This window comes from Gracilinanus agilis, chromosome 1 (genome assembly GCF_016433145.1).
Source record: "Gracilinanus agilis isolate LMUSP501 chromosome 1, AgileGrace, whole genome shotgun sequence".
In the NCBI taxonomy this organism is placed as follows: domain Eukaryota; kingdom Metazoa; phylum Chordata; class Mammalia; order Didelphimorphia; family Didelphidae; genus Gracilinanus; species Gracilinanus agilis.
The window spans coordinates 244,053,495-244,125,583 of NC_058130.1; positions in this window are offsets into that span (position 1 = coordinate 244,053,495).

A 72,089-nucleotide genomic window follows, 5' to 3' on the forward strand; every position below is an offset into this window, starting at 1 on the left:
ATAGTGTAAGAAGAAGGAGTAGAACTAGGGAAGGATACAAATATGTCAGTGAATGCAAAACTGATAATTATAACTCTGAATGTGAATGGGATGAACTCGCTCATAAAATGGAAGCAAATAGCAGAGTGGATTAGAAACCAAAATCCTATCATATGTTGTCTACAAGAAACATATATGAGGAGAGTAGACATACACAAGTTTAAGGATAAGCGATTGAGCAAAACCTTTTGGGTGTCAAATGAGAAAAAGAAGGCAGGAGTGGCAATTATGATTTCTGACAAAGCCAAAGTAAAAATAGATATGATTAAAAAAGATAGGGAAGGTCATTACATCCTAATTAAAGGCAGTATAGACAATGAAGAAATAATAAAGCTCAATATGTATGCACCAAGTGGCATAGCATCCAAATTCATAAAGGAGAAACTGGCAGAGCTCAAGAAGGAAATAGATAGTAAAACCATAATAGTCAGAGATCTAAATATTCTTCTTTCAGATCTAGATAAATCAAACCAAAAAATAAATAATAAAGAGTTAAGAGAGGTGAATGAAGTCCTAGAGAAAATAGATTTAATTGATATGTGGAGAAAAATAAATAGGGACAAAAAGGAATACACCTTCTTTTCAGCTACACATGGTACATTCCAAATGATTGACCATGTAAAAGGGCATAGAAACATTGCAAAGAAATGCAAAAGAGCAGAAATAATGAATGTAACTTTCTCAGATCATAATGCAATAAAAATAATAATTAGTAAGTGCAACTGGACAGGCAAATCAAAAAGTAATTGGAAATTAAATAATATGATTCTCCAAAACCAGCTAGTCAAAGTAGAAATCATAGAAACAATCACCAATTTCATTGAAGAGAATAACAACGAAGAGACATCCTACCAAACTCTGTGAGATGCAGCCAAGGCAGTACTCAGGGGGAAATTTATATCCATGAGTGCATATATTAACAAATTAGGGAGGGCAGAGATTAATGAATTGGGCATGCAACTTAAAAAACTAGAAAGCGAACAAATTAAAAATCCCCAGATGAAAACTAAATTAGAAATACTAAAATCAAGGGAGAAATTAATAGAATCAAAAGTAAAAGAACTATTGAATTAATAAATAAGACTAGAATCTGGTATTTAAAAAAAACAGATAAAATAGACAAAGTACTGGTCAATCTAATTAAAAAAAGGAAAGAAGAAAACCAAATTGACAGTATCAAAGATGAAAAGGGAGACCTCACTTCTAATGAAGGGGAAATTAAGGCAATCATGAAAAATTATTTTGCCCAATTAAATGCCAATAAATCTAACAATCTATATTTACAAAAATATAAATTGCCTAGATTAACAGCAGAAGAAATAGAATACCTGAATAATCCCATATCAGAAAAAGAAATTGAACAATCCATCAAAGAACTCCCTAAGAAAAAATCAACAGGGCCTGATGGCTTCACAAGTGAATTCTATCAGACATTCAAAGAGCAACTAATCCCAATACTATACAAAATATTGATATAATAAGCAAAGGAGTCCTACCAAACTCCTTTTATGACACAAATATGGTACTGATTCCAAAGCCAGGTAAATCAAAAACAGAGAAAGAAAACTATAGACCAATCTCCCTAATGAACATAGATGCAAAAAACTTAAATAGAATATTAGCAAAGAGATCTCAGCAAGTAATCAAGAGGATCATCCACCATGATCAGGTGGGATTTATACCAAGAATGCAAGGATGGTTCAACATTAGGAAAACCATCCACATAATTGACCATATCAATAATCTAACAAACAAAAATCACATGATTATCTCAATAGATGCTGAAAAAACCTTTGACAAAATATAGCATCCAGCCCTATCAAAAACATTGAAAAGTATATGAATAGAAGGAATTTTCCTAAAAATAATAAACAGTGTATATCTAAAACCATCAACAAGCATCATATGCAATGGGGATAAATTAGAAGCCTTCCCAATAAGATCAGGAATGAAAGAAGGATGCCCATTATCACCTATATTATTTAACATTGTACTAGAAACATTAGCAGTGGCAATTAGAGAAGAAAAAGAAATTGAAGGTATCAAAATAGGCAATGAGGAGACTAAGCTATGACTCTTTGCAGATGATATGATGGTGTACTTAAAAAACCCTAGAGAATCAACTAAGAAGCTTGGTACGAATAATCAACAACTTTAGCAAAGTTGCAGGATACAAAATAAATGCAGATACATCATCAGCATTTCTATATATTTCCAACACTTCAGAGCAGCAAGAGGTAAAAAGAGAAACACCATTTAAAATCACCCTAGACAATGTAAAATACTTAGGAATCTATCTACCAAAACAAACAGAGGAATTATATGAAAACAACTACAAAACACTTTCAAAACAATTAAAACTAGATCTAAACAATTAGAAAAATATTGATTGCTCATGGGTAAGACGAGCTAACATAATAAAAATGACCATTCTACCCAAATTAATTTATCTATTTAGCATCATACCTATCAAACTACCAAAAATCTTTTTTACTGTATTAGGAAAAACTATAACAAAGTTCATTTGGAATAACAAAAGATCAAGAATATCAAGGGAAATAATGAAAGAAATGTGAAGGAAGGGGGCCTAGCACTACCAGATATTAAATTGTACTATAAAGCAGAGGTTCAAAATGGTATGCTACTGGCTAAGAGACAGAAGGGAGGATCAGTGGAATAGACTTGGGGTAAGTGATGTCAGCAAGACAGTGTATGATAAGCCTAAAGAGCCCAACTTTTGGAACAAAAATCCACTATTTTACAAAAACTGCTGGGAAATTTGGAAAACAATATGGGAGAGAATAGGTTTAGATTAACATCTCACACCCTATGCCAAGATAAATTCAGAATGGGTGAATGACTTGAATATAAAGAGGGAAACTATAAATAAGTTAAGTCAACATAGAGTAGTTTACTTATCAGACCTTTGGGAAAGGAAAAATTTTAAAACCAAGCAAGAGTTAGAGAAAATTACAAAATGTAAAATAAATGATTTTGATTATTCCAAACTAAAAACTTTTGTACAAACTAAAACAATGTAGCCAAAATCAGAAGCAAAACAAGAAATTGGGAAAAGATCTTTATGGCAAAAAACTCTGACAGAGGTCTAATTACTCAAATATACAAGGAGTTAAATCAATTGTATAACAAATCAAGCCATTTCCCAATTGAAAATGGGCAAGAGACATGAATAGTCAATTTTCAGGTAAAGAAATCAAAAGTTTCCATAAGCACATGAGAAAGTGTTCTAAATCTCTAATAATTAGAGAAATGCCAATCAAAACAACTCTGAGGTATCACCTCACACCTAGCAGATTGGCTAAAATGAAAGAAGGGGAAGAGTAATGAATGCTGGAGGGGATGTGCAAAATTGGGACATTAATGCATTGCTGGTGGAATTGTGAACTGATCCAACCATTCTGGCTGGCAATTTGGAACTATGCTCAAAGGGCTATAAAAGAATGCCTGCCCTTTGATCCAGCCATGCCATTGTTGGTTTTTTACCCCAAAGAGACCATAGATAAACAGACTTGTATGAAAATATTTATAGGTGATCTTTTTGTGGTGGCAAAAAACTGGAAAAAAAAGGCTATGTCCTTCAATTGGGAATGGCTGAACAAATTGTGGTATATGCTGGTGATGGAATACTATTGTGCTCAAAGGAATAATAAACTGAAGGAATTCCATGTGAATGCAATGCAATGATACAGGACAGTTATGAGGAACTTATGGACAGTTATGAGGAATTTATGGTAAAGAACACTACCCACATTCAGAGGAAGAACTGCAGGAGAGGAAACAGAAGAAAAACAACTGCTTGAATGCCTGGGTTGAGGTGAACATGAATGGTGATGTAGACTTGAAACTACCACACCAATGCAACTAACAACAATTTGGGAATAGGTCTTGATCAATGGCACATATTGAAACCAGTGGAAATGTGCATTGGCCATGGGTGGAGGGAGTGAGGGGAGTGAAGGGGAAAGTAGGAGCATGAATCATGTAACCATGTTAAAAATGAATATTAATAAATGTTTTAAAAAAAGAAATTACACTAAATTAAAAAAAACACTAGAAAAAATTTCCAGGGAAATATTATTTAGGAATATATTCTACATCTTGTGTTTATGAAGTTGAATATTCAAACGTAAATGTAGAATTTTATTTATCCTTTATAAATTCAGCTTACTCAACTCATCCTGTTCTAGCTTGCTGAGGTTAATGCACAGATAAAAAGTCAGTCAATCAATCAACAAAAAAAAATTGCTAATCACACATATGTCCAGTAAAGTTGGCAGAGTAAACAGGACAAAAATAACTCAGTTTGCCTACAATTACTCCAGCAAAATAAAATTTAAAAATATACAGCACTCAACTGAATACTGATGAAGAAATACAAGGAGAAACTACATAAGGACCTTCATCCAACCAGCTCTGTAGAAAGGGATAATAGGAAACTTATGTGATGTTAGAAAAGTTTCAGGAGAATAAAAATTGGGATAAATGCATGGCTATGTAATCTTTCAACACAGATCAAACATGCTCTATAGAGATTTAGAGCATATAGCGCTATGTTTTAGAGAATAAGAAGAATATAGTACTCTGACAAGGAATTCCCCACCCAGTAAAATACTTATAGCACTCTGGCTCCATACATTGGAAATGGAACTATTAAAACTTGGGCTACGAAAGCCATCCATCCAGTATATCCTAAGGACTATGAAAATAATTCAACTATTATATTAAGAATCTCAGATTTGAAAACAGTAATTTTTCCACAATTAATACAATGAGAAAAAATTAAGAATTTTAAGAAAAATTATAAAAGAATAATGAAAATAAAATTAGAACTCTATTGAAAATAATTAGGAGAATAAGCATATTAAATTCCTCATTTAATAAGTGAATAAATTAATGTTTAGATAAAATATTGACTTATGCACAGTTACAATTTGGTATTACATGAGAATTCACACTCAATTTCGATCAATGCATTATTATTTTTTTTTTTACCCTTGTACTTCGGTGTATTGCCTCATATGTGGAAGATTGGTAAGGGTGGGCAATGGGGGTCAAGTGACTTGCCCAGGATCACACAGTCAATGCATTATTAAACAAAAGTGCCTAAATTAATAAACTCTTCTATACAGATCACACTAGTAGGACTTTGTATTTCATAGGCAAAATTCTCAGATATTCATGCTATTATCTCATATAATATGGGATTTTCTGCTTTAGCAATTCTGGAAAACACATTTTCCAACATTATTATGTTGTCAGAATTAATGATGTTATACCATGCACAAACTTTTCATCTAACTATAGTTTTTAATGCTTTCTTTGAGTGTTCTAAGCCAACAGAGCCACACTTTCTGAGAAAAGGGAAATGTTCTTTTTATCCTCAAGCTTGTTCTTAACATTTTACAAACAAAAACTCAAAGGACTACTTTCTTCTAAATAAGACTTAAGAGATAGAGAGAAAAGTACTGTATTGTACCTAGTGATTATTTACTCTAAGTACAATTATTTAAATTGAATTTGTTAATGTCACTAATTCTGATCTATATTAATTTTTAAAAGGAAAAAAATATGATCAATACAATTCCTGCTTATAAAAAGCATCTCCCTTAAAAGCACCATTCTTGTTGTCAGGATCACAATACAATGGCATTACTGATATTTTTTGTCAGCATATATAAATGGAAGTACCAAATTTCAAGGTGTTTAAGGAATTAGGAAAAAAGATGCCTTGTATTCGTGACTTCTTTATAGGACCCAACTATAGTAAGCTCAGTTATTTTCTAAGGAAATCTTAGACTGCTATTGAATGAGAGAAAATTAATAAGGAAAATCCAGGAACAGTGATGCATTGAATTGGTGTGTTCACAAACCATTCCTATGATACTATGCCAATGTCCCATCTGTCTATGTTTAATTTGTTTCTATTGTTGCCTTCCTTTTCTATTTATATTATATTGATTTTTAATATATCCTACCTCACTGGATCCCAATGAGTGGTGTTTATATTTAAATTTTTAACTTAGATTTTGCAATTACCTGTTAATCCCATTCATAAAATAGAATGAAAAAGCTATGAGTATTCATTGTTGACTAATTATGTAACATTGATTTTACTTGATATTAAAAACATCATACTAATAATACTAACAATAGCTCTCACTTAAAGAATAACTTTTGTTTTCCAACACTTTTTTACAGTATTTTTGCTTGGCAGATATTAGAAGCAATATTATCTCTAATTTGTAGATGGGGAAATTGAAACCAATATTTACTGGCTCACAGTATCACTGCTACTAACTCAGATTGATGACTTGAATCTAGGTCATTTAACTCAAAGTATACTGCTTTTTATACTTCAGTATGTCTTCTACTTTCACAATTATTATGTATATAAATTATTAAATTTTCCATAGCACAAACACAACAAAAGTGAAATTTTCCTTACTCTCAAGCAGCCAGAACTAGGAACAATAGTAGTAAGGTACAAAGTTTTATTTTGGCTTGGTGTATGGGAAAACAAACAATCAAATAAGCAAATGTTTTATTCCTAATAGCTAGAACTCTATGAAATGGAATGGCTTGCATGATGAGTTAGTAGATTCTCTCTCTGGAAGTCTATAAAAAAAGGTTGACATGGCAATGCTATAAAGCACTTTTTTGAAATGTGGCTTGGATTAAGTAGTCTTCAAGACCCCTTTTAGCTCAGATTATTTGATTTCTAAATGAAGAAGTGAATGACAAAGAATTAATAAAGGATGGAAAAATATTTTTTCTCAAGTGACTTGAAATATCTTAAATTTAGACCTGCAATTCTCTTTTAGGAAGCTCAGGTCACTCTGGCCTGTCTGATGACAGTGCTTATATTTAAAATTCTCCAACAATAAAACACAAAAGATAGCATTAAAGAGAAAATCTTTGTTCATGGATTGAGTTTTTATATGAATGAACAGCCATTGTAATAGGTCTTTTCAAAGTAAATGCAGACTGCTACAATTATTGTTGCAAAAGAGAAGGAGATTCAAAGATTCAGAAGTTTTGGCTTCATCTCTTTGAGAACATTGATGATGTTAAAGAAGGGATGATGATCTTGAATGGAAAGTGTTGATAGTGTGTAGATAAAGATGACCAGTGAGGCAAAGCATCAGAAAAATGGTCCCATACCTAAGTAATTCATTCAGTGTCAGAGGCTTCTCCTGTGGAGGCTGTAGTCAGGGTCATAGTTTACCTTAGAGAGTGTGTTAATTAGATTAAGTCTACATTGCACATCTTTAGATTTAATCACCAAAGGTAAGAGTACTTCTAATTCTGGGAGGTCTGTAAACCACATGTGTTAGAGTGGGTGACGAATCAGAATCAACTGACTGCTGCCTAGGCAGTACTATGAGAAGTGTCTATTGTTATTGGACACACAAATTAGGAGGGAGGCACAGGAAGTGATGCATAAATGACACCTTTAAAAGGAGAAGGTCCTCAGTCAGCTGGGAGCTCTGGTGAAGAGGGCAGCTGATGAAGGAACTCTTCTGGTCCATGGAGGAGTGCTGGCTAGAATGTTGAGACCTTGGTGAGACTGCTTTCAATATCTTCTTTAGAAGTCCATGTGGTGAGTTTAAAGACTGAATCTTCCTGAACTTCTCTTAACGAACTTCCTTTTAATAGACTCTGTGGATGAAGCTTTGCTTCATTCACCTCCGGGCCTCTGGCTCTCTGACTCTTGGCTGAGGGTTAACTAGATATACCTGGATTAATTAGAGGGTCGTAGTAATTTACCTACTGTAAAATTTTTATTGCATACTAGAAATTACCCAGAAATTTATTAGCAAACTTTATGTAAAAGAGGTTCCTGAAAATGTGTGTGTATTTATGTATGTACATTGTATTTTAATGTAAAGTATGCATATTGCATTAATATTATGTTTGATGTCATGAAGAAACACTTATAAACAATTTTTGACTTTATAAATCCTATTAAAAGGTTATCTGAAATAAAAAGAAATTATACTTTCAAAGCATTAAATCAAAATTATATTCATATGAAAAAATCAGCATACAATTCTGTGTCCTCTTTTTTTTTGCTATATAAATATATTTTTGTTTGTGGTTTTTTTGTTTTTCTTGATGTCTCAGTCTCAGCCAGATTTAATTTTGCAATGTAGTGGCTAGAGTAGCAAGAAAGAAAGTATAGGTGACTTCTCCCTTGTGGCTCCCACGGCATGAAAAGTGAGATGGCTGCAAAGGATAAGCATATGTGGTACAAATACATAGAGAAATTATGTTTCGACTCCTTTGAAGTCACAGATTCCTTTCAGAACCAGAATACCTGAAGAGAGGCTATGTTTGAGGTTATTCTGACCTGCTATTAGCAGGGAGTATGCCACTCTGAATGAGGCTCTCCTCACCAGGTAAACTCTCCATGCAGCTTTGCAGACTTTTAAGATTTTCAGAAGAAAATTTGAAAGCCATTTCAACTTTTAGATGTTTTGAGAGACTCTACTAATTATAAAAATGATTCCAACGTGGTAATTTAACATTTCTTGAAGCCCTTTCCATACACCAGTCTTAGCAGGTCTTATTTTACTACTGCATATTTGTAGGCAGAGATCAGTAGTTCATGTTGCTTCATTTCCTCTTTTTTTTTTTACTTCCTATATATATGTGTGCAATCAAATATTATTTAACAGGATCTGTGTCTTTCTCCTCCACTCTTTCAGCTCACATATTTTAATTGTAATGTTTCCAATATATCCAAAATACAAATAGCATATGAAAAGTGTCAGTCATTGCGTTGAATTTATAAATAAGTCTGGTCACAGTCAAATAATTTCACACATTGCCCAGAATAAACGTCAATTTAAAATGTGAAGCTTATAAATAAAATGAAAACTGTTACCCGTGGAATCTAAAAACAGTTATTATGTCAGAGCTAATCTCTGTGCTGGCTCATGTTCTTCCCACACACTCCTTTGAATGTGTACCCCAAAATGCCAGGGGTTACTGAATAATAAACCTTCTTACTATGCTAACTCATTTGCAGATTTGAATGGGGAAAACACCACCAACTACTTGAATGGGATTTAACGGTGTGGAAAAGAAGGTAATTGTATATTTTAAAATGTGTGTCAAAATAACATGAAAGGATATATTTTCATGTGAAAATAACCAAGGCTGCCCTGAAGTCCTATCTAGGAGTGCCCTGAAGCTACATGCATAAAAAGAATTCCTAAAGCCTGTGCCCTTATACCTCTATACACACTATAATCCAGCCATCCAATTTATTTAGGAATGATGAAGGGGGAGGAGAGAGGTAGGTAGGGAGGGGGAAAAAGAGAGAGAGAAAAGAGAGGAAGAGGAAGAGGCATATGGAAAGGGAGAGAGAGAAGAGGGGTTTCAGATTTTGAACAAATTCAAATCATCTCAGCTATTCATTATATCAAAGTTGAAAAAATACCCCATGTAGTTATATACATATAGTTATGGAATTGTAACACTCTCCTTTCCTAATTTCCTCAATGTACATGATTTCTTCACAATTTGCCTCCCTTATCCCTTAAATTCTAAATAATGGTATTTTCCTCCTTCTTTATCTTATCTCCTTTGTAAGGGTACATTGCTATGACAAAAAAAAAAAAAAAGGTTTTTCGGAAGAATGAGGTGAACTGGTTCATGCTAAAAGCAATACACCTTGTAGGAGGTGAGAGACACCTTTTTCTATAAAGAAACATTATTGAGCTAAATATAGACAAGAAATCCCCCAAAAGAGGCAGGAAGAGATGGAGACGACTAAAATTACTCAACAATAACAGGAAATTAATTAATACACTTATTATGTGTCGAATATTGTTCTAAACTCTAGAAATGAAAAGAAAGTCATATTGAGGCCTCAAAAGAGCTCACATTCTATTAGAATATTAAGCATGGAAATAACTAGTTAGTAAATATATATACATATATATGTATGTATGTGTGTGTATAATAAATTAAAAGTTATTTTGCTGGAGAATAAGGCACTGATAGTGTTTAGGGATTGGGAGAAGGGAAAGGGATCTGAGGTGAATCTTGAAGGAAATTCAGGAACCTGTGTTAAAGATGGTGAAGGAGACCATTATAGGCCTGGGGAATAGTGACTTGATGAGGTTCAAAACAATATATATTAAAGATCAGAACAGGGAAAAGGATATAACTTAAACACAAGTCATATTTGACTATAAAATTAGCACTCTAATCACTAATCCATAATGCTTCTTGTCTAGTTCATAACTGATACCTAATAAACTTTGATGAATTTAAATGAATCAGACCACTTTGTATTAGATCATCCTATGACAGTTTCTTAAGCGACAGATCCTTCCTAGTATCTTGGAGAGAGAGCTTTCCTCAAGTTATGGAGAGATACCCAGGGAATGGGATGAGAGTAAGTCTAGGGAAATTAGACAATGATTTTTAAGAGAGAAATCTTCCTAGAAAAGGGAAAAAGAATTATTGTAGATATGGGAAAATTATGAGAATGGAAGAGGGCCCTCCTAACCCAAACATGACCATGTCAACAGAATTGTCAGGAAAGGATATTTTTTACTGTATCTTAAGTGGATCTCTCTTAGGAAGTTAGTATCATCCTCATGAAGTACTATTGCCCTAGAAACAGAAGGGAAATATGAACCTTTGCAGACATATGCTACTAAACTGCTACAAGAGTACTAGGTGTCAGACACTGAAAAGTCAAGATAAGTATGAGAACCTCAGTAGATCTGTATTTTATGTGTTTAGTATGTTAAAAATGGAAAACCCATCTGTTACAGCACTCGAAGGCTTGAGGGCATTGAATAATCACTTTGGGGGATATGGAGACTTTTATATCAAGCTCCTAAATACAATCCAATAAAAGGGTAGAACAATTTCTAGCTATGTGTAGAGGTTAAGAAAAGTATCACAGAAAATGGCATGTCTTTTTCTTTAAGTTCTAGTGACCTCAGAAATCATGTGCCATGTTAAGATTTCTTGAATGCAAGGATTATTTTATTAGAGAGATGAAGAATTAATGAATTATTATTTTAGTGACTACAACTGACTTGAAAAGTAGAACCAACCTCCCACATATTTAGGGTTAATAAATATTGATCAGAAAAGAGAGATAGAGATATAGAGAACTGGTAGAGTGAGTTAAAATAAACAAGCTGCCATGCTGTCAGTTGAGCTCTCAAAAACCACTTGACCAAATATGTCTAGGCCTTAAAGCCTATAATCCAGAATCATGTTCAATTCTCTATTGAATTAAATTCAGAAACAAAGGAGGCTTAAAACAGAGAAAGCAGAATGGTATAGAGGAAAGAGTGCTGGATTTGTGATTCAAGGACATAGATTTTGAGCTTGTCTCTAGCCATTTAAATTCATTAGTCCTCAGTTTCTTTATCCATGATGCAAGTATATGCAATAAGCATGTGTAATGGACTATGTCTGTAGTCTATTCTTACTGTAACTTGGGAAGGCCAGAAGGCAAGAAAGCAGGCAGGCAGGTAGCTGAGAAAAAAGGAAGAAAAGGAAGAAATAAGTATTATGAAGTGCCTATTGTGAACCAAGAATTACACTAAATGCTTTAGAAATATTCTATTTGATCCTCGCAATATCCCTTGGGATGTAGGTGCTGTTATTACCTCAATTTTTACTACTGAGAAATTAAGAGACAGAATTAGATGAGGGACATGCAGTTAATAATTGTTGGAGTCCATATTTGAATTCCGATCTTCCTGAACCAAGGCCCAGAATTCTATCCCTCCCCACCTACCTGCCTTTGTAGCCATAGGAGATTTGCAATATGTGTCAGCTAACTTACTGTCTTCAGAGAAAGCAACTTGGATATCTGCATTCTGAGTGTACCCAAGAAGATAATAAATTCTTCTTATATCAAGGATTGTGGTATACTATACTAGAGTCAAGAAATAGTAAAAGGCAAAGGGCCTGGAGCTTTCTCAGCAAATGACTTTCAAGGGACATTTTACTTCAGAACTATGGGCTAATATGACTGTAAATATTTAGGTCACAGTATTTAGCTCAGTTTGACAATCGATCTCAGGTAATCATTTTATCTGAGTGACTCTAGGAGCAAAATTTGAAGTAATTAAATTTAGAGCCATTAACAGTATGAGACAACTCTGGCCTTATTGAAAAAAAGACTGCTCATATCAAAGGTATAGCATAATATTCAAATATATATATATATGTATATATATGGTTGCCTTGGTATGCTCCAAATCCAGTGATATTCCCCCTTATATTGCAAATAGCTGCTTTTTAGAAGGTAGGCTGGGTACTTTGGACAATGAATAGAGTCCCAGTACTAAACTCCGTAACCATCTGTGACTCTCAGATAAAAGATAATATTAGGAAAATATGTAGAGGATCCTGGAGCACTAGAACTTCCAGGCAAATAATAATAGATTGATTTTGAAGACTCTGTGGTGTGTGAAATCTCAAAGGAAGAAGCCTTAAGTGGCATGTTAAGGTATGCTCAAGATACTACACAGAATATTCACATTCCTGAATCGAAACTATTCCTAGAATTATCTGGATCTTGCCTGAAATAATTGATAATCAATGACATTATTGTTGAATCTCATATGACTTTTGTATGTTGTATTTAAAAAATTTTTAATATTTTTTCAACTTACATATTCTTTCCCTCTCTGCCCCAAAAAGCAGTTAATATAATATGTTATATCCATAGTATCATGTAGTACTTATTTTCCTGTTCATTATGCTATGAAGCAAGACACAAGTTGCTTACACTAAAGGAAAATTCAATGAAGAAATAAAGAATAATGTTTCTTTTAGCTTTGGACTATGCTCTTCCCAGGAAGGTGGATAATCTCTTTCATCATGAGTCTCTTGCAGTTGTCCCGGATCTATACCTTGCCGATAATAGTCAAGTCATTCACAGTTGGTCATATATTTTTGTTTTTATTGGGCACAACATTCACCTGCTTCTGCTCACTTCACTTTGCTTCACTTCTTATAAGTCTTTCCAGGTTCTTTTGTATTATGGCACAATAGCATTCCATTACTGTCATATACAATAATTTGTTCAGTCATTCCCTAATTGATGAATAGCCCTTCAGTTTAACATTCTCTACCACCACAAAGAGCTGCAAAAATATTTTAGAATGTGTAGTTTCTCCTCTTTTTTTTTCTTGATCATCTTAGGAAATAAGCCTAAAGGTGGTATTTTTGGGTTAAAAGGTACAAACAGTATTATAAGACTGAATATCATTCCAGGTTGTTCCTGAGAATGGTTGGATTGGGTTAGAGTTCCAGCAAAAGTGTATTAGGGGGGCAGCTGGGTAGCTCAGTGGGTTGGCAGTCGTGCCTAGAGATGGGAGGTCCTATATTCAAATCCGGCCTCAGACACTTCCCAGCTGTGTGATTTCGGACAAGTCACTTGACCCCCATTGCCCACCCTTACCACTCTTTCACCTAAGAGCCAATACACAGAAGTTAAGGATTGAAAAAAAAAATTAAAAAAGTGTATTAGTGTCTTCTCAATTTTCACCATATTCCCTTCATTATCATTTAATTCAACAAAGTAGGTGTGATATGATACTTCAGAGTTGTTAAAGAGATTTTCTTAATCTCTCCCTTTGTCTCTTTAAAAGGCAAGAGAGAGACTTCTGGGTTAAGATGGCAGCAGAGTAGAAGCAACCTGCTTAACCTCTCCTAACCCACACATACAGGACTCCTCAAGAGGACATAAAAACCAAATCCAGACTAAAGAAGGGATCACACAACAGGGCACAGCATTGAAGGTACATGGGATCTGGACATTTCCATGCCATAAGGGGATAAAATAGCTCTTACTAAAATGAGAGCTGAACAACCCCCTTCTCCCCGACACACACACACACACACACACACACACACACACACACACACACCACTTATAGTGCCAAAGCCAGTGCATGAGAGTTAGAAAAACTTGGGGGCATTCATTAAGTTCTTGGCAGCTACCTGGGATCACCAGAGCCTGCTCCTCAGAGCAGCAAGACTTAAGACCCCAAGAGGATAAGTTCTTTATTGCTGTCTTGCGAGATCATTGGCTTCTACTTGCTCAATTATGGTCTTTATAGACTGATTTTCTACTATAATATTTTGATTTTCCTTTTTTATTTGGTCTATCCTGTTTTTAAAGGTTTCTAGCTGTTTCATTTTCGTCTCCAATTTGCTTATTGTTTCATTTGATTTTTTGGCTTTTTTCTATATTTGGAAGTTTCTGTCTTTTGAACTTTTAATTTCTTTTTGAGCTATTTCCCACTTTTCTTGACAAATCTCTTCTACCTTTCTCATGATCTCAGATTTGAACTCTTCAAGAGCTTGTGACCAATTTTCATTTTTTGGAAAGTTTGGCTTTGTTTATTTGTTTGTCCTCCTCTGCTGTCTCCTCTGTGGTTTGGATTTTTTTCTTCATAAAAATTTTCCAGGATCAGTGCCTTTGTCTTGTTCTTTCTGGTTGGAGGTTGTATTTCTTGGGTATCATTTTCCATCACAGTGTTGTTTTTTTCTTCCCAGCCAGAAGTCTGAGTGAGGAGGGCAGGCTCTCTGTGTATGGAGCTACAGAGCAGTTTTTGCTTGAGGCTACTTTTTGAGTCTCAGTGCAGCTTCTACTGTCTGCAAGGTTTCTACTTTATGCCCCACCACCCCCATATCTATCTCAGTGTTTAAGGTCTGAGCTCTTTAGCCTCTTAGGGTCTAAAGTCTAGCTGCTTTCAGGGGTAAGTACCTGGTGGTTCCAGTTAGCTGACAAGATCCTAGATATTGCCCCATTCTCCCTCTATTTCTGGCACTCTGGCTCTGACTCTGGTACCAAAGGTGGATTGGAGGAGGTTCACACATCAGCTCACATTTTTATGGGAGCTATTTGACCCCCTTATAGCATGAAAATGCCCTAATCCAATGTACCCTTGATGGTGTGCCCTATTGTGGAGTCCTTTCTTTCATCAGGATTTGTGTTTTTTTGTCCTTTTGAAGTATTATTTATCAGTTGTTGGTGAGGAGAGTTATAGTCTTGCTACTACTCTGAAGCCATCTTATTCAGGAAGTCAGAAATAGGATTTTAGAAGTTTTAGTTAGTATTAGTAATTTAGGTATAGTCATAGGGTATTAGAATAATAATTTCTCTTTCTTCCTTTCTATTTTCTAATCTGTAATTATCCTCAAATTAAACTAAGTGTTTTGTTCAATTGCTCTCCTCACTTTTTTCAAACTCCTACTGTTTAACCTTTACACGAGGTTGCTCCCTGTAAGGGTTAAAATTAGTGGTTGGACAATAATTATAAGAAATTATGTGGTCACCAATGTTTATTATATCTCAAGCCAGAAATTTCTTTACAAATGTTTACAAAATGGAGAGGAAACAAAATGGAGAGAAATGTGAAGATTTTAGAGAGGTTATCTATCCTATCAACCTAAATGCTTTGCTCTGGGTCTGCTTAATTCAGGCAGAGATTTATTATCTCTCATTCAGAAAGGCTGGTAGTGAGTAACCCCATGGCCTTCTCCAAGATAGAAGCTAGCCTTTCCAGAAGTTAGGAAAATGATCAGCTTTTTACTCACCCAGCAAAGTAATCCAAAAGTCAGAGTCTAAGTTGAAGCCAAGCTCCAAACCCACAAGACACAGTCTCCAGTGTGAAGGTCCCTCAAAGATTCTCCCCAGTCAGAAGACTATCTCCAGAAGACAATCTCTTCAGACTATCTTCTCAAAGACAATATCCTCTGAGGGAGTTTGGAGCTTGCTTTTATGGTGACTTATTGTCCGGTCACCTTTTCAAAGGGGCCAATCACAATTTCCAAATTGTCTAGTACTACCCAGGGGGCAGTGTCTTTGGGATCAACCTTCTCACCTTCTGAAGGCTAAGTTCTCATCAAAAGGATTCACAGTGAAGGGGGTGAATTTTCTAAATCTCACCTAGTACTAAGTAGGATGTTAACTCAAGACAAGAGTAAAAAATTCTTTTTCACAAGACCCCTGTGATCCTTTGGAAGAGTAGTCTCCCCGGTGGATCATTTTAAACTACAATAGTTAGAGATAAAAGGGAAATAAAAGAGATAAAGAGAGATCGAGAGAGAACAAACCAATTTTTCCTAGGCACATTGACAATAAACCAATTGGAGGCAATTCCCTGTGGCATACAAGTTTACATTCAAAATACTTGTGTTCAACCCTCCCCACCATTCAATCAGTTATACTCCAAAGTTTGTGCTGGATCTCCTGATGCTGAGGAAATTTCTTCAGGTTTCTTCATGGGGTATTCTTCAAACAATTTGTTTCCTTAATGTGAAGGATTATAAAAGTTCCTTTTCCTAAAAATTTTTCCTCAGACAATTTTAAATTTCAGATTTGATGGCAATTATACAATCCCCCTGAAATCCCCCTGAGGAGGGTGTTAACCAACATTCAGATCAATTTAAGATACATACCTGAGTTATGGGGTATAGTGAATCAGTTTTAACAGAAGCTGTTCTCTTTACAGGTGAGCAATGAATTCAAGAGTCCTTTTCTCCAATTTTTATAGCTGTTGGAGTGGTTACCAGTATTTAAATTGGACCTTCCCAGGAAGTCTGAATTGTTCCAGTACATTAGAAGTTCTTTATGTATAGATTGTCTCCTGGGCTTAGGTTATGAAGTGAAAAGTCTATAGACCCTGCTTGTACTGCAGCTCTGGATTCATGGAGTTCACACAATTTTTTCTGTAATTCTTGTATATATATAGTAATAGAAGTATCTCCCTCTAATAATGATGTATATGTAGGAGAAAAAGGTTTAGTTTGTATAGGAGGGTGTCCAAAAAGCATGTTAAATGGTGAAATGTGTAGATCTCCTTTAAGCCTGCTTCAGAGAAAAAAATAAAGCTAGAGAGAGAGCTCTTCAGGCCATTTTCAATGTGTTTCAGTGCATAGTTTGCCAATCATAGTTTTGAGCTCTCTGTTCATTCTTTCAACTTGGCCTGAAGTGTGGGTATGATATGGTACATAGAATTTGGGAGCTACCCCAAACAGAAATAAGCCTGAGATAAAACTGAATCAGAAAAATGGCTTTCTCTGTCTAAATCAACATATGCAGGCAGGCCAAAGCAAGGAATAATCTCTTTTAAGGATATCTTAGCTACAAAATCCTCTGTGGCTCAGGCAGTAGGAAATGCTTCTGGCCATCTGGTCAGTTGATCCACTATGACTAGAAAAAATGTATACTGTCCAGACTTAAGAATAGTGGTAAAATCTATTTGCAAGTGTTCAAAATGTGTGTAAGCCAGAGGGAACTCACCAAATGCTTTGCCACAAACGGCATGTTGGTTATCTGCTTGGCAAGTGGAGTAAGCTATACATACTTTAGAGTCTATAGTAGTTATAGCAGGGGCTATCCATACTCCTTTAACAGTCTATAATTCCCTGGGTGCCAAAAGTGACCAATTTTATGCACGGATTGGAAAATCTGATGATAAAAATGTCTAGGGAGCAGGAGTTTTCCTTCAGATGCCTCCAGTACTCCATTAATCTGTTCAGCCTTAAATTGTTGCTTCCATTTTCCACTTCCTTTTCATTACAGGAAAGTGATAAATATTATTCCTTATTTGTTGTTAAAGATAAAATTAAATCAGATACTTCTATGGCCTCTACTTTTCATCACTCTCTGCTCGGTTGTTTCCCCTACAGACAGGGTCAGTTCTACCTATATGGGCAGAACAATGAACTACGGCTAGGACTTCAGGTATCTGGAGAGCAGAAAGAACTTCATTAGTAATTTCTGCATTAGCTATAGTTTTTCCAGGTGAGGTTAAAAATCCTCTCTGAAACCATAACATACCCACTGCATGACAAATTCCAAATGCATATGTCAAATCTGTGTAAATTGTTGCCCTTTTTCTCTGGCAACTATACAGGCATTTTTAAAACTATAAGTTCTGCATCTTGAGCACTTATATTTGAGGGCAATAAAGCTGACCATACAGTGGTAAATTCTGTGACTACTGCATCTCCAGTGCAATGTATACCATGCTTCATGAAAGAAGAACCATCAGTGAATAAGACTAGATATGTAATGTCTAAAGGAGCATCCAGGAGATATTCTTGAGGCTTTTCAGCTAAAGATTCACAGCTATATAACAGTTCTCCTAAAACTGGCAAATCAGGAAGCAAGGTGGTAGAGTTAAGAGTTGCACAACATTGTAAAGTGATATTTTCATTGCTTAGTAAGGTTTTACCATATCTTGTGAGTCTTTGATCTGAAAATGCCTGTCTTTTATGCCTGAGCAACAATTATTCTACTTCATGTGGGCACATAATTGTTAATTGGCATTCTAGGACTGTCTGCCACCTTAGTTACTTATAAAGCTCTGCAGCTATGCCTCTAAGGCATGATGGTGCTCCTGAAGCTACTGGGTCTCTAAAGATCTTTGCTTTCACATGGGAAAAGAATCATGGGACCTGGACTCGTCTCCCACAAGGGTATACTGACTCACCTTCTCAGTTCTCTCAAATTCTAGAGATCTAAAAACTAAAGAGAGTAAATTGGTACATTTTGTGGATGATATTCTTTTGGCATCCCCAAATACAAAGGTGTGTCTTAGGGACAGCAGGATTCTTTTGATTGGATTGTATAAACAAGGACATAAAATCTCCAAGGCAAAATTACAATTTGTTTTGCCCAGGGTACATATCTTGGATTCGTGTTGTCAGAGGGTTCCAGAAGTATTACAGAAAAGAGAATAGCTGACATACAGAAACTGAGTGCAGCTAAAACTAAAAAACAACTTAGAGCTATTCTTGGAACTACTGGTTTCTGTAGACAATGGATTCCTGGATATAGTGGAATCACTAAATGTTTAACAGATCTGACCAGGAATACAGAACCAGAACCTCTGAAACTAAAGCCTGAACATTGATTAGCCTTGGATAAGCCAAAAGAAGCCATTCTATCTGCACCTGCATTAGGAATCCTGGACTATGAGAACCTTTTCAGCTGTTTGTCAACAAAACAAAGGGTATAGCTTCTGGCGTGTTGACACAGACTCTTGGACAAAGTTATCATTCAATTGGGTATTACAGCTGTCAATTAGATCCAATAGCTGCGGGGACAGTACCCTGTCTAAGGGGGGTAGCTGTTCAGTCTGCCAAAAGTTCAATCAAAGTGCATTCAGAAAGAAAGGTTTGGGTGGTAGGCCTTTAGCATATTGTCCATTTGAGAGTTTACAGATTGACTATATTTGTATGCCGAAAGCTGGAAGATACAAGTATTGTCTTGTGATAGTCAATAGACTAACTAAATGGCCTGAAGCTATTCCATCAAATACCAATTCACCTAGTTTTGTGGTGAAAGTGTTACTTAAGGAAATTGTGCCTAGATTTGGTGTACCTTTAACCATAGATTTGGATAAGGGATCTCATTTCACTCAGGATGTCCTTAGAAGAGTCTATGAGAATCTAGGAATAACAACTAAATATCATGTTCCTTATCACCCGCAAAGTTCAGGTCAGGTGGAATGTATGAATAGGGAACTCAAGACTATGATTGGGAAACTCTGTGCTGAAAATCATCTCAAATGGCCAGAGATTCTTCCCATAGCTTTGTTTTACCTACATACTAGACCAAGAGAGGATCTACATATATCACTGTTTGAGATGCTCTTTGGACATGCTCCACTAAAAGCAAAAACTTGTAAGGCTGTTTATGCATCACTCTTAGGAGGTGATTGCCAAATTGCTTCATATTTAAGTGCTTTACAGCAGAGGCTAAGAGAATTACAAGATATGGGATTATTAATTCAATCTGGTCCATTGGATCATTCTCTTCATAATTTTCAACTAGGTGATATGGTCTATGTGAAAAATTTTGCCAAAACATCAGCAACAGAACAAAATTGGGTAGGTCCTTATACAATTGTATTAGTTTCACCATCTTCTGTGAAAGTTTTAAGTACTAACAAGAGATAGTTACTAACAAAGATTAACTAGTTATTTAGGTAGATATAGCTAGACTAATACACTAATATCTTAGGAATAGTTTAGAATAGTTTAGTGAAATAGATATAGTATTAGATTAGGTTAGAGGATAAGATAAGGTACTAATGTACATTACAGTGCAGATACAACAGACATAACAAAATTGCATTACATGAAGAACATTACAGATCACATATCACAAATAATGTAAATAGTTGTGTAAATAGTATGTATATATTATAAATTGTATTATAATGTAAGTATTGTATATATGTAAAGGGTGTATACATGTATATTTGATATGACTATATTACGTGTACATACATGTATATATGCATATCATACATGTATATGTTATGTATATATTGTATGTATGGATCATGTGTATGTGTGTATGAATGTAAATTCTGTGAATACTTTGATGTAATTGAGTTGCAAACATTCAAATGTAATTTGCAAAGGGAGTTTAATGTTTTGTTGTAATTTTGATGTAAAGACTTATGCAATGTTGTGTTAAAATATATTTTCCAAAATGGTTTGCATTTATTAGTTGGTAGGATATTTCTGTATTAGAATAGGAGTTATGTTTGATGTTTGTTTTGACTTTTGTGTTGATATTTCATATTTGCTGTTGATTTTGTTGGAAATTTTGCATTGTTACTTGTTGTTTTATGCTTTGAACTCTGTAACAGTTGAATGTACTTATCCTTTTACCTTTCTTTGTTGAAATCCCTAGTGTAGGGTAAATTAGGATAGTGTTAGATAGAATAGAGTTAGTGTAGGTTGTTTGTTATTTTGGATTAGAATTTTAGTTTAGTTTGTAGTGCATAAATACCAAAATTTTGGTAATTTTGGCTTTGTGTAAAGGGGGAACTGTTGTGAGGAAGATTAGTTAATTAATTAAGTATTAAGGTTGACCTAGCAGGAAGAAGCTGGAGCTGGGAATTCCAAGATGGAATGAAGGAGCAGGAAGAAGTGACTTATGGTCTGAGAGGGACTCCATTAGGGGTTAGCACAAACTGTGGTTAGCCCTGGGAGATCTCAGAGTAAAGGACACCCTGCATCCTGATTTTTCCTGGGATCCTGTGTGGTGGTGGCATCTAGCAAAGAAGACAAGATTTACCGTGCAGTACCAAAGGAAGAGGAGAAGTTTGGGATCTGATGGACAATGTCTCAAGCATACCCTCTCAACTTGGTACCTGAGACCACCTTGGCTCTTGGCATCCAGAGATCATTGGTGGATTACAGTGAGAACCCCAAAGCCACATCAGCCCTTAGCTGTGCTGCTCAAGCCTGGCAGTTCCAGGTCTGAGGCAGTCACCCAGAGACTCCATTACTTCCCTGCCTGCATAGATCTTTAGATTAGAGGAGGAAAATCCTCCCCTTTCCCTGTGGGTTTTGTCATTAGGTTTTAAGGTTTTAGAGTAGACATCCCTATCCCAATTTTTAGTTGTACATAATTAAAACCAGTTAATACCTTTTACCTTGCCTGCTTGTTTCTAGACTCTGGCCTAGAGGAAGCTGTGTGACAGTTAAGACGAACTGCTATTCTTGTGTGAATCCGGTAATCTCTGGTCTTTCCATCCTGGTCCAGTCTCTCCTAAACCCCAGTGTATGTACCCACAATCACTTAGGTTTATTATAATATCCCTGGTGTCTCCATTACCTTTACCTATATTTTCTACATCTCCCAGCAAAATGTTAGAAACTAATCTAGTTTAGAGAGTTAGGGGATGGGGTTCAGTGTAGTGTCATCAATAAATTAATAAACACAGTCCCTATTATGTGTCAGGCACTATGACAAACACTTGGGATACAAAAAGAGATGAAATACAGATTCTGTACTCAAGGAACTTACAGACTGAGAGCATATTAGATTTGGAACTCATATTGTAATTAATTGACCTAGACTCTGGTACTAATAAGAATACCAATGATACTCTTGAGATTTTAGATTCCTCATCCAAACTATCTATAAAATAAAGAGGTGGGTCTAGAATACTTGTAATTATCTTCTTCCTCTAAATCAGGGGTCAGCAACGTGTGGCTCTCGAGCCATATCTGGCTCTTTTGAGGGCCAGATATGGCTCTTTCTGTAGGAGCCATAAAGTCAATTTTTTTATAGGTACGGTTACAGGAGCACACACTGTGAGCACTGTACGGCTCTCACAAAATTACATTTTAAAAAATGTGACGTTTATGGCTCTCATAAAAGGTTGCCTACCCCTGCTCTAAATCTATAATTCCATGATTCTTTGCTCTAAAATAAAAGGCACCTTTCACAACCAGGCATTACCTTTGCTTTCCACACTTTCTTATTACTCCTTTTTACCAGCTCTATATTCTACTTCAAATTAACTATTCCCAATACTCATGTACCATGTTCCCCAGCTCAATATATTTGTTCATATTGTCTTTGATACATGGCATGTATTTCTTACCATGTGACTCATTGAAATCTTACCTGCCATCCAAGATCCCATATAAATATCATTCTTTGTTAGGATGCTTCTTGGACCTTTGTCCAATCATTCTCTCCTTCATTATATTTTATTTACACATTTCCTGGGCACTTATTACAGTGATGATGAATTTTTAAGTATGTTTTAGGGACCCAGTGCTGGACCCTGTCCTAAACCCCAGACTGCATGCCCATATGGGTGTGGGATCAGGGGGTAGAGGTAGCAGAGTTTGCCTTTGGGGAGCAGAGTCACCCCCAGACTGGTAACTAGTAAGGAAGGTAAGAAAGAAAGTAGAGATCTTTTATGGGTCAAGGGGGCTGGGTGATGGAAGGGGAGCCCCCCCATCCCACCCCTTTGTATACACTAGTCCCAAACAGGGGAGGGAGAGAGGAAAGTGGACTGAGCACTCCACTCACAGGAGGAAGTAAGTGCAGAGGGGTGGGGAAGCAGAGGGAGGTGCTGTGGAGAGAGTGAAGGGAGCAACTGCTGGGAGGGGCTGGGGCATGCCCACAGAGATGTCTATGAATGCTGACTTTGTCATATGTTCCAGAGGTTTGCCATCACAGACTTATTATATTCCATTAGCTATTGTATTAACTTACATGCCTATCTTCCCTTCTGTTATAAGGAATTTCATAATTACACTGTCTCATTAGGAACAGAAACCTTATGTTAGAAGAAGGTTTTTAATTTGTATGCTGTCTCCTTTAAGAGACAGCAACAAACATCTCTTGTCCTCTGTCTCTTTAAGAGGCAGTAGCAGACAGATTTGAACTCCGTCTTTTTAAGAGGCAGACTATAAAACCAGAGAAATTAAGTTAAGAAAATAATTCCATTTTCTCTATCTTTTGAGGGAGCAGAGTTTCTGGGGAATTTCTGTGTCATTCTCTCACTCAAGAAGATCTGACAGTTACTTTTGAGAGTTTGAGATATAGATATCAAATTGAGGAAGTGACTGGCTACTGAGGGTTTTTTTCTTCTCAGTACTCTGAAGGAGAAAGGTCTAATTCTGAGGCCTTTTCTCCACAGCACTTTGGGAGCATCTGTAGAACTGTCTGTGTCTGTGTGTCAGACAGTTTCAACTGAGAGTTAATAGAGGAGTTAAATAATTAATTAATCCATTAATTTGTTTATTTATTTATTTGTTTGTTTATTTTACATTTTTAAACCTTTAACTTTTGTGAATTGGTTCCTAGGTGGAAGAGTTTTAAGGGTGGGCAATGGGGGTCAAGTGACTTGCCCAGGGTCACACAGCTGGGAAGTGTATGAGGCCAGATTTGAACCTAGGACTTCCCATCTCTAGGTCTGACTCTCAATCCACTGAGCTATCCAGCTGCCCCTAGAGTTACTTTAAAGAGTTTGTTACTGATAAATGTTCATTGATTATTTAGTTAAAGATAGGGAAATTTAATGTTAGTTTAGACAGAGCAGAGAAGTTAGGCCTGCTCTATCAGGCAAGAAGAAAATGCAAACAAAGCAATTAGATTTGGGGATTTATTTATTTGTTTGTTTGTTTGTTTTTTAAGTTTTTTAGAAAAAATTTTTCCATGGTTACATGATTCATGTTCTTGCTTTCTCTCCACCCACCCACTCACCCCCCCAGTAGCCAATGCATATTTCCATTTGTTTCTTCCCATGTCATCAGATCAAGAACTATTTTCATATTATTGATAATTGTTTTAGGTTGGTCATAAAGAGTCTATATGCTCATCATGTCTACATCAACCCATGTGTTCAAGTAGTTATTTTTCTTCTGTGTTTCCACTCCTGTAGTTCTTCCTCTGAATGTGGGTAGCATTCTTTTCCATAAATCCCTCAGAATTATCCTGGGTCATTGCATTGCTGCTAGTAGAAAAGTCCATTACAATCGATTTTACCATAGTGTATCAGTCTATGTGTATAATGTTCTCCTGGTTCTGCTCCTTTCACTCTGCATCAATTCCTGTAGGACATTCTAGTTCACATCAAATTCCTCCAATTTATTATTCCTTTGAGCACAATAATATTCTGTCAGCAGGATATACCACAATTTCTTCAGCCATTTCCCAGTTCAAGGGCATGTTCTCTTTTTCCAGTTTTTTGCCACCACAAACAGCAAGGCTATAAATATTTTTGTACATGCCTTTACCCTATGATTTCTTTGGGGTACAAACCCAGCAATGGTATGGATGATTAAAAGGCCAAGTATTCTTTTTTTTTAAACCCTTGTACTTCAGTGTATTGTCTCATAGGTGGAAGATTGGTAAGGGTGGGCAATGGGGGTCAAGTGACTTGCCCAGGGTCACACAGCCGGGAAGTGGCTGAGGCCGGGTTTGAACCTAGGACCTCCTGTCTCTAGGCCTGACTCTCACTCCACTGAGCTACCCAGCTGCCCCTAAGTATTCTTTTTTTTAGAGCTCTGTGGGCATAGTTTCAAATTGCCATGCAGAATGGTTTATCAGATCACAACTCCACCAGCAATGCATTAATGTCCCAATTTTGCCACATCCCCTCCAAAAGTCATTATTCTCCCCTTCTGTCATTTAAGCAATCTTCTGGGTGTGAAGTGATATCTAAGTTGTTTTGATTTGCATTTCTCTAATTATTACAGATTTAATACACTTTCTCATGTGCTTATTGATCCTTTTGATTTCTTTATCTAAAAAATTGCCTATTCATGTCTCTTTCCCATTTATCAATTGGGGAATGGCTTGATTTTTTGTTTGATTTACCTCTTTGTATATTTGAGTAATTAGACCCCTGTCAGAGTTTTTTATAAATATTTCCCCCAGTTTATTGTTTCCCTTCTGATTTTAGTTGCATTGTTTCTGTTTGTACAAACTCATTTTTATTGAATGTAATCAAAATTATTTATTTTACATTTTGTAATTTTTTCTAATTCTATCTTGGTTTTAAAATCTTTCATTTCCCAGAGATCTGACAAGTTTATTATTCTGTGTTTGCCTAATTTTCTTATAGTTTCTTTCTTTATATTCAAGTCATTCACTCACTATGAATTTATCTCGGTGTAGGGTGTGAGATGTTGATATAAACCTAATCTCTCCCATCTTGTTTTCCAATTTTTACAATAGCTTTTGTCAAATAGTGGATTTTTGTCCCAAAATCTGGGCTCCTTGGGTTTATCACACACTGTTTTGCTGATGTCACTAACCCCAAGCCTATTCCACTGATCCTACATTCTGTCTCTTAGCCAGTACCATATTGTTTTGATGACCACTGCTTTATAATATAGTTTAATATCTGGTACTGCCAGGCCACATTCCTTCACGTTTTTTTTTTTCATTATTTCCCTTAATATTCTTGATCTTTTGTTTTTCCAAATGAACTTTGTTATAGTTTTTTTCTCATTCTGTACAAAAGTATCTTGGTAGTTTGATAGGTATGGCACTAAATAGGTAAATTAATTTGGGTAGAATGGTGATTTTTATTATGTTTGCTTGTCCTACCCATGAGCAATCAATGTTTTTTCCAAATGTTTAGATCTAGTTTTAATTGTTTGGAAAGTGTTTTGTAGTTGTTTTTGTATAATTCCTGTGTTTGTTTTGGTAGATAGATTCCTAAGTATCTTATATTGTCTAGGGTGATTTTAAATGGTGTTTTTCTTTCTACCTCTTGCTGCTGTGATGTGTTGGAAATATATAGAAATGCTAATGATTTATGTGCATTTATTTTGTATCCTGCAACTTTGCTAAAGTTGTTGATTGTTTCTACTAGCTTTTTAGTTGATTCTCTAGGATTTTTTAAGTAGACCATCATATCATCTGCAAAGAGTGATAGCTTGGTCTCCTCATTGCCTATTTTAAAACCTTTAATTTCTTTTTCTTCTCTAATTGCTACTGCTAGTTTTTCTAGTATCATGTTAAATAATAGAGGTGATAATGGGCATCCTTGTTTCTCTCCTGATCTCATTGAGAAGGCTTCTAATATATCCCTATTGCATATGATGCTTGTTGATAGTTTTAGATGTATACCATTTATTATTTTTAGGAAAGGCCCTTCTATTCCTATACTTTCTAGTGTTTTAAATAGGAATTGATGTTGTAATTAGTTAAAGCCTTTTTCAGCATCTATTGAGATACTCATGTGATTTTTGTTGGTTAGTTTGTTGATATAGTCAATTATGTGAATGGTTTTCCTAATGTTGAACCATCCTTGCATTCCTGGTATAAATCCCACCTGTTCAAGATGGATAACCCTCTTGATCACTTGCTGGAGTCTTTTTGCCTGCATTCTATTTAAGATTTTTGCATCTATGTTCATTAGGGAGATTGATCTGTTGTTTTCTTTCTCTGTTTTTGGTCTGCCTGGATCTGGAATCAGTACCATATTTGTGTCATAAAAGGAATTTGGTAGGACTCCTTCTTTGTTTATTACATCAAATAATTTGTTTAGGGATTAAATAAAGTTGTTTCGGGATTAGTTGTTCTTTGAATGTTTGATAGGATTCACCTGTGAATCCATCAGGCCCTGTTGATTTTTTCTTAGGGAGTTTGTTGATGGTATGTTCAATTTTTTTCTGATATGGGATTATTTTAATATTGTGTTTCTTCTGCTGATAATCTAGGCAATTTATATTTTTGCAAATATTCATCCATATTACCTAGATTGCTATATTTATTGTCTTATTATTGGGCAAAATAGTTTTTAATGATTTCCTTAATTTCCCCTTCATTAGAGGTGAGGTCTCCCTTTTCATCTTTGATACTGTTAACTTGATTTTCTTCTTTCCTTTTTTTTAATTAGATTTACCAGTATTTTGTCTATTTTATCTGTTTTTTTCAAAATACCAGCTTATAGTCTTATTTATTAATTCAATTGTTCTTTCACTTTCAATTTTATTAATTTCTCCTTTGATTTTTAGTATTTCTAATTTAGTCTTCATCTGGGGATTTTTAAACTGCTCACTTTCTAGTTTTTTAAGTTGCATGCCCAATTCATTAATCTCTGCCCTCCCTAATTTTTTAATATATGCTCTCAAGGATATAAATTTCCCCCTGTGTACTGCCTTGGCTGCATCTCACAGAATTTGGTAGGATGTCTCATCATTGTCATTCTCTTCAATAAAATTATTGTTTCTATGATTTGTCCTTTCACTAACTTATTTTGGAGAATCATAATTTTTAATTTCCAATTTGTTTTTAGTTTACCTCTCCATGTATTTTTACTAATAACTATTTTTATTGTATTATGATCTGATAAGGTTGCATTCATTTTTTCTGCTTTTTTGAATTTTTTCCCATGTTTCTATTCCCTATTACATGGTCTATCTTTGTGAATATTCCATAAGCTGCTGAAAGGAAGGGGTATTTCCATTTTTTCCCTATTTATTTTTCTCCATATATCTATTAACTCTACTTTTTCTAGGATTTCATTCACCTTTCTTATCTCTTTTTTATTTATGTTTTAATTTGATTCATCTGATGGGGGAAGGTTGAGGTCACCCACTAGTATAGTTTTGCTATCTATTTCTTCCTTGAGTTCTACTAGCTTCTCCTTCAGAAATATGGATGCTATACCATTTGGTGCATACATGTTGAGTACTGATATTTCTTCATTGTTTATACAGCCTTTTATTAGGATGTAATTACGTTCCCTATCTCTTTTAACCCAATCTATTTTTTACTTTGGCTCTGTAAAAAAATCATGATTGCAACTCCTGCCTTCTTTTTCTCAGTTGAAACCCACTAGATTTTGCTCTATCCCTTCATTTTTATTCTATGTATGTCTGCCTGTCTCATGTGTGTTTCTTGTAGGCAACATATGGTAGGATTTTGATTTCTAATCTGCTCTGCAATTTGCTTCCATTTTATGGGAGAGTTCATCCCATTCACATTCAGAGTTATAATTATCCACTGTGTATTCCCATATATTTTGATTCTCTTTCCTTGTCCTGCCCTGTCTTCTTTCACTATTTCCTTCTATACCAGTGTTTTGTTTTTAATCAATTCACCTAATCCCCTCCCTTATTGTACTTCACTTTCTCCCCTCTCCCTTCTTATTCTCCTCTTATTCTTCTTTAGGGTTTTTTAAGTCCCCCCACCGTCTCCCTTTTTAGTATTGCTTCCCTCCCCACCCGTCCTTTTGTTACCCTACTACTTCTCTATAGGGCTCGAATCAATTCTCTGCCCCAATGGATCTAATTGTTTTTTCCCTGTTTAAGTTGATTTCAATGCAATTAAGTATTAAATATTTTCTCTCTCCAACCTCTTTATTCTTCCAATGTATTCTTATTCTTCCCTGTTCTCCCCACACATTTCTTTATGGAATATAAATTTATTCCATTTTGTTTGTTTTGCCAATTTTCTTAACATTACCTTCTTTTTTCTCTCTAGTTTTGTATATATATATATATATATGTATATATATATATATATGTATGTATATATTGACATTTCATGCTATATAGTTTGTTACTGTTCTCTTTATGTAAACTTCTTCTAGTTACTCTTTTGATAATAACAATATTTAATGTTTGCCAATATCTTCTTTTCTTCTAGGGAATACAAATCCATTGAACATATTGGTTCCCTTAAAGAAAAGATTTTATTTTATTTCTCTGCTCTCACCCCACTCTCTTAATTACCTTATGGTGATTCTCTTAAGTTCTGTATTTGAGCAGTAAGCTCTCTGTTTAAGTATAGTTTTTTTTTCTTTATGAATGCTTGGAAGTCCTCAATTTTATTGAATGACCATACTTTCCCCTGCAAAAATATAGGCAATTTTGCTGAATAGTTGATTCTTCATTGTAGACCCATTTCTCTTACTTTCTGAAATATTATATTCCATGCCTTCCAGTCCTTCAATGTAGATGTAGCCAGATCCTGTGTTATCCTAACTGTGATTCCCTAGTATCTGAATTACTTCTTTTTACCAGCTTGTAATATTTTTCCTTGGTCTGTTAGTTTTTCAATTTGGCTATAATATTCCTGGGAGTTGTCAGTTGTGGATTAAATGTAGGAGGTGATCTGTGGATTCTTTCAATCTCCACTTTTTCCTCTTGTTTGAGAATGTCAGGGCAGTTTTCTCTGCTAATTTCTTGTATGATGATGTCTAAACTTTTTCTTTTGTCATGATGTTCCTGTAAACTAATAATTCTTAAATTGTCTCTTCTAGCTCTGTTTTCCAGATTTGTGGTTGTGTCAATCAGGTGTTTCATATTCTCCTCAAGTTTTTCATTTTTTAAATTTTGTTTTATATATTCTTGCTGCCTTGTGAAGCCATTCTAGTTGCTGAGTTCTGTTTTTTAAAGACTAAATTTCATCCTGGACTTTTTGGTCCTCCTTTTCCTTCTGGTCTGATTTTCTTTGCCAATCATCTTTTGCCTTCTTTACTTCATTTTTGAGCTGGTCAATTTTGGCTTTTAAGACTTTACTTTCTTGTTTTAGTTCACGTATTTCCTTTTTCAAATTGTCTTCAACCTCTCTTGATTGCTTTTTGAGTTCATGAAGTTCTTGAGTTAATTGAATTTTGAGATCTTCCATAGCCTGTGCCCAATTTGCTGGAATTTAAAGAAGCTGTAAATTGTTATTTCTTTTCTCTTTTTCTGTTGTTTACTCATATTTTTTCCTTTTCTGTTCTGCTAGTTTGAGCAGATGTAGTTAATGATCTTTGATGAAAGATCCTCTCCCAGCTGGCAATGGAGGTTTGTAGTTACTTTATCTGCCCTCTGAAAACTTCTTGTGTTTCCAATTGTTGGTATTCCGCCTGATTGGATTAGCCCCAGCAACAACCTCTCTCTAAGCTGATGGGCCTGCCTGCCTCGAGATTTCATGGGCCTCTGGAGACTCTGCACAGCATGTGGGGGAAGGATCCTGGGATTTCTCTTCTATACCTTCAAACCCAACAGTTCAAGAATTCAAGCCTTTTTCTTGGTGTACCTTTTTAGCTGTCTAGCAGTAGGGTGCCCCTCTTCTGTCCCATTGTTAGATTTGGTCCTCTTCCTTCTCAAATCACATTATTTTCTATCTTGGTGTGGAAGAGTGAGGAGGTTTTAAGATTTGCTCTGTCTAAGCTGCCATTATCCCAATATCCCCCTGGGAGGTTGATTCTAGATTTTGGGATTTAAAGATACTTTAGTATAAGATTTAGATTTATAGACATAGTATAAGGATTAAGAGATTTCCTATCCTACTTCCAAACTCCTGTTTCCTAACCCTACTCTTCTGAGAATAAATAGTTGTTAGTGAAGTACCAAACTGCTTCCAGCCTTCTCACCACCACCTACAAAATAGTTTTATCCATAGCAGCTTTAGTTTTACCATAACACTTTCTTGCTTGATTTTAAGCTTCTTGAGGGAAAGGATCATATCTTATCTATATTTTTGGCCCTTTACTCTCAATACCTAGCATAATAGTTAATTCATAACAATCAGTTAAAAATATTTATTCAATCTTATTATTGACAAGATAGAACAAATGCCATTGGAAATAAAGAAAAAGTCATGGTTACTTTTTTCAACCATGTGTGATAGCTTATTCAGCTAGGTGGAACAGTGTAGAAGATTTTGAACCTGGAGTCAAGAAGACCTGAGTCAAAATATGGTCTAATGTTTACTAATTGTGTGATTCTGTCCAAGTCACCTAACCTTAATTTTACATTATTTTCCTCAATTCTACAGTGAGGAAAGTAATAGCACCTTCCACATAGGAATGAGAATTAAATTAGTTAACATAGATACAAATATGACACTGCCCAGCACATAATAATTGTATGTTTTCTTTCTTCAAAAAGCACATAAACATCTTATTTTAATTATAATTTTAGTTTATTTTATGAGTAGATACCTCATTCTTTTGGGACACCTTTTTATGTCATCTTAGGGATATAAATCCAAGGCATAGTAATTCTTAAAATCACACAATATTTCCTAACACTAGAAGTTTGGTCTTGTAAAAATTAAAGCAGGATTTCTTGAAAACAACCAGTTGTTGAAATATACTGGACAAATCACCTTCACTTAATAGCAATACACTTTTCCATCATTATTTTTCTCAGTCAGTCTGATAGCTAAGAGAATACAGTGAGGAATAAAAGAGCTGTTAACCTTTTTACCATATGCATTTATCATCCAAACAATAAAAAACAATTTAGATCTTCATTTTAAAACAACTGACCCATCAAAATCCTAAGAGCATTCTCAAGAAGGTGCCTTCTGATGTGGAAATGTAATTACATTATGTCTCCAGACATCTTTGTTTTGTTTTAAAGTCCCTGTCTCTATGTGTAGTGTGAGCTTAAAGCTCTATTATGGACTTTGGTTCACATTTAAAAAGGTGTATGTGGATATATGTTGCCATTGTACTAAGTTATTACTTTCTTTGTGTTCTTCTGGATGTGTGAAATTGTATGGGATCTTGCTCACTAATGATTTTAATCCATTTTAGATTGATACCTTTATTTTTAATTAGATTGTGTAAAAAGAACTGAGTTGATTGTTTTGGTGTTATAGAGCAATAAAGATCATCTTTTCTCCCCCATCTTGTTCTGGCCTGGTTTGGCTGCTATATATACAGTTGTATTATTTGTGCTTGGAAAGGGAAGATAGGTTCTAGTTCAGCCAGCACTGACAAAGGTTTTCAATTTCACATGGCCAAAGTGCAAATTCAAGCTTTCTGTGAGACCCCTGAATTACTCCAGAAAGAGGAGGGAGAAAGTGCTCTCTTTGGGTACCTGGATGGGGGAGGGGCAAGGCATGCAAAAAATCCAGTGCTGACTTGGCACAAATGCCAATAATTCACCAACATTTTCCTAGATGGACATGAGATAGAATTGGATAGGTTTGAGATGGTATCAAATAAACCATCATTGAGCATAGTGGTAAATAATTGAAGAGGAAAGGTAAATGCACTTGCAAGTTGTTATGTCATCTAAAAAGCTAGATAAAAGTGAATACATGTAAATCTTTCTCCCTCAAGGAAAGATTTTGGTCTTCAAGGGATGGCCCAGAAAAATTCCTGCATAAAATAGTGTATGGTATTCATGTAAGAAAAATGAGAGAAGCAGATCACCACTTTCCCTCACTGATCTCTGAGTTTTGGTGTAGAGCAGATAATAATATGCCTTTGGTCAGAGTTCAGAGAGAGGCATATGTGATTTCTAGAGGTTTTTACTTCTCTCATGAGATTCTACCTCATGGTAACTTCTATCACATCATCTAACTATGGGAGCAAGGACTTCTTTTCCTCCCCAAAACTATCTTCTTCATCCTCCTTCATTTCCTTCTCAAAGTCAGGATCTTCATTCTCATCATTGGGCTACGGTGCTCATTTAGGATCTCTGGAATCTCCTCCATTGCAGTCCAAGCAAAATGTGGCACTTGAGGCAAGGACTTCTGCTGGAAATAATCACTGATCATTGATGGCTGCCTATAGACCTTCTTGGAAGCTGCTTGCATTCACCTGCAGGCTGTCTTTTAGCTGCATCTGGACATCTGTTTCAGAGAGAGCCCCATAACCACCTGTGCCAAGCTCTGGACTACAGAGGGTTATCCAAATGGTAACACATCATAACTTATTTGCATAATAAATGATCATAAAATATCAGGGAAATTAAAATAACAGGAAAATTTTATTTTAAATTACAAAATAACAGATTTTTCAAGTTGAAAAAAACACTGGATTAATAGAAAGAAAGCCTCATTTCTTCTTCTGACTTGATCAATAGATGCCTTTGAATAAAGAACACGATGTCTTCTCTGATCCTTAGTTCCCTCCATCATAAAATAAAGAGCCTGGACTCAGTTAACTTTTTTTTTTTAACTCTTACCTTCTGTATTACTATGTTTTGGTTCCAAGGCAGATGAGTAGTAATGACTAGGCAATGAGAGTTGAGTGACTTGCTGAGGGTCATACACTAAGTAGTGTCTGATGGAGATTTGAACCCAGGACCTCCCTTCTCTGGATATGACTCTCAATCCTCTGAACCTTGTAGCTACTCCCAATTCAGTTACCTTTAAAGAACTATAGTTCTATGACAATGATTCCCAATGTGGGCGCTACCGCCCCCTTGTGGGAGCTGCAGCAATCAAGGAGAGCAGTGATGACTGCTGGTGCATGTATCTTTCCTATTAATTGCTATTAAAATTTAAAAAAATTAATTTCCAGGGGGCTCAGTAATATTTTTTCTGGAAAGGGGGTGATAGGCCAAAAAAGTTTGGGAGCCACTGTTCTATGATTTCACAATTTCAATGTGAATTTCTTCTCTCTGCACACTTGATCAATTTAATTCAGCAAATATATAACAAGCAACCACTATGTTCAAGAAAGTATTATGCTGAAATATTGAGGAGCTATAACATCTGGAAAAAAGAAAAATCTAATTTTGACACTGCTTCATCTCTAAGCTCACATATTGTTCTTGAGCAGCTTGTCATCCCAGTCCATTGTCCTCTCAGAAATTAAAATGATTTTCCTAAATCATTGGTCTAACTAGGCCAAATCCTCTCCTACTACTCAGTAAACTTTCTGTTACTTCCAGAATCAAATATAAAGTTTTCTGTTTGTTATCTAAAGTTCTACACAATTTGATTCCTTCTTCATTTTCCAGCCTTTTTACACTTTACTTCCCTCTTCACTGTCATGATAAAAAACTACAAAAGAAACTTCTGGGTTAAAATGGCAGCAGAGTAGAAGCAGCCTGCTTAACCTCTCCTAAACCACACAGATAGGACTCCTCAAGAGGACATAAAAACAAACCCAGACAAAGGAAGGGACCCCACAACAGGATGCAGCATTGAAGGTACATGGGATTGGGGTATTTCCATGCTAAAAGGGGGTGAAATAGTTCTCAGTAAAATTCAAGCTGACCAACCCCCTATACCCTACACCACCTACAGTGCCAAAGCCTGTGCACAAGAGTTAGAGTAAGTTAGGGGCATTCATTAAGTTCTTGGCAGCTACCTGGGATAACCAGGGCCTGTTCCTGAGAGCAGCAGGACTTAAGACCCCAAGATGCTAAAGAATATGTGGACTTTGAACACAGAACTTGATAGCAGGCATGGATGTTGAGTGCACGAGCAGGCAAGAATGCTGATGTGGATGAGGACCTTGAGAACAGGTACGGACATTGGGTGAGAACCCAGTGGAGAGGGGTGCATGGTTGTGGAAGCAGGGGCCTGAGACTGTTAAAGAAGCTTCGGACAGAGGAGCAAGTATGGGGACAACCAAGAGGCTTGACCCTGAGAACATCAAGAAATAATCAAGGGAAATAATGAAAAAAATGTGAAGGAAGGGGGCCTAGCAGTACCAGATATTAAACTATACTATAAAGCAGTGGTCATCAAAATGATATGGCTAAGAGACAAAAGGGAAGATGAGTGGAATAGACTTGTTGTAAGTGACGTCAGCAAGACAGTACATGATAAACGCAAAGAGCCCAACTTTTGGGACAAAAATCCACTATTTGACAAGAACTGCTGGGAAAATTGGAAAACAATATGGGAGAGATTAAGTTTAGATCAACATCTCACACCCTACACAAAGATAAATTCTGAATGTGTGAATGACCTGAATATAAAGAAGGAAACTATAAGTAAATTAAGTGAACACAGAATAGTAAACTTTTCAGATCTAAGGGAAAGGGAAAAATTTAAAACCAAACAAGAGTTAGAAAAAATTACAAAATGTAAAATAAATAATTTTGATTATATTAAATTTAATTTTTTTGTACAAACAAAAACAATGCAACCAAATTCAGAAGGGAAACAACAAACTGGGAAAAATCTTTATAACAAAAAACTCTGACAGAAGTGTAATTACTCAAATATAAAAGGAGTAAACCAATTGTATAAAAAAATCAAGCCATTCCCCAATTGATAAATCGACAAGGGACATGAATAGGAAATTATTAGATAAAGAAATCAAAAATATCAATAAACACATGAGAAAGTGTTCTAAATCTCTAATAATTAGAGAAATGTAAATCAAAATACTGAGGCACCAAATCACACCTAGCAGATTGGCTAAAATTACAGCAGAGGAGATTAATGAATGTTGGAGGGGATGTGGCAAAATTGGGACATTAAATGCATTGCTGGTGGAGTTGTGAACTGATCCAACCATTCTGGATGGCAATTTGGAACTATGGTCAAAGACCTCTAAACGACAGCCTGCCCTTCGATCCAGCCATACCATTGCTGGGTTTGTACCCAAAAGAGATCATAGATTAAAAAGACTTGTACATAAATATTCATAGCTGCACTATTTGTGGTGACAAAAAACTGGAAAAGTATTTTTCCAGGGTATACGCTTCAATTGGGAAATGGCTGAACAAATTGTGGTATATGCTGGTGATGGAATACTCTTGTGCTCAAAAGAATAATAAACTGGAGGAATTCCATGTGAACTGGAAAGACCTCCAGGAATTGATACAGAGAGAAAGGAGCAGAGCCAGAAGAACATTGTACACAGAGACTGATACACTGTGGTAAAATTGAATGTAATGGGCTTCTGTACTAACAGTAATGCAATGACCCAAAAGAATCTGGAGGAATTTATCTAAAAGAATGCTACCCAAATTCAGAGGAAAAACTACAGAAGTTTTAACACAGAAGAAAAGCAAGTGCTTGAACACATGGGTTGATGCAGACATGATTGGGGATTTAGATTTGAAAGGACCACACCAATGCCAGTATCAATAATATGTAAGTCTTGATTGATAACACATGCTAAAGTCAATGGAAAGGTGTGTTGGCTATGGGGGAGGGCTCAAGGGGGGGTTAAGGGGAAAGTAAAAACTTGAATCATGTAACCATGGAAAATTTCTCTAAAAAAATAAAATATTTAAGTAAAAAAAACTACAATAAAGAGAAAGTCAGGCACAAAGGTCTGAGCATGATTAATTCATTTAGCAAGGTTAGCAATTATCAATAAATGGAATCTAATTCTCATCCAAGAACCCCTCTGAGAGTCAGAGCAGCTTTTTTTTTATATAGTTGGTTACACAAGGTTACACGGTGATGCAAACTAAACTAGGTCTGTGATTTGTCACATAGAAAAGAAAGATGGGCTATAACCCAAAGCAACAGGGAGAAAAGAGAATTGACTAATATTCTCTGGAAAGTTTTGTGGTAGGGTAGGCAAACCACATGATTGACTCACATTTCTTAGTGTTCAGCAAAAGCTCACAGATTTTGAATTTTTGTGATCAGTCCATCAGATTAGGTGATTTAAACTCTTGTAAAGTCCACCACTGAGGTCTATACAATTAAGTCCAAATCTATTCCATAAGTAATATTAAACTGATTAGATACAATTCTCAATCAATAATTAATAACTCAAAGAATTATGGTATCAATTTTCAATTTCCTAACACTGTATAACATAGCTATACCACCTCATTTGTTATATTTCATGAACAAAAATTCATCTCTCCTATCTGCATTTTAACTGATTGTCTCCATTCCCAGGATGTTTTCCCTACTCACCTCTACCTCTTACATTTAATATTTTCATTTAAGACTCAGGTCAAATTCCCATTGAAATAGTCATTTGTCAATCCCTGCAACTGCTAGTTCTTTATCTTCTCCTCTGAGTTTACTTCTATTTTGTCATGTGTGTGTGTGTGAAAATATGTATGTATATATGTGTATATATATTGATAGTTTTAAATTTTCTCTTCTTCATTAGAATATAAAATATTTGAGGACAAAGGCTATTATTCCATTTCTTTTTTCTCTGGGACTTAGAACAATGCCTGCTTATTAATAACTAACTCAGTGATTCCCAAAGTGGGTGCTAGCACCCCCTAGTGGGTGCTGCAGCAATCCAGAGGAGTGGTGATGGCCACAGGTGCATTGATCTTTCCTATTAATTGCTATTAAAATAAAAAAAATTAATTTCCAGGGGACTGGGTTATATTTTTTCTGGAAAGGGGGTGGTAGGCCAAAATAGTTTGGAAACCACTGAACTAATTGATCTCATTCTCCATTTTTACTCCATGATTCTGAAGATAAAACAAATAGTGACTAGAAGCATTTGATTTGAAAAGATTTCAAAGTTGTATGAATTGTAAAGTTGTCTGCAGTCGTAGGTAAATAATTCTTTACTCCCACTCCCTGGCCAATCAAAGAAAACTAATGTATTTGAAATTTCTATATGGGACTATGCTATTAGTCTTTAATTATAATGTAAAAGTTCCAGTCCACACTAAGCTTGCTATGAAACAGGTCTCTTTGGGATTTCATTTATTTATTAGATTTCTAAAATGATGCCCTTCACAAAAGGCCTTCATAATTAAATAATGGACTATTTAATTAACTGCTTGATACCCTATCTCATGATTTAAATCAAGCTAAAACCTTGGTACATTGATGTGGCAATACTTTTAAAGACCTCCATGTTAGCAAACTAAACAATGAAAATGTGTGATTTTCTGGTACTCAAGAAGAAAGGAAATGCCCACCAATTTGTCATCTTGATCTACCTTAGAAAATCAGAAGAAAAAAGAGTAAGATGATTTTATAGAAAGAATCTGAAACCCAAAGGATACTTGACAAGAAGTCATCCCACTGTGACAGAGTTTCCCCCTGTGTTTATCCAGCTGTGAGGAGATTCAGCTTCTGCTTGCTTTGGAAAGTAATCAACTTGGAGTATTCAACTTTGAATAGATTTCAGCAGAGGGCTAATTAACTTCATCTTGACTGCTTAGTCCACTTTTTTCCCTCTTTCTACATCTTTTGTATATACCCCCCATCACTCCTCCCCAAAATGACAGAGACAGAACAGGGCCACAGTCACTGTGGGTGTAATTGACATCTTTCCTAAGGTTGTTCTAGTTTGTTCTTTTAACAAGACTGTCCCCATCGTGAGCTTTAGATAGGTTGTGGTAAATAACTGTGGAATTGCCAATGAATTGCTAACTTCTAGAGTCTAGGAATTGCTAACTGTCTAGAATCTAGACAGATGTTGGTTAGAAAAGAGGAGTTGAAAAGATACCAGATTTAGCCTTAGGAACATAAAAAGGGTCAGAATCCAGAATTATTGATAGAGCTTAAAGAGGACCTTAAATATAACCATCGATCTCTGTCAATGGAGAAATCCTTTTGGCAACATCTATGAAATTTAGCTGTTGTTTGAATACTTCCTGTGACAAAGTGCTCATTATCTTGCCAGGCAGTCCTGTTTATTCTTAAAAAATGCAAATGAGTGGAGATCCTACAGTAACTCTGAAGTTATTCTTCCAGAGTGAGGCTAATTATATCTCCCCTTTAGAACTCTCAGGTACATTTGAGGGATTAGGAGTATTTTTTTCTTAAGCTTTTTGCACTGGCAAACATTTCTGGTATATTCTTCTCACTATTAATCACAAGGGATAAGCACCTCAGTTTCATTTAACTAAATACCATAAATTAGTTTTTACAAAGGGATATTTCATTGGAAAATGTGACAAAAGTAGGAGTAAACAAACTTTCTCTAAATACCTGGGAATATACTCTCCCCAGTAACATTTTAATCCCTTGGGGGGTGGGTTCAAGCTTAAATAAGTTTCAATAGAGCACTTATACTATCAAGTTTACTTCCAAATGTGGAATAACTACTTGATGAGTCTTGGTCTCAGTCACTGTTTGACTGTGTTCTAATAGTGGTTCCTTTGGAACCTGTGACTAACCTTATTTTTTAGTTTTATTTATTTTAAAATATTTTTTCCATGTTTATGCAATTCATTTTCTTTCTCTCCCCTCTTCCCTCCCCACTCCTGGAGCCTTTAAGCAATTCCACTGGGTTGTACAGATGTTATCACTTGATACCTATTTCCATATTATTCATTTTTGCAAGAGAGCAATCTTCTGAAGCCCAAACCCCAAATCATGTACCCATATAAACAAGTCATAAGTATGACTGACCTTTTTCATTCCAAAACCTGGAAAGTAGTTTACCCCTGAACCTTTGGTGACTTGCCTTTCTGACCTTTCCAAACTCAAGATGTCATAATTATTCGAAAGAAACATTCTCCACAAAAAGGAAGATAAGGCACAACAGATAGAAACAATAGACAGGCCATAAATTCATGGGCCACAATATGGTGACCTTCATAGATAAAGAGAACATATGTATGTCCATCTCCCAAATTTAAAATTTACAGTATTTTCTGCTTCTGCCCTCTGAAGTAGACAGGCAGGAAATGGCCAGATGAAATTATTTTGATTGATTAATGCCTTTCACTATGGGTTATGACATATTCAGGGAGTTCTTGCACCTCTGGTATGAGATATTGCCTAGCTTTTTTGAGGGCTGCTCATCTACCATATTTCACCTAGTTCTTAGCTGTGGCTTAAAGAATCTGTAGCATGTGCAGCAGTCACACTCAAGTAAAACCATCTTGGGAGATGGATTGAGGGTAATTAAAAGTCTCAAATCTATTATGGAGCTATTCAATCAATTGTCTATCCCAAACATGTGAAGACTTCCTCCTGATGAAATGGGCCTATGAGAACAATTTACTCCAAAGACTGAAGTATATACTGTGGAGTTCTTAGAGCTTAGTCAAATGTGGAAGACACCAAGTTCTTCCACTGCATCCTGGGCTGTTGCCAGTGTCCTGATTTTTGTCTTGACCTTGGACCTTGATAACTTGAAGAAAGAGTGAGACTGATGACTTGGTACAAATCACCTCAACTTAAGTCTAATTTCTACAAATAGCCTTTCAAATGCATCATGTTTCTGTCTTTATTCCCATCAATAGTTCATATACTCAAGTAGTTACAAAACCAGAACCAGGTAAAAAATATCTGGTCTAAAATAGGGAGTAGGCCACATCATTATTACATCAAGATCTATCTGGCCCAATAGATAGAGCATTGGACCTGGATTCAAGAAGACCTCAATTCATATCCAACTTCAGATAGTTGTTACCTTTATGACACTGGCCCAGTCACTTAACCTCTATCTGTCTTAGATTCTTCAAGTGTAAAATAATCATAACAATAGCACCTATATAAAAGGGTTTCTGTGAGGTATCAATGAGGTAATACTTGTAAAAGCACTCAACCCAGTACCTTCCATATAATAGGTACTTAATAAATGTCTTCCCCATCTTCTATTCCCATTGTTTCAAAAATGAGCTTTCAAGACTTCCATTTGAAGATTGTAAAACAAACCGTTAATTCTTGGACCACCCACATCCAATTATAGTACTCTCTTTAAGTGAAAATCTACCTCACTATAGCTTCCATTACTCTTTCTATTTATATCCTCTGGATGAAAACAACAACCTTATAGTCATCTTTTCTGATTAAACATCATCCCTGATTTAGATGTGGTAGAGTTACAGGAATCCTCATCCTTCATTTTCCTTTGGTTGTATTTTAGTCTATTAAGGAACCTCAAACTATACCATCCAGAATTTAGTCTATTACTTCATTTAGGATCTGACCAGTGATTCAAATTTCATCTTCCCAGAGCTCTTCGACTATTCATATTTGTCACATTCACCTATTTATTTGGTGAATTGTGAAAATTCAATTTTTGGAAATTTTCATTTTTCTCACTATTGGTGATTTGGGAACATGTTTTTTTAAATCACCCTATTGATATTTACCAGCTCTTTTGAAAGCATTTTCCTAATTTTAGATCATATCTTGTCTGTAAGATGTCTTAATGATTCATTTGTAACTATCCCCAGTTACTACGGATACCAGAATTTTTATCTGTGATGGTTAATGTAAATATTGTTCCACTAGACCATTTTCCTCTAATTCTATCTTCATGATTTTATTCATGAAACACACACACACACACACACACACACACACACACACACACACATATATATATATATGTATATATATATGGTCAAAATTTTATCATTTCATTTTTATAATGCCAGTAATTCATAGGTTGTTTTTGTGAAAGGTAACTGATCTACTTTTTAACTTTTTGTTTTAATGATATGAACTTTCATATTTAGGTCACATCTGTTTTGGGCTTATCATGATGTTTTAAGATGTTGCTCTAAACCTAATTATCAGCAAAATGCATTTCAGTTTACACAAAGTTCTAAGAAAAAAAATTTTCTCTGAATAATATGTTTACATGGATTTATTTACAACTGCATATTTCCTTAATTATACCGTCTAACCCACTGATTTACTTTTCTTTTTTTTACCACAACCAAATAGTTTTGATGACAATTGAGTTTTGCTCTAAGTTGAGATCTCATAATACTGTATACCTTTAATTAATACTTTTTCCTCAATTTTTTTTGCAATTACAGATCTCTTGTTCTTCTGAATAAATTGTTATTATTTTGTCCTTTCTAAAAAAGTGTAATTTATTCATATAAACACTAAAACTCTATATTCATTTAGGTAGCATTGCTATTAATAACAATATTCACAGATTCCAATAATTTAATAGAAAATTTTAAACAATGTAAGTCTATAGCCCCTGTTAACTTGGAAATAACACAGAACTACTGAAGTAGCACAAAAAACCAAGTCTTTAATCAGGAAAGAGTTAGATCCAATAATCAGCTGCTATCAAGCAGCCAGAAACTACACAGAGTCAACACCCTCGGGATCTGGGGACATATCCCTTGGAGAATGCACCACACTAGATGATTCTCCAAAGAACAGAACATGGGTAACTTCTATACCATTTGGGGAATGAAGGAAAGGGAAGTATGATTGACTGACATCACCATGGCTACAAAAAGAAATGAGAAGTCCAAGACTGAATTTTTCAAGGAGAATCTAAGGCTTTATAATGGATACAAAAGGGAAGGGTCCAGTCAAACGTTTTGATGACTGCTGCTTTATAGTATAGTTTAATATCTGGTACTGCTAGGTCACCTTCATTCACTTTATTTTCATTATTTCCCTTGATATTCTTTATCCTTTGTTCTTCCAAATGAACTTTGTTTAGCTTTTTCCAGATGAGTAAAAGAGTTTCTTGGTAATTTTATAAGTATGGCACTAAATAGGTAAATTAATTTGGGTAGAATGATCATTTTTATTATGTTAGCTCGTCCTACCCATGAGCAATCAATGTTTTTCCAATTGTTTAGATCTGTCAATTTCTCAGGGAGGTATTTCATGTTTCCTTGTATTTTATCAGTCTTTTTGGCTTTGCTTTATTTGTTCTTGCTATCTTGAGAGATCATTGGCTTCTACTTGCCCAATTCTGGTCTTTAGAGACTGGTTTTCTGTTATAATCTTATGATTTTCCTTTTCGGTTTGGTCCATCCTGGTTTCCAGCTGTTTAATTTTGTTTCCTATTGGGAGTTTCTGTCTTTTAACCTGTTAATTTCCTTTTGTGCTATTTCCCACTTCTCTCACTTAATCTCTTCCATATTTCTTTTTATCTCAGATTTGATCTCTGCAAGAGTTTGTGACCAATTTTCATTTTTTTGGGAAGGTTTGGATACGATGCTTGTTTGTTCTCCTCTGATTTTTGCTCTGTTCTCTGGATTTTTTCTGTGTAAAAGGTGTCAAGTATTAAAGATTTCTTCTTGTTTTTCTTTCTCTTTGGGGGTTCTTGTGACTGGTTTGCCATTGTGAGCCACATACCCTCTCAGGTTTGTCCTCACATCCAGGGTCTGTCTGTGCTCTTTAGACTTCTGAGGACTCAGGTCTAGTTGTTCTCAGGATCAAGCCTCCTGGTGGTCCCCTTGTTTGTTCCTCTGCCAAAATCTCCTTTAGCAGTCTCAGGGAGCTGCTACCACAGTCATGCACCCCTCTGCACTGGGTCCCCCCCCCAAGGTCCATGCCTGAGCTCAGGATCCAAGTCCGCACCTGTGTCAGTGCCTGAGCTCAAGGTCTGTGTTCAAAGTCTGTATGTTCTTTAGCCTCTTGGGGCCTTAAGTCTTGCTGATCTCAAGAGCAGGCCTTGGTGATCCCAGGTAGCTGACTTAATGGATTCCCCAAACTTGCTCTAACTCTCGTGCACTGGCTTATGCCCTGTAGGTGGTGTGGGGGAGGTGAAGGTTGCTCAGCTCACGTTTTATTGAGAGCTGTTTCACCCACTTATAGCATTGAAATACCTGATCCCATGTACCTTCAATGCTGCGCCCTTTTGTGGGGTCCCTTCATTTGTCTAAATTTGTTTTTCTGTCCTTTTGAGGAGTCCAATATGTGTGGGTTAGGAGAGGTTAAGCAGCTGTTTTTTACTCTGAGGCCATCTTAACCTGGAAGCTGCCAATATTTTTTAAATTATTTACTTAATTTCCTCTTCACTAAAGGTGAGGTCTTTCTTCCTTTTAATCTTTTATATTGTTAATTTAGTTTTATTCTTTCCTTTTTTTAAAAAAATATATTAACCAGTGTTTTATCCATTTTATTTGTTTTTTAAAAGTACTACCTTCTAGTCTATTATTTCAATAGTTCTTTCACTTTCTATTTTATTAATTTCTCTTTTAATTTTTAGGATTTCTAATTCAGTTTTTATCTGGGGATTTTTCATTTGTTCCCTTTCTAGTTTCTTAATTTCCATGCCCAATTCATTGACCTCTGCCCTCCCTAATTTGTTAATATTTGCACTCAAGGATATAAATTTCCCCCAGAGTAATGCTTTGGCTGCATCCCATAGACTTTGAAATGATGTCTCATCATTGTTATTTTCTTTGATGAAATTATTAATTGTTTCTAAGATTTGTACTTTAACCAATTTTGGAAAATCATATTATTTCTTTTCCAATTAATTTTTGCTTTTACTCTCCTTGTACCCCTGCTAATTATTATTTTTATTGCATTATGATCTGAAATGTTTGCATTTATTATTTCTCCTTTTTTGCATTTTTGCAATCTTTTCATGCTCTAGTACATAGTCAATCTTTGTGAATGTATCATATGCTGCTGAAAAGGTGTATTACTTTTTGTCCCTATTTATTTTCTCCACATATATATTAACTGATTTTTCTAAGATTTAAGTTGTATCTCTTATCTCTTATTTATTTTTTGGTTTTATTTATCTAGATATGGTAGAGGAAGTTTCAGGTCTCCCACTAGTATAGTTTTACTATCTGTTTTGTCTTTGAGCTCCACTTATTTCTCCTTTAGAAATCTGGATTTTATTCCATTTGGTGCATATGTGTTGAATACTGATATTTCCTCATTGTCTATACTGCCTTTCATCAGGATGTAATTTCCTTCCATATCTCTTTTAATTAGAACTATTTTTACTTTGGATTTGTCAGATATCATGATTATGACTCCTACCTACTTTTTCTCAGTTGTCTCTTGTTAGATTTTGCTTCAGCCTTTTACCTTTCCCCTGTGTGTATTTACCTGCCTTATGCATGTTTCTTGTTGACAACATATGGTGGGAATTAGTTTCTAATGCACTCTGTTATTTGCTTCTATGTTATGGGCAAGTTCATCCCATTCACATTCAAAGTTATGATTACCACATGTGAATTCCCCATCATTTTGATTTCCTCTCTTAGTCCTGCCCTTTCTTCTTTCACTATTTCCTTCTACACCAATATTTTGCTTTTAATCAATCCCCTTAATCCCCACCCTTATTTTACTTCCCTTTCCACTCCCTCCATTCTTAGTCCCCTCTTATTTTTCTTTAGGGTTTATTAAATTCTCTCCCCCAACTCTTTCCATCCATTTTCATAGTCTTCACCCCACTTCCTTCTTGGATTTTCCCTCTCAACTTTCCTGTAGGATAAGATCGATTTTTATACCCCAATATAGCTACATGCTCTTCCCTCTCAGAAGTGATTCTACTGAGAGTAAGTTTTAAGTATTACCTATTAGCACTCTCTTCCTCACCTTCTTATAGTAGTATTCTTCCCCTCCCCCTCCCATATACCTTTTTATGTGGTATAAATTATTCTATTTTTCTTTCTTCCCCATCATATCTAAGGCAGGGAATCTTTTTTTAACATTTAATAATATTTATTTTTTAGAAAAGTTAAAATGATTATATGATTCATGCTCTTACTTTCCCCTTCACCCCCCTTCTCCTCCCCTCATAGCTGATGTGCATTTCCACTGGTTTTAACATGTGTCATTGATCAAGACCTATTTCCAAATTGTTGATAGTTGCATTGCTGTGGTAGTTTCGAGTCTACATCCCCAATCATGTCTGACTCAACCCATGTGTTCAAGCAGTTTCTTTTCTTCTGTGTTTCCACTTATTCATTCAAGTTTCTCTTGATGCCATCTTCGATTACCACCCCCCCCTTTTTTATATCATCTTAAACCCTTAAGTACCCTAAGCTCTCCCTTTGGAAAGTTCTTCTAACTAATATAAAAGTGAATACAATTTTTAAGAGTTACAAATAGCATTTTTACATATCGGAATATAAATAATTAGACCTTATTGAAACCCTTAAAAAAGAAAAAAAAATTCCCCTCTCTTTTTTATTTACTATTTCGTGTTTCTCTTGAGTTTTGTATTTGGACATCAAATTTTCCATTTAGTTCTGGTCTTTTCTTTATAAATACTTGGACCTCTTCTATTTTGTTAAATGCCCATACTTTTTCCTGAAAGTATATAGTCAGTTTTTTGGGTAGGTGATCGTTGGTTGTAGACCTTATTCTCTTGTCTTTCTGAGTATCACATTACAAGCCTTGCGGTCCTTTAGTGTGGAGGCTGCCAGATCCTGTGTGATTCTGATTGGTTCTCCTTGATATCTGAATTGTCTCCTTCTGGCTTCTTGTAATATTTTTTTCCCTTAGCTAGGAAGCTCTTGAATTTGGCAATTACATTCTTAGGGGTTGCCTTTTGAGTATTTAATGTAGAGGGTGATCTATGTATTCTGACAATTTTAATTTTGACCTCTTGTTGAAGAATATTAGAGCAATTTTACTGGATGATTTCTTGTGGTCTGATGTCAAGGTTTCTTTTTATTTCTAGATTTTCAGGTTGACCTATGATTCTCAAATTGTCTCTTCTAGACCAGTTTTCCATGATATTCATTTTTTTCAGTGAGATATTTAATGTTTCCTTCTATTTTGTCATTCTTTTGGCTTTGCTTTATTAATTCTTGCTCTCTTGTGAGATTAGCTTCTACTTGCCCAATTCTGGTCTTTAAAGATTGGGTTTCAGCTAAGATCTTTTGATTTTCATTTTCAGTTTGGTCTATCCTGCTTTTCATGGTTTCCAGCTCTTCACTTATGCTCTCCAATTTGCTTATCATTTCATTTGATTTCTGGGCTTCTTTTTCTAAGTGGGAACTTCTGTCTTTTAAACTGTTATTTTCTTTTTGAACTATTTCCCACTTCTTGCCAAGTTTCTTCTATCTTCCTAATTTGGTTCATAATCTCTAATTTGAACTCCTAAAGAGCTTTTGACCAATTTCCATATTTTTAGAAGATTTGGGTGTGTTTACTTGTTTGTTGTCTACTACTATCTCCTTTGTAGTCTGGATTTTTTTCTGCATAAAACTTATCTAGGATCTTTTTTTTTCATTTTTTTAGTACTTGAGGATTATATTTCTTGGTTGTTAGTGGATATATTTTTCCCTTCTCCATCAGAAGTCTGAGTGAGAAAGATGGGTGATCTCTTTATTAAGTCACAGAGAAGTTTTTGCCCTTTGGCTATTTTTCAATTCTCCACAGTGTCTGCCAGTCCCTCTCTGCCAAATCTCTGTGCCCAATCTCCACATTTACTTAACCTCCTGAGATCCCAAGTCTCTCAGGGCCAAGTCCGTGGTTTTCTCAGCCAGCCCCCCACTCCCCTAGAACCTAGAAGTTACCCCATGCTCCATCTGACTCTGGTGCTGTAGGTGGAACAGGGGAAGAGTGATGTGCTCTCACTTTGGTGGGAGTAATTTTGGTCCCTTTTAGCATGGAAATGCCCAATCTCTGCCTACCTTCAATATTGTGCCCTACATTCGAGCCCCTTAGCTCACCTGATTTTGGTTACTGACCTTTTGAAGCAATTTATATCATTCATTAGAGAAGAGATGAAGAACCTTACTTCTTCTGGGGCTATCTTAACCCAGAAATCTATACATCTATTTATAAAACCTCATGAAGGATGACTGATAATTATTAGAAAAATTATTTCAAAAAACTGAGGAAAAAAACCAATCAGAAGAGAGCCAAATAAGCAAAATAATCACAAGATCCCCAAGGATAAAAATGGGAAAGCTTCTAATGTTTTTTTACTGAAAATATTGCTTGCTCTTGGTTTTTAAAAAAAAATATGTACTTGTCATGATATTAAAGATGTATTATTCCAAGATGATGCTTTTTAAAGATTTTATATCAAATGAATGCTATTTGCTTATAAAAACCACTTTTTAAAATATTTAATAATATTTTTTTTAAAAGTTAACATGGTTACATAATTCATGCTCTTACTTTCCCCTTCACCCCCCGAAACCCCCCCGCCACCATGACTGATGCATATTTCCACTGGTTTTAACATGTGTCATTGATAAAGACCTATTTCCAAATTGTTGATATTTGGTGTGGTAGTTTCCAGTCTACATTCCCAATCATGTCTGCCTCCACTCATGTGTTCAAGCAGTTTTCTTCTGTTTCCACTCCTGTAGTTCTTCCTCTGAATGTGGGTAGCATTCTTTTCCATAATTGGAAAATTATGGAATTATTTGTCCCAGGTCATTGCATTGCTGCTAGTACAGGAGTCCATTACATTCTATTTTACCACAGTGTATTGGTCTCTGTGTACAATGTATTTTGCCTCTGCTCCTTTCGCTCTGCATCAATTCCTGGAGGTCTTTCCAGTTCACATGGAATTCCTCTAGTTTATTATTCCTTTGAGTTCAATAGTATTCCACCACCAGCATATACCACAATTTGTTCAGCCATTCCCCAATTGAAGGACATACCCTCCTTTTCCAGTTTTTTGCCACCACAAAAACCACAGCTATAAATATTTTCAAACAAGTCTGTTTATCTATTATCTCTTTGTGGTACAAATCCAACAATGGTATGGCTGGATAAAAGGGCAGACATTATTTTATCACTCTTTGGGCATAGTTCCAAATTGCTATCCAGAATGAATGGATCAGTTCACAACTCCACCAGCAATGCATTAATGTCCCAATTTTGCCATATCCCCTCCAATATTCATTACTCTCCCCTTCTTTCATTTTAGCCAATCTGCCAGGTGTGAGGTGATACCTGTAGTATACAGAATTGGGGTCATATAGTTTTTCTAGCTTTGGCTGAGTTCCAAAAGCTGTTAGAGGTTTAGAATCTTGAGGAAAAGCAGTTCACTGGATCTTCAGAAGAGGGAGGTGGTCAATGAGTGAGCTGCTTTGATTACCTAGCTTTAATATTGAAACTTAGCCTAGCTTTGACATATTTAATTAAGAAATTATTATTTAGATAAATCCTTTATATCTTCCTTTCCTATTAACATCCCTGCCTTTTCCCTCCCTTACCTTATATGTTGTGAAGTTAATAAGGAGAGTAATTAGAGAGGAGTTAAATCTGTGAAGGGTTACCTAATTGACAGCATTAGTTATAGTTGGTCAGTCATCATTTATTCCCTTTAGATAGCACCTAGTAAAAACTGAGTTTAAGGCAGGTCCTTACTCAGACTCCATCTTTACTTCCCTTCCCCCACCTGAGGTTCCTGAGACAACTGATAGGGCTTTCCTTTGATCCACCTTCCTAACAAACATCCTTCAAACAAAATAAACCCTTTTGTGTTTCAATAGCCCTATTAGTGTAATTTGTCTGTTAGTTATCAAGAGGGAAGAAGAGGGAAAGAGACAACATACTCTGGGCTTAGAGGGAAGCTGGGGCATCCATCTTGAAGGAAGGTGTTACTTCAAAAGTCCCTTCCTGTGAAATTAACTAAAGCCTGTTTGTTAATTTCAGTCTAGTCTATTTCCCTCAGCTTGTGTTTGAGTCTAAGTCCCAGTCTGTAAGCCTGCTGTGCTTGTCTGTTTAGTTTAATTTCTCTTCTGCCTAAAAGATCTCTGTTTCCCTTCTGTGTTATACTCCTGACTTCAGTCCTATTATACCCTGAATCTCCTTTAATCCCAACCTACCTGAAACGGAGATTACCCATTTAGCAAGTCTCCAACATCCTCCTTTCAATTTCCCTTATCCCAAACACCTTTCCTCAAATTACCCACATAACATTCTTCAGAGTTGTTTTGATTTGCATTTCTCTAATTATTAGAGATTTAGAACATTTTCTCATGTGCTTATTGATTCTTTTGATTTCTCTATCTGAAAATTGTCTATTCATGTCTCTTGTCCATTTATCAATTCGAGAATGCCTTGATTTTTTATGCAATTGGTTTAACTCCTTGCATATTTGAATAATTAGACCCCTGTCAGAGTTTTTTGTTATAAAGATTTTTTCCCATTTTGTTGTTTCCCTTCTGATTTTGGATACATTGTTTTTGTTTGTACAAAAACTTTTTTACTTTGATATAATCAAAATAATTTATTTTACATTTTTAAATTTTCTCTAACTCTTGCTTTGTTTTAAAACCTTTCCTTTCCCAGAGATCTGACAAGTAAACTATTCAATGTTCACTTAACTTAATTATAGTTTCCCTCTTTATATTCAAGTAATTTACCCATTCTGAATTTATCTTGGTGTAGCGTGTGAGATGATGATCTAAACATAATCTCTCCCATATTGTTTTTCAAATTTCCCAGCAGTTTTTGTCAAATAGTGGATTTTTGTCCCAAAAGTTGGTCTCTTTCGGTTTATCATACACTGTCTTGCTGATGTCACTTAGCCCAAGTCTATTCCACTGATCCTCCCTTTTGTCTCTTAGCTAGTACCATATTGTTTTGATGAGTACTAGTTTATAGTACAGTTTAATATCTGGTACTGCTAAGCCACCTTCCTTCACATTTTTTTCATTATTTCCCTTGATATTCTTGATCTTTTGTTATTCCAGATGAACTTTGTTATAGTTTTTCCTAATTCAGTAAAAAAGTTTTTTGGTAGTCTGATAGGTATGGCACTAAATAGGTAAATTAATTAGGGTAGAATGGTCATTTTTATTATGTTGGCTCTTCATACCCATGAGCAATCAATGGCTTTCCAATTGTTTAGATCCAGTTTTATTTGTTTGGAAAGTGTTTTGTAGTTGTTTTCGTATAATTGCTGTGTTTGTTTTGGTAGATAGATTCCTAAGTATTTTATATTGTCTAGGGTGATTTTAAATGGTGTTTCTCTTTCTAGCTCTTGCTGCTCCAATGTGTTGGAAATGAATAGAAATGCTGATGATTTATGTGCATTTATTTTGTATCCTGCAACTTTGCTAAAGTTCTTGATTATTTCTACAAGCTTCTTAGTCGATTCTCTAGGATTTGTTAAGTACACCATCATATCATCTGCAAAGAGTGATAGCTTAGTCTTCTCATTGCCTATTTTGATACCTTCAATTTCTTTTTCTTCTCTAATTGCTACTGCTAGTGTTTCTATTACAATGTTAAATAATAGAGGAGATAATGGGCATCCTAGTTTCACTCCTGATCTTATTGGGAAGGCTTCTAATTTATCCCCATTGCATATGATGCTTGTTGATGGTTTTAGGTATATACTGTTTATTATTTTTAGGAAAGGTCCTTCTATTCCTATACTTTCCAGGGTGGGTTTTCAATAGGAATTAGTGCTATATTTTTTCAAAGGCTTTTTCAGCTTCTAGTGAGATAATCATGTGATTTTTCTTTGTTAGATTGTTGATATGGTCAATTATGTGCATGGTTTTCCTAATGTTGAACCATCCTTGCATTCCTGGTATAAATCCCACCTGGTCATGGTGGATGATCCTTTTGATCACTTGTTGCAGTCTCTTTGCTAATATTCTATTTAAAATTTTTGCATCTATGTTCTTTAAGGAGATTGGTCTTTAGTTTTCTTTCTCTGTTTTTGATTTCCCTGGCTTTGGAATCAGTTCCATATTTGTATCATAAAAGGAATTTGGTAGGACTCCTTCTTTGTTTATTATATCAAATAATTTGTATAGTATTAGGATTAGTTGTTCTTTGAATGTCTGATAGAATTCACTTGTGAATCCATCAGGCCCTGGTGATTTTTTCTTAGGGAGTTCTTTGATGGCTTGTTAAATTTCTTTTTCTGATATGAGATTATTTAGGTATTCTATTTCTTCTGCTATTAATCTAGGCAATTTGTATTTTTGTAAATATTCATCCATATCTCCTAGATTGCTATATTTATTGCCATATAATTGGGCAAAATAGTTTTTAATGATTGCCTTAATTTCCTCTTCATTAGAGGTGAGGTCTTCCTTTTCATCTTTGATACTGTCAATTCGGTTTTCTTCTTTCCTTTTTTTTTTAATCAGATGGACCAATAGTTTGTCTATTTTATCTGTTTTTTCAAAATACCAGCTTCTAGTCTTATTTATTAATTCAATAGTTCTTTTACTTTCGATTTTATTATTTTCTCCCTTGATTTTTAGTATTTCTAATTTAGTTTTCATCTGGGGATTTTTAATTTGCTTGCTTTCTAAGTTTTTAAGATGCATGCCCAATGCATCGATCTCTGCCCTCCCTAATTTGTTAATATATGTACTCATGGATATAAATTTCCCCCTGAGTACTGCCTTGGTTGCATCCCACAGAATTTGGTAGGATGTCTCATCATTGTCATTCTCTTCAATGAAATTGTTGATTGTTTCTCTAATTTCTTCTTTGACTAGCTGGTTTTGGAGAATCATATTATTTAATTTCCAATTAGTTTTTGATTTGCCTGTCCAGGTACCCTTAATAATTATTATTTTTATTGCATTATGATCTGAGGTTACATTTATTATTTCAGCTGTTTTGAATTTGTTTGCAATGTTTCTATGTCCTATTACATGGTCAATTTTTTTGAATGTACCATGTGCAGCTGAAAAGGTGTATTCCTTTTTGTTCCTATTTATTCTTCTCCACATATCTATTAAATCTAATTTTTCTAGGACTTCATTCATCTCTCTTACCTCTTTCCTATTTATTTTTTGGTTTGCCTTATCTAGATCTGAAAGAGGGATATTTAGATCTCCCACTAGTATGGTTTTACTATCTATTTCCTTCATGAGATCTGCCAGTTTCTCCTTTATGTATCTGGTTGCTATGCAATTTGGTGCATATGTATTGAGCAATGTTATTTGCTCATTGTCCATACTGCCTTTAAACAGGATGTAATGACCTTCCCTATATTTTTTAATCATATCTGTTTTTACTTTGGCTTTGTCAGAAATCATAATTGCCACTCCAGCCTTCTTTTTCTCACTTGAGGCCCAAAGGATTTTGCTCAAGCCCTTCACCTTAAACCTGTGTATATCCACCTACCTTATATGTATTTCTTGTAGACAACATATGGTACGATTTTGGTTTCTAATCCATTTTGCTTTTTGCTTCCTTTTTATGGGTGAGTTTATCCCATTCACATTCAGAGTTATAATTATCACTTTTGTACTTGCTGACATTTTGGTATTCTACCCTTTCTTCTTATAAAAAGCCTCTTTTTACACTTGTCAAAATATATATGTCACTCTGCAAATGTCTTTATTTGTATTTCAATTAATCTTCAAAATATTCATGTTTTTTGGTATTTATATTGTTAATTATTCTAATTGTTTCATGCATAAATCCTTACGCTTCCATTTTAAAATTAGCTTAGAATATTTAGTTTCTGAATGTATTGCTTTGTTATCCTATGAATTTTGTTCATATTTTTGCATAAATATCCTCTAATGCTTTTACTTTACTATTCTCTTTATCTACTTCTCTCTTCTGTGTAAAGGGAACCCCTTTTTCCCAGGGTTCTGAAGTTTCTTCCCATCCAACCCATCCCATTAATGTGGCTGGAAAGCTCCAAACAGAGGTCACAAGTTAAAAGCTCTGGGAATATTACCCAGAAGGGTCCATGGGTCCAGGGCAAAGACACTTTGATTGGTTCCTAAGATTAGATAGACCAGGACAGAGAGACTTTCAATGGTTCCTGATATGAGATAGATAAGCTCTGAGAGACCTGCAGAAAAGGGTTAAAAAAGATGAGACCATAGAGGAGATTGAGTCCTTGGCATAAGTTTTCTGGAATTCATTCTTCTACACCATTTGATGTTAGTGGCTGGGCAAAAGACAACCTTGTGCGATTGTAAGATGCTTACTCTAAAGAGACTATGGGACTTCCACATAGAGATCAGAACCTTGTTGCAAAGCAAGCTGAAATTCTACAGACCAGACATTAGATTAGTAGGCTAGTATAAAGATAGAAAATAATAAAGGCTGGTATAAATATATAAATTAGTAATTTAATTAAAGCCATGCTGATAGATAAAATCATTAGACCACACGCTTGTAAGAATTCAAAACTGCCACCCCAGCCATTATTGTTACCTCCCTTCCTGAGTCTGCTGGCCAAGAGGAGCCACTTCCCCCTAACCCAGGAGATTTAAACTGTTCTCTATGTGGAGACGTAGGCATCCCCATGCCCAAAGAACCGGAACCAGAAACCCGTTGGACCATGGGAAATGTAGTTTGATAATTTCCATGTGTCCATAGAAAATACATATATATAATTAAAGATGGCATCTCCCAAATTTCATTCTTACAATTCCCCCTGAGGGCCGGCAAAAAAAAAAGTTAGCCCTTTTTCTTCGCTGGACCTGTAAAAATAGACAACTTCTAAAATTTAGGAATTTGGGGGATAAAAGAAATAGATGAACAAATGGGTAAAATTAGCCGCATTGACAAAAAACCAATTTTGGGGCAGTCCCCTATTGTTGTAACAGTATACAATTAGAACAATATATAACTCAATTTCAACTTCCCATAGTTCAATCAACTGCACCCCAAAGTTCAAAATTTGGTCTTCATGGTACAGTGAAGGCTTTTCAGACATCTTCATGGTGTCTTCACCAAATAGGTTTGTCGTCTGGATTCTGGGGAGATGGTAGTATCCTTATCCTGAAATTATTCTCAAAAGAATTTACATTATAGATTATAAAACATACATTTTCTTCTAAGATTTATACAATTCCCCCTGAAATTACTCCTAAAAGAGTTAAATATACATATATTTTGACATTATCAAATTTAAAAAAAAACTTAACAGATATTTCCCTGAGGTAAATCTTAAACACACCTTTTTTTTCTTAAAAAAGGTATCTCAGGTCAGCTAAAGATGAGTGGCTGAGTCCTGGGGGTTATATGAAATCAATTGGCAAAATAAAAAGAATAAAATTCAAGAAAAAAGAAAACAATTAACTTGGGAATTAAATGTAAAATGTGCAAAAAATCTGGGGAAAATAAACTTAGACCTTTGAATGAAGGTCTAATTAAAGTGAATTCAGAAGTTTGCAATTACCCATTCAGGGCCAGGACTTAAGGAAAATGTATCACTCTGATCTGGCTTATCATCAGCTTTTCAGGGAACTCAGCCAAATAAATAACCAATCTTAGGTGCTTTCTAGGAATCTAAGTCGAGGGGACCCATGTCTTCTAAAGTTTTAGAAAAGACTGGGACTCCAGGACTCAAACCCCAATTTCCAAGCCCTAAAGTGTTGGCATAGAACTGCTGCAATTATGCAGATCTTAGTCAGTCAAGTCTCTGACCATGTGCTTTCTTTAGCACTATTAACAGCTCTCATGTTCCCTTTTCATAGAATCAAACAGAAAGGCATTTAATCACAGTCCTATAGGCTCAGGTATTTGCTGTAGAATCAGAAAAAGGATAAATAATGATTATATATGTACTTCCAGTACAAGATGAGAAAAGGGAAAATCAATTGCTCTAATTAAAAAATGTTTTAAAAATCAAAAAAATATATATAGCTTAGAACTAGAAGGGTTATGTTACCCAAAATGAGATTCTCTGTGAGAGAGAGTGGGTTTTACAAAATAGCAGATTCACAATGCACATTCAAATAGAGTACCATTATTTCCAATAGCACATTTTAAAATAAGAAACAGTGATGTTTAAAATTATATACTTGTTACAACTTTTAAATCTTGGCTAAGAGTTTCTCAACAAATTCTGTTATTGCTTCCATAGCAAAATCTGATATTTAAAAAGAAACCTTCTGGCCTAAATTATCCTCAGATAAGAATGTACAGGAGCTTCTTGGCTTCCTGTTTTAAAAATCCTGGGTAGGAAATGCTTCTACCCATTTAAGGCAATAATTTCTCTTATAATAAAATATATAAAAGCTTTATCTTTTAAGACAACAATTCTTAAGGATTTAAAGTAAGACCTCTTGTAAAAATACAAGGTAATTCTCAAAGCATGGAAACTTTCAAGGTTCTTTACCAAGACAGAATAAATTTTAAGACATGTGCTCTATAAATCCAGTATACATAAGGCAAGTTACAACATAAAAAATGTGTAGGAAATCTAATGTGAGTATTACGGTAATAAGCTGGTCAAAACCTCTTACCAGTTCTAATAGATTTTTATCATTATTTGTGAGTTACAATAAAATCATAAACAGAATTAATCTAGCAGCCACAAACTTCATTAACTTAAAATGATTCAGTGCAACAGGAAAATCAACGAAATAAGCAAGATTAATTTACAAAACTAATTAGCAAAATACAGTAAGATACAGTCTTTAAAAAACAGAAATAAAACTCATTCAGTTCCGAGGTTAAAAAGTTCACCCCTTGTTCAATTTAAGGTTCTTTTGATTGAGTTCTGCTGAGTTTAAGGAGTTTTTTTAATAATCAGTCTTTGCTCTCAGTTCAAAGTTCTGAGCAGGTATGGGGGTGAATATTTCTTCCCCTGAGTTCAGTTTTTAATCACAAGCAAGTCTGAATAGGCCATGCGGCCCCATTAAAGGTAAACACTAGGTCCACGTGGTGTTGGGTCATGGGCTCAGGGCTATAGAAAAACTTAAAGTCAGTTTTGTAGAAAATCCCACATGTAGAGCTTGTGGGGTTGGGGGTTGCCTAAATTAGGTCTTTAGAGAAACACGTGGAGGACTAGAATGCAGGCCATTACCAAACCAAGAGTGGGGGTAGTGGCAACAATACCAAATCCTAAGCAGCAGCTGAAGAAGTTTCCAAAGATCTTGGCAAGTCAGGACTGGGTGGCAGTGAAAGCAGCAGCCAGGGGTCATCCCTGTTGGGGCTCAGGGTTCTGGAACTAGCAGGATTAACAGCACCAGCGGCAGGATAGAAGAAGAGGCACTGGGACGCTTGCAGGCTTGTGGCTGGGAAGCAGTAGAACTGGAGATCAAGTCAGGAATCAGGAGATCAGCTGCAGAGACACACTGGCTGGGCTCCAGCATTTTAGTTTTAAAGCCAAAAGCCAGAATCGGCTGGCCTTACCTCCCAAGGTGGTTTGGGCTGGACTTGCTGGCTGAGTCCCACCTGAGGCAAAAAAGTGCTGTTGCTTTTAGCAAAAGCATGGCAAGGAAAGCCGTTTTTCTTTTTTAAAAAAGTGCTCAAAAGAGCTGAGCAAGAGGGCCAAAAAGCAGGTATGGCTATTGTTTCTGAAAGGCTATCTGGAAAATTGAGAATTTGATTTCCAAAACTTCGTAAGGTTGCCAAAATTATAAGGATAAAAAATTATAAAGGCTGCTATAATAATATAAATTAGTAATTTAATTAAAGCTATGCTGATAGATAAAATCATTAGACCACACGCTTGTAAGAATTCAAAACTGCTGCCTCAGCCATTATTGTTACCTCCTTTCCTGAGTCTGTTGGCCAAGAGGAGCTACTCCCCCCTAACCCAGGAGATTTAAACTGTTGTCTGCGTGGAGATGTAGGCGTCCCCAAGCCCAAATAGCCGGAACCAGAAACCAGTTGGACCACGGGAAATGTAGTTTGATAATTTCCATGTGTCCATAGAAAATACATATATATACTTAAAGATGGCATCTCCCAATTTTCATTCTTACACTAGGAAATACATTTTCTACTTCCTTTCCTTCTTTATTTCTTTCTTTTGCTATATTTACATTAAATTAGATTGTTAAAAGCTACTATCTTCCTCTTGACTTAAGAATTAATTTTATAAATGGCTACCACAAAAATTTTTACTAATATTTAATAAAAAATTTCTAAATATTATATGTAGAATTTTAATCATTACATGTTACATTTATTTTCATTATTACACTTCTTGTTTGGGGATAAAGAACTATACTTATCTCATAAAAGGTTTTTGGTAGACTCTTTACAATAATTATTTTTGAGCATCATTCAAAGTACTATTTCTCTTTACATATCTCATAGAAGGTACTTGTATATCCATCTTAACTTAGATTTTTATCTCACATTAGCAAATCATTTAAAGCATGTTCAATGTTTTCTTCTGAGATTAGATTTCTTCTATTGTTTTTTTATGTTTTGCCTTTGAGAATACTAATTTTTGTTTGTTTTAACATTCTCTTTCACAGTTCTGTCAAATTTCATCTTTTTAAAATTCATTTTAATAACTTTCCCCCCCAAAAGATAGCATTTTCATTCCATCCCATTCTTATTTTTTTGACCTTTCAGAGTATCTTATATTTATTCCTAGTAGTATTAATTATTGATGGAGGTAGTTAGGTGCAGTGGAAAGTATTTTAACTTTGCTTTCCCCCCTCCTCATCATTTATCCTTTTAAATTTCACCATTAACCTATATCTTGAATGCAACAACAATAGAGGTGGGAGGGGGTGGTACTTGCACATCTGATACATTCTCTATGAATATGTATATTTGTAAAGTAATTGAAGTTTCATTCTATTTTTATTATATGTATATGTTTTTTTTCTTTTCTTGATCAATATTTTGCTGTCTACTTCTAATATTCCTGGCAGTTTTTCTATATGGTTCTTTAATTTTGCTTATCATGTTTTTCTTTTTATGTTTTCATGGTTGACCTATTATCCTGATATTATTTCTTTTTATATTATCTTCAAGTTCAGTATTCTTAGAACTTTTATACATTCTTACAATCTTTTTGTTTTGTTTTGTTCCATTACTTTTCCTTTCCTAGCTCTGCATTTGTCCCTCTTTACTGTTCTGCATTTCTTTTCTGAAAAGAATCTATTATTCCGAGAATGTCTCAGTGGTTTGTTCTAATGACTGAGATCTTTAGTATTGTAAAATTCATTGTTGTTTTTCCTTAAGAGCTTTTGATATTAATATTTTCACTTAATTCCTTTATTATTCTTCTATACCACTTTTGAGGTTCACAGAGTTGCTTGATTGACATTTCAGGTGGCTTTGCTGAATTTCTTGTCCAACCTCTATTGTCCTTGGGGATTCTAATTCATATTCGACTATTGTGATGTATTTGTCCAACTTCTTTAATTCAGTTTTTATTCATTTCTCTTCCACAGTCAGCTTTTGTTTGTCTATCAATCACTGGGGTTTTTTGTAGAAAAAATCACAGATACTATCAATTCCAAAAGACTATCACTGTTGTACTTTTTTCTTACATTCTCTGAGACCACCAGAGTCAGAGAGGATTGATTGGTAGTAATACCACCACATGAAAATTGAGAGACTGCAAAAGCCAAGTCAGTGACTGCTTTTCTCAGTTTATTTTTCTGTGCCTATCCTCCTCCTTTCAGATACTCTTATTTTCCTCATTCTTCATGTCTATAATTATGACTTGGTCATGAAGGTGGTGGGATAAGGTCCTCCAAGACACTTTTGCTAGTGTTCAGTAATTTTCAGTCCTATACACCTTTTAGGGCATTATTTGGTGTTTTCTTAGAAAAGGTATAAAGTTATTTTTCATATTAGGAAACTGAGGCAAATAGGGTTAAGTGACTCACCCATGGTTACATAAAAGACAGAAGAAGTTCATAACCATGAAGCATAAAAGAATACTGGACCACCATATATTTCTTTGTTCAACATTAATCCATAGTACTTTTAGTTAGAATCTATTCAACAGTAATTTTCACTGCCTGTAGCTTCTGAAGGTTTAACTGAAATCCTATTACTATTTCTTCTACATAGAGTTGTAGGTGCTCCTATTCCTTTTAAGCTTAAAACTCAGTTATAATTTTCCAACTTTTTTAGAAAAAGCAGAAAAGTTTTCTTTGGACAGGAAAAAGAATCTTCTTATAGGTCTACTGTCTTCATTCAGGATCTTAAATATTTAAGCCTTTCATCCTTGTAACAAATGAATTTCAGTCTCAGAAGCCAAGCCCTTTAGAAAAGCAAGGTTCTTACAGTTATTCCCCTCAGTCTGTGATTTATTTAGATTCCTCTTCTTGGTCATGGGGGCTTAAAATTCACTGTTAAAATTCTGGCTCCAATTTTGGGTAAACATACTACCTACCTCCAATTTTCAATCTCTTCAGGCAATAATACAAACCTAGCACTAGTTATTTGCTTAATAACTATAAAATATTTCTGTAGCTTGGAATTCCCCAGTTTTTTACTCTAACTTTATGTAAGTATGGAGAGGATGCAAAGGCTCTAGATACAAAGTCAACACCTCCTCAACTTGCTTTAGGCACATTTTTGGCCTTTTGTATGTCAATAAACCTATCCACAGTGCCTTTGTGGAACTTTATATTCTGCATAGCCTTACAAGAAAAAGTTATAGTAGAAAAAAATTCAACTTGAAAAAATTCTCCATGAAATACAAACATATGTCATAATTATTGTATATCAAATGACTTGTTAAATTAGACTTCATTTTTTGTTAAAGCGGGATCTAATGCCTTTTATTATTAAAAACAAATACCTATTTTGACTCAGAAGTAACAGATGTTTCCATTAGTGTAGTCTTAGTTGTGTGGATGGTTCTTCCCAGGACATTTAACAATTCAACGAAGTTCTTGAGCTTTTATAGTTCTTCTGACCTTTGTGTGAACTTGTTTATCATTCCCCTTTTGGGTATGACCTTTTCTTTAGAGGTGGTTTTCTTCTTAAACCAGACCTAGGAAATATGGTGGATTTCCTTAGTGCCAGGCCTATTTGCTTCTCCAATCACTATTGATTCATTTGCCTAGCACAGCAATTTGCCAAATTTTTAGTCTTAGGATTCCCTTATACTTTAAAAAAGCTGAAGACCACAAAGAGCTTTTGTTTTTGTAGGGTGTATGTATCAATTTCACCAAATTAGAAGTTAACATACACTTAGTATTATGAAAATAGTTTTGACCTTGCAGGTCCCTTGAAATAATTTCAGGGCTCTCCAGGGCTTCACAGTTCATAGCTGGAGAACTGCTGTATTAGAAGCCTGGTAAAAGTATTTTATTTGCCCTGGGAGATTGTAAAACTGAATCAATAAATCTCTTTCATAGTTCTGAGCCCCTAGCCAGGGATGACACTGGTAAAATACCACAGGATTAAATCTATCTCTGTCATGACCTGGATGATCTCAAATTGTCCCATCCATACCCTATTTAAGCAATAATATAGTTTAGCAATATAGATCTATCAGATTTTATTAGTTTATGAAATGAAGCAAACTCTTAAAAAAACATATAAAAAACTTTTAAGAAGCAAAGATAAGCCTTCTTTGTGTCCCTAGGGAAAATATCAGGCTCAGAAATGTTCTACTCACATTATTATAAAAGGAAGTAAAAAATGGGAAAGAGAAAATAAAAAAAGTCTCTGGACTGCCCATAGACCAAGTGAATTTCATTAGCTTGTTGCCTTCTATTTTGTTCCTCCATGAAGGTAGCACATCGAGAAGTTCCTCTTTTAAGTTTCATACAACTCACATCACCCATAACTTCTGGGCTTCTATTCTTCCTACAATCCTTTGCAGTGAGATTGACTAGTTTTTTCTGTCAGACTAGTTCTGGGTAGAACTTCCCAAAAGGTTCAAAAAAGAATTGCTGCAGGACTTTTTTTCTTCTGAAACCAACCCACATTCTTCTTCAGTATCCTGATCTCCTTGGAGATGCCTGGAGTAGGTGTGACCTAGGCACCATTACACTTATAGAAACCTCAGTTTTGATATTTAGGGAGCATACTTCCCTGACTTACTTTAAAGTAATGGTTTAAAAATCATCAATTTGTATTTCCAGTTCAAGAATAGGAGTTGAAAACAATATGTTATAATTCTTTAAAGGATAACAAAAGGTCTTCTCCCAAGAGTACAGTGGATTATCTTGATGGAGAATGTTAAAAAAAATCTCATTTTTGTAGAGAGATGATCTAGACACTGGATGAAAGAGAATTTATCTATTATTGTTTATGTAACATTATAACAATGCATGGCATTTCTAAAAAGGTACAATGTTTGAAACAAACAATAAATAACCAAATCCTTGCTCTGAATGATTTTTATTCTAAAGATATAAATAAGTACAGCAGAACAAGAAAATAGCATATCAAAATTAATTACTCAAGGGACTGAATGCAGAAAGATGTACCTTATTCATGAAAAATATGGATCTGAAAGTAGCCTCTTTTCTTTGTTTCTTTTTTGCCTGTCATTTAAAGAATTATGAAAGGAAAAGAGTGACAGGTACATTTCTCCCTGAAAAAAGATGGAAAAGCTGATGAAGGGCAAGAAGTGCTACTTTTGAAAGGGGGATTATTGAAAGCATTTGTAGCACAGCCAAACATACTCAGATGAAATCATAGGATCAGAAAGATATTGATCAATGAAAAATCAGAGTAAAGTAATTGTTGTATAAAATGTGGATAGTGATAAGAGATTAATGAACTGTTCTCTGGAAACAACACATTCTCTACTTACACAGAGTAAATTCCTTCCTTCCTGATATGAATGATGTCCTAAATTTGTAGAAAAGCAATTTTCTTGAAACAGTATCAGGTTCCTTGGGAACATGTGTTTTTCTTAATGTGTTGCTTGTGAATATTATGATTATCAATAGTACTTGATTTTGAAATATGAAAAATTAGCAAACACGTACATTGATATATTTCCCCCAGGTAATTACAATAATATACAATATTATTATTTCATTACTATGCCTTCTGTATAGTAATTTCATAATTTTTGGATGTGTATACAACATTTCATTGAAAAAATAGAGTAGAGCTTCAGGTGAGAAGTTCAATTGGATTGAGCCACTGAACCAGATTGAATGAATTCATTCATTCCTAGAACACAAGGCACAATATTTTGCTATGAGATATATAAAGAAGTTCCCCTATTCAAGGACTTATTTAATTTTATAAAGGTTTCTATGACTACAATAGAAATATTGGATTTCTAGGCAATAGTTCATTCATAATTTAAAATTTGGTTATAGGCACTGATATTGGATCAGAAAGATGACCTAATCAGTGCAGGAATTAACTTGATTTAAGTACTTAAAGCCATTAATGTATATGTTGGCTAATTAGCAATGATAAATAAAATTTGGAATTGATCTGATTTAATTAAAGATAATTTAAATGGGCTTCTATTAGTGATTATAAAGTGAACATATAACTACATGCAAAATATTTTTATATATTGCTAAACATAATGATTTTTGTTGTTCTTCAGTCATTTTAGTCATGTCTTACCCTTTGTGATGCAATTTGTGATTTTCTTGTCAAAGATATTGAAGAGGTTTGTTCATTTCTTCTCCAACTCATTTTACAAAAGAAGAAGCAGAAAAACAGTGTTACGTGACTCATCCAGAGTCACATAGCTATTAAATGTCTAAGGCCAGATTAGAATTCAGGTTACATCACTAAAGGCCTGGTGCGCTACCAACTGCATTACCAAGCTACCCTACATATAGTGATATATATATAAATATATATATGTATATATATATATTTATATATATGTATATGAACATATGTGTGTGTATGGAAATAATGATTGTGAAATTAATTTCCTTTATAATTTCCCTTAAATTATAATAATTTATTTCAGTAAAATTTTCCTATCTTCATTTTAATTATTAATGCTTATTTATGAATTCTGTACGTTCCAAATTAATATATCCCAAACACAAAATTATTTCCTAAAATCCAACCTATCCATTTCCTGACTTCTCTGTTGCTTTGAATTGATGTCACTGGCTAACTAGCAATTAGAGAAAAAGAATTTGAATGAATTAGAGTAGGCATTTAGGAAATAAAGCTTTAAAAACTTTTTACTGATGATATGATGATATTCTTAGAGACTCCTAGAGAATCACTAAAAAAAACCTTATTGAAAACTCTAATAACTTTAGCAAAGTTTCAGGATATAAAATAAACCCTCATAAATCATCAGAATTTCTCTGTACTACCAATAGTATTTAACAGTAAGAGAAGGAAAGAAGAATTCTATTAAGATAATTGTAGACCAGGTAAAATATTCGGGATCTCACCTACTAAGATGAACCCAGAAACTTTATGATCACAACAATAAAATACTTTTCACGCAAATAAAGTTAATTTTAAAAAATTGGAAAAAACATTAATTGCTCACAGATAGACAGAGTCAATATATAATAAAAATGAGAAATCTACCCAAATTAATTTACCTATTTGGAGCTATACCAATCAAATTATACAAAATTATTTCATATAGTTAGAAAAAAATAATAAAATTCCTCTGGAAAAAGAAAGGCCAAGAACATCAAGGGAATTAATAAATAAAATATAAAAGAAGATAGTTTAGCAAGTCAGGCTATCAAACTGTATTATGAAATGGCAACCATTAAAACAATTTAGTAAAACAAAATAGAGTAGTGGATTGAAGGAATAGATCAGACACTCAATGGGCAGTAGTAAATGACCATAGTAACCTACTGTTGGACAAACACAACTTTTCAATCTTTTGGTAGAAGGACTCAATGTTTACAAAAACTGCTGGGAAAACTGGAAAACATCATGACAGAAACTAGGCACAGACCAACACCTCAGATCATATACTAAGGTAAAGTCAAAATGGATACATAGTTTAGAAATAAAGGGTGAAATAATAAATAAATTAGAGGGCATTGAATAGTTTACCTGTCAGATCTATAGATAGGGGGAAACTATCTTTAAACAAGACTAAGAGAACAAACAAAATGATTACTGTCAAGATTAGAAGAGAAATAACAAGCTGGCGGGAAAATTATAGTAAGAACTGAGTCAAATTCATAAGAATACAAAAATTCCCTAATTGATAGTGGTCAAAGGATATGAACAGTTAGTTCTCAGATGAAGAAATGAAAACTATCTTTAGTTATATAAATGAAATTCTTCAAGTCACCATCGATTAGAGAAATTCAAATTTAAACAACTCTGAGGTACTACCTTAAACCTATCAGAATGGCTACTATGACAAAAAGAGAAAATGATAAATGCTACAGGGAATTTGGGGAAAAAATGGCACATTAATTTGTTGGTGAGTTGGTGGAACTGATACAACCATTCTGAAGAGCAATTTGGAACTAAGACAAAAGGGCCATGAAATTGTGCATATTCTTTTATCCATCAATATTAGGTCTATATCCCAAAGAGATCAAAGAAAGGGGAAAAGGACCTTTTTGCAAATATTTCAACAGCTCTTTTTGTGGTGGCAAAGAAGTAGAAATTAAAGAGATAACCATCCTTTGGGGAAAAGCTGAACCAGTTGTTGTATATGAATGTTATGGAATACTATTCTCCACAAGACTTGACAAATAAAATGATCACAAGAAGACTCCGACTTGGAAATATTGATAAGTGATGGAAAGTGAAGTGAGCAGAATCAGGAGAGCATTGTACATAGGAACAGCTATAAAGTTAGATGACTGACTTTGAAAAAAATATGATGCATTTTTCATAGTTTTGATGGAAACTTCAGTTGTAGTTGAAGGTCAGGGATGGTATGGGGGAAAGTAATTCCTCTAGAATTAGAAGACTAGAATTGAAATAGAATTTATGATGATTTCTACCTTCATGAAATTAGGCAAGTAACTTAACCTCTTTATGTCACAATTACTTCATGAATAAAATGGGGAAGTTAGACTTGATGGCCTCTGAGTTCACTTTAGAATTTAGAATTCTATTATGCAATGATTCTTCTTCAAATAACATGTAAAATCAAACCCAACATTCTATCAATTCTATTTGCTGAATGTCTGGAATATTTATCTTCTTTCCATTGTGAGGAATGATTGAGAGTATAAAGAAGGATTTAGATCATACCATCAAAGACATAGGCATAGATGATGTTCTGTGATAGGGTCATCACCAACATATGTTTCAATGGTATCTATGAAAAAGCTATTGACAATGTTTGGCATGGAATAGGATATCAAAATTCAAGTCTGTTTCCCTGTGCCATCTCTCAATTCAATTAAAAAACATTTATTAAGTATCTGTTTTAAAATCATATCTTGTTCTGGTCCTCTTGACTATCCTCCCTCTCTAGTCAGGACAGTAAGTTTTCACAGAAAATAAGATACAATGAGGAATCTGGAAGTCATGTACAAATTGTTCAAAAGATCAAAGAGGCATCAGTTATAAATTTATATTTTAACAAATATTATAAAAATATAAATATTATATTTTAACAAAAATGTATAACCTGTTAATATGGGCCAAATCAAGGGAAACTCTAGATGCCGCCTTTCAAGTTTCCTGGCCTAGGATATATAAATTCTAGACAAAATTCAGACCTTCACAGCTCCAAACCAGCAGAACATTAAAAAGGTGCTGATAACTTTAGAATGACTGAAGTTTAACCAATAACTTCAAGATGATTCGAATATATTAGTGAATTAATCCCAAAGTGGAATAAAAAGAAATTGCTTTGTTTCTCCCCTTAATAAAGAACTATAAAAATGAGACCTCAAGCCACTCCCCCCAAGTACACTTCCATCTTCATTGGGTCTCTGCTGTCAAGTGGTTGTGCAACTCTAATCCATGACATAAATTTTTATTCTCTGCCTTTCCCCATTCTCCTTATCTTCTTTGTGCTGCCCATCTTCTTACACTATCCCACTTCTGAAGGACAAATACTCTGTTTGATTTTGTATTTTTATCTGTGGCACTTACCATATTCCTTGTTACATTGTGAACACTGGTAAATATATTTTCATTATTCATTTGGTTTGCTTTAATTGGGAGATGAGCACACATAACAAGCATTGGCTAATGGCAACATTTTCTCTGGAAAGTTAGTCATTGAGATGACAGAAAGATAGACTGATGATCTTATTTGGAATTGAGTATTAGAAGAAATGGAAAAAGAAGAATAGGAAAACAGGAGGGAATATCAATAAAGAATTTAAAGGAAATTTATAGAAAATGTAGATTATAAGGAAGTTCACAGGTCAAAATAGAACAAATGTGAGTTTTCAAACTAATAAGACTCTATTTACATATATCTTTCATCTTATAACATGTAAAATATATAGAATATATCATGTAAATATATCTCATGTATTTCTAAATAATATTTTAAATAATAAGATTTACATACAATTTGTGCATTAACATATAATGCAAAATGTTCAAATTAGTTAATATTTCTCAAATTCTTCATGACAAAAATCAAATCTTTAAAAATATATATTATATCTGCCAGTGGAATGTAAGCTCTTTAAAGTCATGGACTATTCTTCAGTTTTTTCTTTGTGTTGAAGGCACTGATCACATTGTTGTTTTAACATGATACATACTCAATAAATATTTAATGTTCTCTCAAACACTTATTACATGTATATTCTGTTCCAGATATTGGGAGATACAAAGACAAAAATTTAAATAGACTACCTTCAAGAAGATTATATTCCATCAAGGGAGACACAATGGATATATGCTAAATGTCTTTATTCCCAGTGTCTTTTTAAGGACTTTGTGGGATGAGGGAGGTCTTAGTATTTATAAATAAAAATGCATATATTTTACATGGTAGCATTTCTTTAAGGTGCTCATACTATACAGAGAAAGTAGTCATTACTCTACCTGGCTATATAAAAATATCAAAATAAACACAAGACAATTTTTTTGATAGAGGGGTGGTTGGAAGATACTAAAAACTGAAGGCTTCAACTAGAGCAGGACTCAGATCTCCTAACTACATGCAAAATGCTCTTTTCATTATACAACAGAGCTTCGCATTATCAGTTTTGTAATATAGTGGATGGAGTGATAGACCTGCAGTCTGGCACTGGGTTAAAATTCTAACATGAATATTTGTAGCTATGTGACTGTCAATAAATCAATTAACCTTGGTGGACTTAATTTTCCTCATCTCTAAAAAATGGAATTGTTTTACCTCATGACCTTTAAAGTTTCTTCATGATCAAAATCAATGATCTTAAGAGCCTAATAATAGTCATTCAAATAAATAAAACATCAAGAATAATGTTATCATCCAAGAGTGTTAAAGCTGGCTTTGCCTTCTTCTGACCTATATGTCTGAGTCTCAGGGCAGTTGAGCCCTTAGGCTCCAGAATTTTCAAAGTTCTCCATTGGGTATTGCAATTTTAAGTCAATAAGGAGAATGCCACAGAGCCCACTGTTTTGAGGAGTCCTTATGTACCAAAACATAAAGAATTTTTCTTTAAATACAAAGCATAAAAATTATTATATATGACAAAAACATATCACTTGACTGCACAGAAACTGAATTGGACAGTTATTGCCTTGCTGGAGGAAAGCATTTTTCTAGCCTTTTATTACCCATATGCAGTCCACAGTCCCCTGTGATTAACAAAATCAACTTGAAATTCTGGCATTTCTTGGCTACTGATGAAAAATTAAGTAGCATCTTTACATTCCTACACTTCATCTCATTTAAGATAGAAATTTGTTTGCACTTGTATTCTAGTAGATGTAATCAGACAGCACATTTCTTGTCACATTCAACACCTGACCAGCTCATATATGCCAACTGATCACAGTATGATGATATGTCTGAAAGTAATTATTTCTATCACCTACATAAGGTCAAAAGATATGAGTTTCATCACATACTTTCCTTTTGTGGGAATTTCACTTTTCATTTTTAATGCCTGTATGTCCGGGCCTATGTGGTAGAACCAAAGATGCTAAAAGACTAATGTCCAAAAAATGGAAGATGGATGTTGTCCATTAAATAAAAATTAAATTAAAAATTTTAAAATATCAAGGAAGTAAAAAGAAAACAAAAATAAAAACATCAAAACCCTTTGGTGAACTAGATCTGTAAAAAAATTACATATATTTTGATGTTAGAAATTTTTCCACAAGTGTGTGAGGATTAATGGTAGGTGGGAAAATCAACTGCCCCTTCCTGTCATTGTAAATCTTATTTTTCAAACACTACTGCAAATAATTCTTTATAACATATTACACAATTAACAATGATATTTTCCTATATTTATAAATACTTTGGCTATGATATTAAGATTTATTTCCACTTTATTCTCAAGGTGATTAAAAAAAGTTTAACTGCTCTAATGGCTTTGTGATACTTTCATTTGTCTTTCTTCTCCCTAAACCTTTGTGAGGAGTTATCGATTAAATCATCTCCTCTTTCAGGACTCTTGAGTATTTAGATTATGATGTCCCTTTGGAGTCTTGTTCTGCCAGTCAATCAATAACTGCAAGAGAATACTTTGTATCATATTTAGCAGACTAAGCTCTCTGAGGAAAGGATTAGTGAATAGTTACTGAGTACATTTTAAAAGCAGAATTTTCTCTAAAATATCTGTTTCTATTCTAGGAGCATATAACCGGATACGATCAAAATAACGATGCAGAAAGAAGGAACTAAGATGTCCTAAATACAGTGTAGTCATCAGAAATGCATACTCTGAAAGGCCTAATTCTTCTCTCACTGAATATTTTATTTTCGTGTTTTTTAATAAGAGCTTTGCCTAATTCAGGAGTGATACAGACAATTGATAACAAAGATCAATCTGCTATTAACTCTATGCACAGGATGACTAAAGTTTCCTTGGCACAGCTCAGCAAAATAATATTACTTAGTATTGATCTATTGTTGAAATTCCAGAAAATATTTTAAAAAATCTCCTTTAATGATATATGTTAGAAAGAAAATCTGAAAAAGACCCAACCAGTTTCTTTTTTTCATTATTATAATTTTTTATTTTTAGAAAAAGTTTCCATGGTTACATAATTCATGTTCTTACTTTACCCTTCACCCCCTCAATATTCCCCCCTATACCCAACTCACATTTCCACTGGTTTTAACATGTGTGGTCAGTCAAGACTTATTTACATATTATTGATGGTTATATTGGTGTGGTACTTTTGGGTCTATATCCCCACTCATGACCCCATCAACCCAAGTGTTCAAGTAGTTGTTGTTTTTTTTCTGTGTTTCCTCTCCTGTAGTTCTTCCTCTGAATGTGGGTAGTGTTCTTTTCTATAAATCCCTCAGAATTGTCCTGGGTCATTGCATCGCTGCTAGTTCAGATGTCCACCACATTTGATTTTACCACAGTCTATCAGTCTCTGTGTACAATGTTCTTTTGGCTCTGCTCCTTTTACTTTGCATCAATTCATTGAGGTCTTTCCAGTTCACATGGAATTACTCCAGTTTATTATTCATTTGAACACAATAGTATTCCATCACCAACATATAGCACAATTTGTTCAGCCATTACCCAATTGAAGGACATACCTCATTTTCCAGTTTTTTGCCACCGCAAAGAGCAAAGCTATAAATATTTTGTACAATTCTGTTTATCTATGATCTCTTTGGGGTACAAACCCAACAATGGTATGGTTGGATCAAAGGGCAGGCATTATTTTATCGCTCTTTGGGCACAGTTCCAAATTGCTATCCAGAATGGATGGATCAGTTGACAACTCCACCAGCTATGCATTAATGTCCCAATTTTGCACATCCCCTCCAGCATTCATTACTCTCCCCTTCTTTCATTTTAGCCAATCTGCTAGGTGTGAGGTGAAACCTCAGAGTTGTTTTGATTTGCATTTCTCTAATTATTAGGGATTTAGAACACTTTCTCATGTGCTTATTGATACTTTTGGTTTCCTTATGTGAAAATTGCCTATTCCTGTCCCTTGCCCATTTATCAATTGGGGAATGGCTTGATTTTTATACAACTGATTTAGCTCCTTGTACATTTGAGTAATTAGACCTCTATCAGAATTTTTTGGTATAATGATTTTTCCCAATTTGTTGTTTCCCTTCTGATTTTGATTGCATTGATTTTGTTTGTACAAAACTTTTCAATTTAATATAGTCAAAATTATTAATTTTACATTTTGTAATTTTTTCTAACTCTTCCTTGGTTTTAAAAACCTTTCATTTCCGAAAGATCTGACAGGTATACTATTCTGTGTTCACTTAATTTACTTACAGTTTCCTTCTTTATATTCAAGTCTTTCACCCCTTCTGAATTTATCTTTGTGTAGGTTGTGAGATGTTGATCTAAACCTAATCTCTACCATATTGTTTTCCAATTTTCCCGGCAGTTCTTGTGAAATAGTGGATTTTTGTCCCAAAAGTTGGGCTCTTTGAGTTTATCATACACTGATTTGCTGACGTCACTTTCCCCAAGTCTATTCCACTGATCCTCCCTTCTATATCTTAGCCAGTACCATATTGTTTTGATGACTGCTGCTTTATAGTATAGCTTAATATCTGGTACTGCTAAGCCACCTTTCCTCACATTTTTTTTTCATTATTTCCCTTGATATTCTTGGTCTTTTATTCTTCTAAATAAACTTTGCCATAGTTTTTTTCTAATTCAGTAAAAAAAAATTTGGTAGTTTGATAAGTATGAAACTAAATAAGTAGTTTAATTTGGGTAGAATGGTCATTTTTATTATGTTAGCTTGTCCTACTCATAATCACTCAATGTTTTTCCAATTGTTTAGATCTAGTTTTAATCGTTTGGAAAGTGTTTTGTAATTATGTTTGTATTATTCCTGTGTTTGTTTTGGTAGATAGATTCTTAAGTATTTTATATTGTCTAGGGAGATTTTAAATGGTGTTTCTCTTTCTACCTCTTGCTGCTCTGATGTGTTGGAAATATATAGAAATGCTGATGTTTTATGTGCATTTATTTTGTATCCTGAAACTTTGCTAAAGTTGTTGATTATTTCTACTACCTTTTTAGTTGATTTACTAGGAAAATTACAGACCAATCTCCTTAATGAATATAGATGCAAAAATCTTAAATAGAATACTAGCAAAAAGACTCCAGCAAGTGATTTAAGAGGGTTATTCATCATGATCTGGTGGGATTTATACCAGTAATGCAAGGATGGTTCAACATTAGGAAAACCATCCACATAATTGGCCATATCAACAAGCAAACCAACAAAAACCACATGATTATCTCAGTAGATGCTGAGAAAGCCTTTGACAAAATACAACACTCATTCCTACTTAAAACACTAGAAAGTATAGGAATAGAAAGTCCTTTCCTGAAAATAATAAACATTATTTATCTTAAACCATCAACAAGTATCTTATGCAATGGGGTTATGTTAGAAGTCTTTCCAATAAGATCAGGTGTGAAACAAGGATGCCTGCTATCACCTCTATTATTTAACATTGTACTAGAAACACTAGCAATAGCTATTAGGGAAGAAAAAGAAATTGAAGGTATTAAAATAGGCAAAAAGTAGACTAAGCTATCACTCTTTATAGGTGATATAATGATCTACTTTAAAAAATCCAACCAGTTTCTTATATGAAAGGATAAATGAATTCCTATGCATATAGTGTTTGCAGATAGTGTTGAACTTGGAGAGAAGGAAAATGGGATCAAAATTTGACTTTCAGTGCAAATCATATAATCTATAAGCTCATTTTTATGACTCAGTTTCCTCTTGTGAAAAACAGAGAAAATAGAACTTCTAAAATGATGCATGTAAAGTGCTTTGTAAATTTTGAAGCACTATATAATGGTTAGTTATACAT